We start from the raw sequence: 72,089 nt of genomic DNA on the forward strand, positions 1-72,089 counted from the left end.
CCCACAATATCTTTTAAATGTATATATAACTCCACCTATAAAGGGAATCTCAGGACTTACAAAATACTTTTTATAGAAATAAAAGGAGATAAATAATTGGTGCCAATATAATACAAGTCTATCAGTATTTCCTAAAAAGGGTTTAAGTTATTGCTAATCCCAGAAAAATCTTCATTTTAAGAAGTAGTGCTTGAAGAATTTTATTTCTTTTTATTATCCAAGACCCAAAATAATTTCTTCCTAATAGAGGAATTTAGGCATCATGGCAGACTTTTGGGGGAAGAGATTTAAGGATTTAAAACCTTTTCCAATTGTTCCTCAAAGCATACTACATTAGTAGTTAGGCACTTTAGCTACTCTTAATTCAAACTTCATTTGGAATTATATGAGAGTTAACATGGATTGTGTAAAAAGTATTCTTTTAAACACAAGTTTACATTATACTCTTGAAAGAAGACAATAATAATTGTACCAAGAAAAAGGAAAAGGACCTACTTGAACAAAAATATTAATTGTAGAAGCTCTTTTTAATGGTGACTGAGAATTAGAAATTGAAGGACTGACCATTAATTGGGGATTAACTGAACAAGTTGTGGTATATGATTGTGATTGAATAATGATGTGCTTTAAGAAATGACAAACAAGATACTTTCAGAAAGATTTACCTTAACTGATGCAAAGTGAAGTGAGCAGAACTAGGAGAACATTGTATACAGACACAGAAATATTATATGATGAAAACTGTGAATGACTTAACGATTTTTAGGAATACAATGACCCAATACAATCCCAAAGACTTCAGGATTAAAAATGTTATCTCTCTTCAGAGAAAGAACTGATGCTATCTGGATACAAACTAAAGCATACTATTTTCCACTTTCTTTTCTTTTTTTTGGTCAAGTCATCTTGAACAAAATGACTAATAGCGAGATGCTTTACATGACTACTCAAGTATACCTTTTATTAGACTGCTTATCATCTCACAGATGGGGGAGGGACATGAAAGAGGGAAAGAGAGATTGAATTTGGAACTTGAAACTTAAAGAAAAAAGGTTAAACATTGTTTTAACCTGTAATTGGGGAAAAATAAATATTATTTTAAAAAATAGTTGTTGGAGAAGGAGAGGAATAATAATAAGCTATCAAGAGAGTCTTTTCTACTCTGAAGTCAATACAGAGAAGGAAATATCTACTTATTCTCTTGAACTCTATGGCTTCTGGAACTGTGCACACTTTGTGGGGAATAGTTAAAAGGAATATTCTCAAGAACCAATTTATTATTGACATAAGTAGAGTGTGGCTTAAACTTGTTCATCTTATTTAATGGGAATTTAACTTTGAAATCCTGAGAAAAGACATATGTGAATGAATGAACTTCTTGTCTCTGCTTTTCTAAATCTTTGAAGAGGATTTTTTTGTTGTTGTTGTGACCCTATTTTTCTACTTTATTCAAATTTTAGAATTCTGTATTTAAATTCTTGAAAAATGCAGATGACACAAAAATTACTTTATTTGACATAATACTGCCACATAAATAGGTACACAATTACCCAGTCAAGATTTTTTTTAAATGTTTCTGTAATACAAAACATATATACTTCTTAATATTGACCCTTTTGCCATTGTCTTGGTACATGTATCAGCATTAGAATTAAAAAAAATGTGGCTTTTAGTTGCTTCAATTCGAATTAGCAAATTTACTTTCAATTTGGGACATTCAGAGAATTGTACAATCATGGAATATCAGAATTGGAAGCAATATCAGAGTAGATCTATTCCTACCATTCTACTAGTTACATCAATCATTTCTGTGACATTCCTAACAAGAGACCCCATAAACTCTATTGGAACCCTCCCAATGATCAGAAAACCAGTTTTATTTTCAAGTTCAAATGGTTAGGATGACATTATTGCTATTAAGCTTTTATGATTAATGATATAAGGAGTTTGTGGGAAGACTGGGAAATTAATGCATTGTTGGTGAGGTTGTGAACTAAACCAACCATTCTGGAGAATAATATGGAACTATTCCCAAAGAGCAAGAAAACTGATCATACTCTTTGACCCAGCAATACCAATACTAGGTCTATATCCAGAAGAATTCATTAAAAAATGGGGAAAGTCCTACATGTTCCAAAGTATTCACAGCAGCTCTTTTTTCAGAGGCAAAGAATTGGAAATTGAGGGGTTGCCCATCATTTAGGAAATGGCTAAACATGTTATGTTATATGAATGTTATGGAGTCCTATTGTTCTATAAGAAACCATGGTCAGACTCTATAGAAGTATGGAACGAATTATAAGAACTGATGCTGAATGAAGGAAGCAGAACCAAAAGAACATTGTACACATGAACAGCAACCTTGTGAGTTGATCATCCTTGAAGGATGCAACTCTCTTCAGCAGTTCAGAGATCTTGGACAACCCTGGGAGACCTGTTATACACAATGCTATCTGCATCCAGAGGAAGTAAAACCAAACCAAATAAAATCAAGAAAAACCAACATAATCTGAATGAACACTATATTCACTTTTTTAAACATTTCTCTTTTGTTTTTCTTTCCTATCTCATGTTTTTTTTCTTTTTCTTTAGTCCTAATTCCTCATACAGAAAATGGCTAATCTGTAAACGGTTAAGCATAAATGTATATGTATAATGTTCACCAGTCCCTTCTCCTTTGAGGGTGGGAGGATGGAAGGAAATTATGTAATTTATAAATATGCCTATGCATGTGGATGAATGTTGAAAAGCTTTCATAACATGTAATTGGACAAATAAAATAAAATATCAATTTAAAAATATTGTGACTTTTAGCTGCTCCAATTTGGGAAATTCTGAATCATTTCTGTGACATAACAAGAGACCCTATACACTCTATTGGAACCCCCTCAATGATCAGAAAACCAATTTTATTTTCAAGTTCAAATTGTTAGAATGACATAATTGATATTAAATTAAAATCAACCTAAATCCCTTGGAATTTTATTCATGTTTCCTAGTTTCCCTCATGGGGGATTCACAAAATATCTCTTAATCCCTATTTTTCATAATGGCTTACTTGAGAACAGCCATTATATTCCCTAAATCTTCTCTTCTCCAGACTAAACGTCCCTAGTTTTTTCAACTAATCTTTATATGACCTGGTTTTGAGTCCCTTGATTTCCTGTTTGCCTTTCTCTATGTACTCTCCAGATTTATCCAAATTTCCCCCAAAATGTGGCACCTATAACTGAAGAGAGTTCTTCAGATGTATGATTAACCAAGAGGACATTGGGATTAAGTATCACCTGCCTGGATTTGGAAAATACTTCCATTGGTTCAATGTAAAATCATTTTGATGGTTTTGGATGTTAACTCATAGTCTTGATCCATTCTGAGCCTATAGGCTGTTTGGTTATGGGGCTTTTTTCCCCCCTTAAAGGGGAAATATTTTGAAACCACGTCACCCATAATGAAATTATGCAGTTGTTTTTTGGGATGTGCCAATTCAAGCTGCTCTTTAAATAAGTACTGATCCAATAAATGCATTTGCTTGTCCTCAGATTAGCAAAATCAAAGTTTGGATGGGCATAGGAAAATCATACCACCACACCTTATTTATAGGTCCTATTGTAATTTCTAGAAATGCATTAACAGGGTCTAGAATCAAATCATCTGCTTTCAAATCTTGGGTGTGCCAATCACTTTCTGTGTGGTCTTGGACTTATCTCTTCCTTCTTTTTCGAGTCTCCATTTTTTTATCTCTAAAATAGGGGAAAGTGCTAGTTGTCTGACATGTCAGTATCATAGGATTCTTATAAAGATCAAATAAAAAATGCATTAAAACCAGGTTTCTCTATATTCAATTGAGTGGAGTAGCTATGTCATAATAATAATAGCAGATGATATTTGCTTAGTGCTTTAAAATTTCCATACATTATATCCTTTCAGAGGTGTGCTGAACTCCTTTCAAACTGACTCTGAGGACCTGATTGTTAAATTTTCTGTGTGTGATCATTTGCACCTCAGAAATCAGTAAATGCTACAAAATTAGGAATTAATGTTTGGTGATTGTCTAGACTTATGAAAATGATGAAAAAAATGTTCATGTGTCTACCATAACAGCAACATAGGGTTGATGATTAATCTTAACAGAATTGTTCATTCCATCAATGCAACAATCAGGGATAATTTTAGGGTTTCTGTGATGGAGAATACCATCTGTATCCAGAGAAAGAATTGGGAGTTTGAACAAAGACCAAATACTATTACCTTTAATTAAAAAAAAAGTAATCTTATTATGTAATTTTGCTATCTCTTATGTTTTTTTTTTTTCCCTTAAGGATATGATTTCTCTCTCAGCACATTCAACTTAGACCAATGTATACCATGGAAACAATGTAAAGACTAACAGACTGCCTTCTGGGGGGGGTGGAGGGAGGGAAATGAGATTAAGGGGGGAAAAATGTAAAATTCAAAAATAAATGAATTAATTAAAAATTTTTTAAAAAGACGTGGCCAGTATACTGTTTTCCGCCCCCTCTGAGCACTGAGTTTTAAATTTTAACCATCACAAGTTAGTCTCATCTGATCCAATTAATGATAATACAAATATATTCAGGACCTAAGTGGGTTTTTTTGTTCTTTGTTTTCTAAGAAGACTATGACATCAGGCAGGTGATGGCATGATATACAAGTGAATTGAATTTAAATGAGGGGGTGCTGTGTAAAGTCACCTGCCTCACTTTCTCCTACAGAACCATCTGGATACAGTGGCCAGATATGGATTAGGATGACTGAAGATGTCCCCTGGCCTTTTTAAGCTAAGGTCTTTCCCAGACCTTACCAATTAATGATTAAGTCTATGCAAGAAATAGTGTTAGATATTGAAGATAGATAAAAAGACAAGAAATAAAGAAATTGCAGTCATAAAGTTTGCATCCTGGGCTGGTGAGATAGCTATTAGTGATGTTTGTCTTTCAGTCTCAAAAAATTTGAGTGAGGGGATTGCTATGCTAAGTCACCAGCCTCGCTTTCTCCTCCAGAGTCATCTGGGTCCAGGGACCAGATATGAATCAGGATGCCTGGAGATAGTCCTGGATGTGGGGCAATCAGGGTTAAGTGACTTGCTCAGGCTCACACAGCTAGTCCGTGTCAACTGTTAAAGGTAGATATGAACTCCTGTCCTGACTCCAAAGCCACTGCTCTATCCACTGTGCCACCTACATGCCTTCTGGAGGAAAAAATAAGACTGGTGGCTTAACACAGCACTGCTTCCCTCAAATCCAATTCATGTGCTTGTCATGGCATCATCTCCCTGAAATATTAATATTATCATCATAACTATTACTATTATTTCACAAATGAAGAAACTGAAACTCAGAGATGGGCTTCATATCACACAATTAGGAAGTTTAAAGGGTATTAGATTTTGGATCTCCTCAACTAAGTGGGACAGTGGAGTTAAGAAGACCAAAGTTCAAATCTGACCTTGAACACTTACTAGTTGTGTAACGGTTGGCCAAGTTACTTAACCTTGTTTGCCTCAACTTCCACATCATGAACTAGAGACGGAAATGCCAAACCACTCCAATATATTTATCAAGGAAATTCTAAAGAGTCATGAAGATTTAGACATGACTGAAATGACTAAACAACAACCACTGATTCCAAACTCAAAACCCTTTCCTCTGTACTACACTGATGCAACTATGGACATAGGAGATTTGTGTTTGAGCCTCCTTACAGTCATTTAATAGCTATTTGAAACTACATCAACCATTCTGCAATTGTACAGTTGATATTTTATGCCAATTCAAGCTGCTCTTTAAATAAATACTGATCCAATCAATTAATTTGCTATTTTTTTATACTTGGAGATTATCAAAATCAAAGTGTAGGTGAGCCTAGCAAAACCACCATACCTCACCACACACGCTTTGACTCTCTAATCCTCACTTTCTTCATCTGAAGACTGGGATAATATTTGCAGAAGAACCTGTGTCACAGGGCTCTTCTGATAAAGAAAAGGCAGCTGGATGGCATAATGGATAGAGCTCTGGGTCTGGAGTCAGGTAGACATGTTCAAATGTGATCTCAGACACTTATCAGCTATATGTCTCTGAGCAAGTCTGCCTTGGTTTCCTCAACTATAAAATTAAGAGCATCAGTCCTCACAGAGGATCAAATTTTACATATATAATATATAGTATATAAAGTGTTTAGCACAGTGCCCATATAGTAGGCAATAATAAATGCTTCTCTTTCCTTCATTTTTCTTTTAAGGATCATTGATCATGATCTAGAAGGAACATCAAAGACCATCTATTCCAATCCCCTCATTTTACAGATGAGAAAATTGAGGTCCACAGAGTTGATGAGGTTAATTTATTGGGAGTGAAGCCCCTCATAGATACTAAAACTTGAGTCCCTGAAATCTGAATTTCATTACCTGCTCTAGCTGTCCTGGGCAGGATTTTGAGACTCTCTCTCTCTGGTGGGATACATTCACCAGCAGCCAGTGCTGTCTTCCTTCCCAGCTGGCAGATGTGCTCATTGTCACAACATGATTGATGGGTCTCTACTGAGTGATAATGTTCTGAATTTCATCTTGCAAAAGTTAGCAAACATGTTTTATATCGAAGGGCAATCCAAAATCAGTTTCAGCTCTTTAGAAATGCTGAGCTATTAGACCTGTAAATCAGGACCTGAAAAATTCTTCCCTTTCCTGTCCAGCAAGATGCCCAAAAAAAGGTGTGGGAGTGATAAAGAATAAAGGGGATAAAAGAAGATAAGATTTCAATCACATCCTATAGATGGATTGTTCTGTACTCCATTTGTTTGGAAAACTTATGTGCACTATTAGAAATTCTCTAATTCAACAAATATTTATTGAATCTCACTCCTGGCCCTCCCAATGTTCAACTTGGGACCAAAGAGGTGTGGCATTGTCCCTGCCCTTCTCTATGAGCTTAAAATCTACTTGGGAAAATAAGAAAGAAATGTAAAAAAAGTTAATAGCTCATATTTATGTGGCACTATGTGATTAACAAAGTCATTTACATTCAGCATCTCACTTGATTCTCTGAACTCTTTAAGTTAACATAGTGCATGAATTATTTTACATATAAAGACTATGAAACATGGGGAGATCATGTCTTGTCCAAGATCAAAGAGCCAGTAAAACTACTAAGTGTATCCCAAGCCAAATTAGAATATAATTGGGAAATGTTTAACAAAATAAATAAAAATACAGTACAATATAATTAATGTTGATTTGTGGTTTTCTAAGTGAATATGCAGCTAGCCTGCTCTGTTTCTATTTGGGTTTGACACCCCCTGCTCCCTTCCAATGAAATTACAGGTCCAATTCATATCCTTATCCAGTTGAGATTCAATTACTATACATGATATTGATTTATTGGATACAACATTTACTTCATTGTATTTATAATTCTAGATCTAAAATTTTGGAAAATTGATTCAAGAAATCCCCTAGATTTTTATCAAGTACCTATGATGTTCAAGGCATTGTGATAGGAGATGGAGAGACAAAAATGAAATAAGTCTTGGGATTTGCCTTCCAAGAGTGGGCAATCATTAGACTGGTTGGTTGATGCATTTTATATGAATAAAGATAATACAAAATGGAATATATTGAGTACAAAGAGTAGGTTCTGACAAATACTATGAGAAATTTAAAGATGTACAGATCATTTTTAACTGTAGGGATTGAGGGAAAGTTTCATGGAGGAGGTGATATAAGTCAAATCTTGATTTAAGGAAAAGAACGAAGGCTTAGGGTTGGAAGTCCATTCCAAACATTGAGGAAAGTGTGGATGAAGGCATCAGGGCAAGTCAAAAATGAAGCAAGGTGATTAGAAGAGAATGACTAGAATGTCGAGTAAATTAAGGGATGATTTAGAGACAGTGGGCTGTAATAATATCTAAGATAATTTTTGTATTCTCTCTGTTGTCTAGCACAAAACCATACACATAATATAAACTTAATAAATCTTTGTTGATTGAGTGAGATAAGGGAATATAGGACAGCTAGATTAGAACCCTAAGGAACTCAAATGCAATGATTTTGAGTTAAAGAGTGAAAGAACCAGTGTTGCACTAGGAAGATTATTCACGAAGCCTTGGGAAGAAGAAACTGAAGTGTGGAATGCCTGAGGGCAGAGAAATTAGGATGATTGATCATCGAGTCCAAGGGATCTTAAACTTTTATTCTGGAGACCTCTTGGGAAGTCTGGCAAAGCCTTGGACCCCTTTTCAGAATAAGATTTTTAGATCTATAAAATAAAACACATAAGATTATGATGGAAATCAAATGCCTTGAAATAGTTATAAATTAAAATAAAAAACAAATAAACAAATTCATGAACTCATGATTAAGAACCCTTGAACTAGTCCAACTCACTCATTTTTTTTCGATTGAATAAATTGAGGTCTCCAAAGATTGAGTTGCCCAAGATCACATAGCAGAGTTAGGATCCTCTGTTTAAAAATTCAGTGGTTTTTCTCTACTCCATGTTGAGCTAGAAAAATACCTATTGATTCACCCATCCCAACCTTTCCATTTTTCAGATAAAAAATCAGAAGGAAATTTTAGAGGAAATAAGTGATATGCCCAAGGTTATACCTATGCTATCTCCCTTAGGAGCCTGCTTTTTAAAAAGTTAGGGATGATAAATGATCAAGTCCTAAAAATAGAATGGGGGCAGTGTGATCTGAAAGGAGAATGTACTTGTATAATGTAACTGCAGGTGAAAATGTAGCTGCAGATGAAAAATTGACAGGAACCTGATTGGCTTGGTGGAGGGCAGATGGGGCCAAGGAGAGGGATGAGTCAGAGGTGACTTTGAGGGGGGACACCTCATCTCAGCTCTCTCCAGTAGGTTCCAGCAAAGATTTTTAAAAGATTGTGACAGGGGGAATCCAGTGGTGGGAATTCAGCTCAAATACCCTATCGCCTTGAAAGAAGCAGAGGCAACCAATCCTGCCCAGTCAGGGGAAGATAACAACTTCAGTAATCTTCCTAAGAAACTCTAAATACTGCTACAGTTTAAGAGACAATGAAATCTTTCCGTTAGAATTGTCTTTTTATAAGAAAACAGTGAAGTGATCAGAGTTTAACTGTTCTGGAAAGACCATTAATGGTGATGGTTGAAGAGAAGACAGAAGAAAAGGATCAAGAGAATTTATTTCCTGAAAAAACTGAGTTTGACCATTATCTCAATGAAGAAACATAAAGGGAATTCTTAAGACTTTAATTGACATTCTGAGAAAACTAAATGGTGAGACTTTGTTTTTATAATGGTGGGTAAGGTGACTCATAATTGATGATATAAATAATCTCTTATGTCTTTTATTGTTTTTATGCACTGTTAATAAATAATGCAATCAGTAACTTCAATGATTATTTAAATCTAGGAGATTAGGAAGCTTGATATATAGAAAGATATTTTTAAAACTTAAGAGAAAAGAGGTTTATCCAGCTTATTAAATAAATTATTTTTAACAAACTAGTATGGGGACTCAGAGCTCATTGATTAATTAATGAGAAAGATGTTGCTATATTAATAATTTAGGAGGAAATTTAAAAAATAACCCTTGATTAACTTAACAAGGAATGAGGATGAATTTGGAAAATGAGTTAGTAGCAGGTAGAGAAAGAAGTGACCACTCTACTTAGGCTATACGTGTGGGATGTGAACTCCAAAATCCTATTATAAAAGAAATGAGAAAGGACCAAGCTAATATTATGTCAGACTATGCAACAGGTATTCAGAGATACAGTCTAAGAAAGAAAGGACCTTGCACAAAAGGGACTTAAGCACCATCTGGAGCCAGTACTGTTGTCTCTGAAATCATTCAGAACAGGGATCCAGATAGGTGAACTTTGTATCCCTAAGAAGAATAGAATGAAAACAGCCATTAATTAACCCAGCCTCCCAAGTCTGTACACAAGTAGAGAGGGTAGATTCAAGATTGTCTACTGAGGGAATATTTTTAAATTGATTAAATTTAAAAATCAAGAAATAAAGTCTCAATAAAAGCCCTTTGAACAAACCGAAATCTTGGGAAAGGGAAGAAAAAATAAATAAAATATGACAAAAAAAACCCAAAATACTTTAAATAAATTCAAAAGAAAAATATCTACTGATACCTGATGCAAGATATCATCTTGTGGACTTCTCAGAGAATAAGAAATAGCAGCAAGAAAGCCTAGACTAGTTCAGAATGTAGAAAAATTCATAAAAGAGGAAACTAAGACTAAACTTTGACAAAAAATATAACTTTCAACATAGAAAGTTGACTCTCAATGAAATAGAAGTAAGATAATGGAATATGAACTAAGATGGTGGCTGCATATGTGTTAAAAAGAGGATCAATGTGAGAGATGTTGTGGAAATACAATATGAAAGTCACTACAACAGAATTCACATTGACAAAAATAAGCATCCTTACATGAGTTTTGAAGGAAAGAGAAGCAAAAATACAAGATTCATCACTGTCTCATTCATCATTTCTAGTGAATGTTGGGTCACACAAAACCATCACCAACTCTAATAGAGCTATAACTAGGGAAGGTGATCTGAGTTTTGACAAAAGGCAGCAAAATATTGAGGACACAAGTTATTACTTCCTTTAGAAGTATAAAATCATTAGAGAAACTATTTCCTTCCTCTACTTAAATATATTTGTCTTGATTATCTCTTGTAATATGTTTATAAGGAGGTTTAAGGGAAGCATTCTTTCTATTTGCTCTGGTTGCCTTTTTCTTGTTGTTTTCCTAAAAGCCAAAATTGTAAGTTATAACTTTTGTCTTTAGTTGTACCCAAAGAATACCACTCCTATCCCTGTCTCCAAATAACTATCACTCCCTGAACTAGAAAAACGGAAAATTCTCCCTTATGCTAACAAAAAAAAAATGCTGTAATAAGAATGAAAAGACATGAAGGCAGGAGTCACTTGACTATGACTTCAAGATAAATCTCTTCACCTTTGTCATCTGCAACTTGAATTTCAATGGGGCACAAATGAGGCTTTCTCTGAAACTTCTTGAACTTTGAAGTCAGGACTCAAAAATACAATATGCTACTTGTTCCTAGAGCTAACCATCACTCTGCTATCCCACTAGACTCAGTGGCTGTCACTTTTTATTGAGTTACAGTTTTTAAACCTCATAAAGTTTCCCAATGGAGCACAAAACTCTTTGGGGAAAGAATGGATGTAACTCAGGAATAAAATGTCAAAGGGAGGAAATAATGCCACCTTCAATAAAAATTTAAAAGCAAAACAAGTTATGTAGCTAACATCAAGTGATTTGTTGGCAAGGCACATATGGGATCAACAAAGATACTCTTCAATCTTCTGTCCCCTTTCAGAGGGGGCTACTGTTTGATTATTCAGTGGTGCCAACTGTGGTTTCAACTTGAACATTAATAAAAATTTTAATTTCACTAGATTTTGGGAATTTCATCCTGCTGACTCTTCCAACACCTGAGAGATTTTTAAATCTGGAAAAGAGTAGCTTGTAGGGTGAAAAAAATGAAGAAGAGCAATACTTTTTGAGATTAAGAAATAGGGGAAAAAAATGAAAGCATGCTGAAAAACTGTATCCATCATAGCATATGATAGATTATTACTGTGCCATAAGGAAGGATGAATATGAGGAATGTATAGGAAACATGATGAGATTCCTAAAAACTGAAGTAGAGGGAAGAAAGTAGAAAAAGGAGAACAAAATGCATAGTAACTACAATCTTGTTACCATAACAACACTGAAAAACAGTTGAACTCTTATGAATTATAATTAACAATATTGGTCATGGAATACTAAGAAGAAAACACATCTCCCTCTTTTCAATTGAGAAATGGGGACCGGGGATGTGGAATGTAGTAGACTTTATTAAATGTTTTTATTAGTTACAAGGAAGGGGTGAAGTAGAGATGGAAAAGTGATGGAGGATCACCTTAATCAAACAGGATTGTTAAAAAAAAAATCTAGGAATATACTAAGAGAACACCAAATACAAAAGAGAATATCAATAGATACTTTACTTACACACACACACACACACACACACACACACACACACACACTGTAATTTTCTATGCCATTCCAAAATCTTGGAAGATGATAGTAAGGAAGTCCTTCAAAATCTATAAGAAAAAGGAAATGGAAAACCCATTGTCTTAATGAAAATAAGGCACTGCTGTGAACTGGGAGCTTGGAACAGCCAGATTCAATCAAGAATGCATATTTCTTTGTTAGAAAATTCTAACCTCAAGCAATGTAACCTTTTAGGAAAAAGCCCTTTCATCTATGCTTCACCCACCCCCATCTTACTCCCACTCCCCAAGACCCTCTGAAGTGAAATCCCTGAAGTGACAGTAATTGCTGAACTGTATGAGATGATACAGGGCAGAGCTAGATATTGTGCCCCAGGGATGTGCTATTCAACACATTACAAGGAGCTCTAAAGATACTGCTGGAATTAAATGACTATATATAATGGATCTGCTCTTCCTCGAGTCCCATAGACAGAAGAGCAAGGCAGAAAATGACTTTCCTTTACAGGAAAGAAACCAAGCCCTCTCCTGAAGATCCTAGTTTAAACTGTTTATGAATCCTAATCACACTCAAACAAGCTCCCAAGAAATCTATTAGATTGCTTCTGCTATCCACATGTGAGCCAACACAAGTTCTTCTGTCGTCAGAAATAATCTATGCCCAGGATACTTACTTGACATTCCTCATTATTTTCCTAAGACTTTCACTCAACAGATAGAAATTCCATTTTTCTTTCAAAGTCCAGGCAGATGCAATATAATTAATACTATAAAACCAAAATGGCTTCAAAAGTCTCTGGAGACTTTTCTAATTGCCAATGTTGTTAGCTTTTTGGCTTAACCTTAATATGCCATTTTTTTCCTTCTAAAGCATAAATGGATATCTTAAGTTAAAGATGCATCTCAAAGGACCTCAATGACCAGCTATTCTAACCTGGACTTGAGCAAGAATTCTATGAGACATTCAACAGATGACCTTTTCTTGAAGACCTCAAGTTCAGCTTTGCTAGTCCTAAAGGCATCCCTAGGCAAGGCAAATTACATCAACAAACATTTATGAAGTATATAGTATGTGACAGGCACTGTGTAAGCACTGGGGATAAAAAAGTAAAAATAGTCCTTACTTTCAAGTGATTCACAATCTTATTGAGGCAACAAAATGCAAACAATTATGTATAAAAATGAAATATACAGGATAAATTGGAATCTCAGAGGCTAACTGGTTTGTCCAAAACCACACAAATAATAATCATTATAGTAAGATTGGAACCCCATCCTTTAATTTCAAAGCAAGTGTTTTTTCCACTGCATCAACAATTAAAATTAAAGCAAACTATATTTATGGTTAAATATTTATATTTATAGAGCAAACTAATATTGCAAAATGTATACATTAACAGTGCAGATCAATTGATTGACCAGGTGGTCATCCAAATGTAAATTTCACATGGATTAGTAGAAAAGGATTCTGAATGGGCACAGAGTTCTATGATATCTTAATCAAGAAATTCAGTCGAATCAAAATAGCAGAAATAGTGCTAAGATCATATATGGCTGTTTCATTTTTGACCATACCTCATTGTTAAGAATTTTCCCCCTTTTCATCAATCCTGGATATATGTACTTTCCAACTTATGCTCTTAATTCTGCCTTCAGGGGCCAAGCAGAATTAAGTTAATCTTCCAACTCTCTCTTAATTAATTAATTAATTAAGGCAATGGGGTTAAGGTCACACAGCTAAGTAATAAGTGTCGGAGGCCACATTTGAACTCAGATCCTTCTGACTCCAGGGCCAGTGCTCTATCCACTGTGCCACCTAGCTGCCCCTCCTCTCTCTCTCTCTCTCTCTCTCTCTCTCTCTCTCTCTCTCTCTCTCTCTCTCTCTCTCTCTCTCTCTCTCTCCCTCCCTCCCTCCCCTCCCCCCTCTCTGCCTTTATCCCCTCCCCTCTCCTCTCCACTTTTTCTTGTCATATCTCTCCCTTCTCCCATATTCTGTTTCTGCTTAACTACAACCTTTTCTACTGCCCTAAATCCATGCCTTCCCCATCCTTAACAAACTGTCCCTCCATTTTACCTAACCATCTTAACTATATCACCCTATGTCTCTCTATCTCTTTTCAGATAAAATCTTTGGAAAAATTATCTACATTAGATGCCTCTAATATCTATTTTCTTACTCATTTCTAAATCCTCTACAAGAAGACTTCTTACATCATCATTCCCCTGAAATTGGTTATCTCCAAAGTGATCTTTTACCTGCCAAATCTAATGGCTTTTTAAAATCAGATAAACTGCTGTACTTGTTTGACAGAATCTTATTTAAATTTCTAATGAATATTCATTGATATAACAGTAGTTTTCATTCTTTGCTTTTCACTTGGTTAGGTATTAGGACTAAATTTGTCTGATAAAAGAATTTTAGTGGAGTTTTTTCTTTGCCAATTATTCATAATAAGTTATGTAGTATTGGTATAAATTGCTTTTTTAAATTTGAAAGATTAATCAAATAAAGCTATCACAAAAGATAAAATAAATAATTAAAATTACATGAAGTTGAAAAGTTTCTGCACAAACAAAATAAATATATCTAGAAAAAAAAGAAAATTAGTCATATGGGAAAAAAGCCTTTGTATCATATCATTAAGGATTTGTTATCCAAGATATAATTACCTTTTATAAAGGATTTAAAAATTGCAAAACAATTTACATATGCTCTCTCATTTGCATTTTATAAGATTTTTGTGTTAATATTATCCTCATTTTGTAGATGAGAAAACTGAGGGTACAGGATATTAAATAATTTGCCCAGCTAGTCAATATAGATAATCACAAAGGCAGTTAGTATCTGAGGCTGGATTTGAACTCAGTTCTTGTTGCTTTCACATTTCACATTCTATCTATTATGCTACCTCCTTACTTTTGTGATATACAGGCAACCTACATATATATGTAAGACCAAATTGCTAAGATCATATATGGCCATTTCACTTTTGACTGTTCCTCAGTGTTAAGAATTTTCCCCCTTTTCATCAATCCTGGATATATGTACTTTCCAATTTATGCTCTTAATTCTGCCTTCAGGGGCCAAGCAGAATGAATAGGTGGTACAGTGGATAGAGCACTGGCCCTGGAGTCAGGAGGATCTGAGTTCAAATGTGACCTCAGACACTTATTACCTAGCTTTGTGACCTTAACCCCATTGCCTTAATTCTAATTCTTAATGCTAATTTCCAATAGATAGTCAAAAGATAGAAACTGTTTTCATACAACTTGTATACTAGTAGCAATCATGTGAAAGAATACCACAAATCATGAAATGTGAATAAAACAATCCTAAGGTTTCACTTTTACATTCATTGTATTTGTAGGAATGATAAAAAATGGGAATAATTAATATTGGAGAGGTTGAAAAACAGGAGCATAGGAGTGGCTAGGTGGCACAGTGGATAAAGCACTGGCCCTGGAGTCAGGAGTACTTGGGTTCAAATCCAGTCACAGACACTTAGTAATTACTTAGCTGTGTAGCCTTGGGCAAGCCACTTAACCCAATTTGCCTTGCAAAAACCTAAAAAAAAAAACAAAAAACCAGGAGCACTAATATCCTGTTGGTGAAGCTTTCAAAAGCAATTTGGGATTATGCAAATAAAATGGTTAAAATATCCATACTTTGGAATGTATTCCAAGGAGGGCACTGATTAACAAAAAAAAAGGCTTCACATACAGCATTTTACAGCAGCATTTTGTTTTAACAAAACTGGAAACAAGAGTTTATCAGTTAGGGAATAACTAAATGTGGTATATGAAGGAAATGGAATAAGACTGTGCAGCCAGACTTGATGAATATTAAAAAGAAAGGGGAAAAAAACCTATCTGAACTAATAAAAAGTGAAGTGGAACTAAGAAAACAACATACATAATGACTATAATGTTGGAAATGGTAAAAACAACAGTCACCTAAAAAGTGAATGTCACAAGCCAAGATGGCAAAAAGAAGCCAAGAACTTGCTTAAGGTCTGTCAGGTTTCCATCAGAAACAATATTAATCAAGCCTCTAAACAGATTCTAGAGTGACAGAATACACAAAAAAACAAAGTAGAGGATTTTCCAGAATGGTCTGTTTTGAGTGGAACAGGAGTTATGACCAGAGCAGGGAGCAGAGCCTAGGGCAGGGAACACCAGCACAGATAGTGTATATAGGGAAACCAACTGGAGGTTCTTAGCCACATCAGAGATGTAGAGCAGAAGCCCCTGTAGTCCCAGCTCAGCAAGTCAATGGTATAGCAAGCCAGTTGGGAGGACAAATGGAAAAAATTTAACAACTTCTTTTAAGATAGAATTGACCAAATGGAAAAGGAGATTCAAAAGCTAACAGAGAAGAAAGTAATTCCTTAAAGAACAGACAAGCAAATGATGACCAATGACTTTATGAGACATCAAGAATCACTCAAGTAAAATCAAAATATGAAAAAAATAGAAGAAAATGTAAATGGAAAAACAACTGACCAGAAAATAGAAAAGATAATTTAAGAATTATTGGACTAATTGAAAACCATGATCAAAAACAGAACCTGGATAACATCTTTCAAGAAATCCTCAAGGAAAACTGCCCTGATATCCTAGAACCAGAAGGTAAAATAGTCATTGAAAGACTCTACTGACCTCTTGAAAGGGAACCCCCAAATGAATAAGGCTGTAAACAAATTCCAGAATTATTAGATCAAGGAGAAAAGCCTGCAAGCATCAGAAAGAAGTAATTCAAATAACAAGGAGTCAGAATTAGGCAGGACTTGGCAACATCAACAGTAAAAGGATTGAAGGGCATGGAACATGATATTCCAGAGGGCAGGAAGCAGCAAAATTGAGCATATTCTTTCAGGTGGGGAGATGATATTTGTCCTTTATTCTCAAAGAAGACCATGACATCAAGGAGGTGATGTCATGACAAGTAAATGAATTGGATTTGATTAAGGAGAAGCTGTTCTAAGTCACCAACTTCACTTTCTTCTCCAGAGCCATCTGGATCCAGTGGCCAGATATGAATCAGGATGACTGGGAATGACTCTGAATGCTAGGCAATTGGGGCTAAGTGACTTGTCCAAGGTCACACAGCAGATGTCAAGTATCTGCAGTGGAATTTGCACCAGTCCTCCTGACTCCATGATCAGTACTTTATCTACTGTGCCACTTAATTGCCCAAGGGGAAAAGATGGACATTTAACAAAATAGATGACTCAAATTTTTCTGATTAAAATAAATCACAAAGCCAGAGATGAATGGAAAATTCAAATCTTCAAACATGAGACTAAAGAGATACATAAGAATACAGGGGAAAAGAAAAACATGCCATTCAATAAGATTAAACTGATTAAATTCCTATATGGGAAGATGATACTCATAACTCTTGAAAACTTTATCTCTATTAGAGGGATTATACTTAGAAGGTTTGGGTATAAGTTGATTTTGATGAGATGATTTAAAAAAAATTAAGACATTTTAAAAAAGAATTGCACTGGAAGGGAGGAAGGGGGAGGCAGAATGGGGTAAATTACAACACATGAAAGGGCACAAAGAACCTATTACAGTAGAGGGAAAGAAGGGAGGGGGTAAGAATTGCTTGAATCTTACTTTCATTAAATTTGCCTCAAAGATGAACTAACATAGACACTCAGTTGTGTTTAGAAATTTATTTTACCAGGGCAGCTAGAGTGAGTTCAAATCTGACCTCAGACACTTAATAATTTCCTAGCTGTGTGACCTTGGATAAGTCACTTAACCCCCTTGCCTTGCAAAAACAAACAAAAAAAGAAATGTATCTTTTCCTAGAGGGAATGAGGAGAGGGGGAGGTGAAGAAAAAACTGAAAAAAAGGGAAGGAAGGAAGGAGGATGAAAGTGAGAAAATAAAAGAGGAAAGGGGAAAGAAAAGAGTGTGGGATTGATGGAAGGGCAGTACATTGAGGGAGGCAATATTCAGAAGCAAAACATTTTTGAGTAGGGATAAAGTGAAAAGAGACATAAAAGTACAAATGGAAGGGAAATAGGATAGAGGGCAATAAAAAGTTAGTAATTATAACTATGAATATGAATGGGATGAGCTCTTCCATAATATGAAAGTGGGTAGCAGAATGGATTAAAAACCAGAATTTTACAATTTGTTCTTTACAAGAAAAGCATTTGAAGCAGAGAGATACACATGGATTGAAGGTAAAAGGTTGGGACAGAATATATTGTACTTCAATTGAAGTGAAAAAAGCAGGAATATCAATCCTTACCTCAGACAAAGCAAAAGCAAATCTATCTAATTAAAAGGAATAAGGAAACTACATCTTCTTAAAACATATCATAGACAATGAAGTAAAATCAATGCTAATTAGACAAAAAGTTGAATGAATTACAGAAAGACATAGACAGCAAAACTATACTGATAGGTGAACTCAATCTCCCTCTCTCAGAATTAGGTAAATCTAAATACAAAATAAAGAAGGAAGTGAAGGAGGTGAATAGAATTTTAGAAAAGTTAGATATGATAGAGCACTAGAGAAAATTTAATGGGAATAGAAAAGAATATACCTTTTTCTTTTTTCTCAGTAGTACATGGTACCTATGCAAAAACTGACCAGGTATTAGAGCATAAATACATCACAATCAAATGTAGAAAGGAAGAAAAATTAAATGTAACATTTACAGGTCATGATGCAATAAAAATTACATATTATAAAAGACCATGGAAAAATAAAATAAAAATTAATTGGAAACTGAATAACCCAATTTTAAAGAATGAGTGAATCAAACAGCAAATCTTAGAAATAATGAATAATTTCATCCAAGACAATGACAATAATGAAAGAGTAAACCAAAATTTGTGGGATACAATGAAAGCATTTATTAGGGAAATTTTATATCTCTAAATGCTTATATGAATAAAATAGAGAGAGTAGATTAATGAATTTGTTTTGCAGTTTAAAAAGCTAGAAAAGCAACAAATTAAAATTTCCCAATTAAATATCAAATTAGAAATTCTTCAAATCAAGAGAGATTAATAAAACTGAAAGTAAGAAAACTATTGAACTAATAAATAAAAAACTAAGAGTTGGTTTTATGAAAAAAAACACAATTAAATAAACCTTTGGTTAATTTGATTTTAAAAAGAAGGAAGAAAACCAAAATACCAGTATGAGTGAACCAACAATGAGGAGGAAACTTAAATAATAATTTGTGGTTATTTTGCCCAATTGTATGTCAATAAATCCAGTAATCTAAGTAAAATGAATATTTCCAGAAATAAAACTGCCCAAATTAACAGAAGAGGAAATCAAATACTTAAATAAACCCATTTCAGAAAAAAGAAATTGAACAAACCATCAATGAATTCCCCAAGAAAAAATATCTCCAGAACTAGTTGTATTCACAATTAAATTCTATCAAATATTATAAGAATACTTAATTTCATTTCCAAATAAACTATTGAAAAAATAGGTGAGGAAGGAGTCCTGCCAAGTTCTTTCTATGACACCAGTATGGTACTGATACCTAAACCAAGAAGTCAAAACAGAGAAAGAATAATAGACTAATTCCCCTAATGAATATGGATGCAAAAATTTTAAATAAGATTTTAGCAAAGAGATTACAACAAATTATCATTGGGATAATACACTATGATCAAGTAGGATTTATACCAGTAATGCAGGGTTGGTTCAGTATAAAGAAAACTATCAGCATAATTGACCATAACAATAACAAAACTAACAGAAATCCTGATTATTTCAATAGATACTGGGAAAGCTTTTGACAAAACATAGCATCCATTTCTATTAAATACCCTCCAGAGCATAGGAATAAATGGAGTTTTCCTTAACATATTAAGTAATATCTATCTAAAACCCTCAGCAAGCATTATATGTAATGGGGATAAGCTAGAAACATGTGCTATAAGATCAGAGATGGAAACAAGATGCCCATCATCACCACTATTATTCAATATTGTATTAGAAATGTTAGCTTTAACAATAAGATAAGAAAAAAAGAAATTGAAGGAATCAGAATAGGCAATGAGGCAAAACTCATTTTTTTGCAGATGATATGATGGTATACTTAGAGAATCCTAGAAAATCAACTAAAAAATCTACTTGAAACAATTAGCCATTTTAACAAAGTTGTAGGATATAAAATAAACCCACATATATCATCAGCATAAAGAAATTCCAAAACTCCCAAGTCAAAGAAAGAATACTACAAGCAGTCAGAATTTTGCAGCGTCTACATTAAAGTCGTATAGCGCTTGGAATATGATATTCAAGAAGGTAGCAGAGCTTGGATTACAACCAAGAATCAGCTACCCAGCAAAACTGAATATCTTCTTTCAGGGTTAAAAATGGACATTTAATGAAACAGAGGAATTTCAAACTTTCCTGCTGAAATGACCAGAGCTGAACCAAAAATTGTACAGAGAGGGTGGATGGGAAGGGCAAATTATGAGGGATTTAATGAAGCTGAGCTGCGTGTATTCTAGCATGGAAATAGGATGCTAATAACTCATATATACCCTCTTACCTGTAGGAAAAATTAGAAGAGCATAGGAGGGAGCTGAAGATTTAAGTATAATATAGTATAAAGATGGAGTCAATGAGTGATAAAAGAAAGTCCTGGGAGAAAGGGAAAGGGGAGGTAGAATGATCTAAGGTATTTCAAATAAAAGAGTCAAGAAAATGCTTTTGCAATGGAGTGAAAAGGGGGAAAGTAAGGGGGAATTAGTGAGTCTTCATTCTCATCAGAAATGGCTCATAGAGGAAATAACATATACACTCAATGTATAATAGAATCTTATCCTAGAGGAAAAATGAGAGGAAAGGGATGGGAGAAAGGAGATGGGGGAGGAAGGGAGGTGTAGGTAATAGAAGAGAGGGAAGATTGTGGGAGAAGGATAGTCAGATACAGAACATTTCGGAGGAACAGGGTGAAAGGAGACAGAGATTAGAATAAATAGGAGTGTAGAGGAATAGTAAACAATGACAAAAAGATATTGAAGTAATTTCTCTGAGGAAATTATGATAAAGAATGCAACCCAACCCAGAGACAGAGTCAATGATATCTGAACACAGACTGAAATACACTTTTTTTCCCACTTCATTTCCTTTGAGGTTTCTCTATCTTTTGGAGGGGAGGGGTATTATATTTTCTTTTACAACAAGACTATTGCAATAATGTGAAAATAAATAAATAATGAAGTAGCTGTAGACAACATAAAATACTTGGGAGTCTACCTCTTAAGACAAACTCAGAAACTATATAAAAAAATTAGAAAACACTTCACATAAATAAAATCAGATCTAAATAATTGGACAAATGCCAATTGCTCATGGTTAGGTCAAGTTGATATAATAAAAATGACAATTCTAGTTATTTAAATTACTTATTCAGTGCCATAACAATTAAAATACAAAACAATATTTTATTGAGCCAGAAGAGCTAGCAACAAAATTCATAAAGAGGAACAAAACATCAAAAGAAATCATTTTAAAAATGCAAAGGAAGGTGAACTAGACATACAAGATGTAAAATTATATTATAAAGCATCAGTAATCAAATTGTTTGGTACTAGTTAAGAAATAGAGTGGTGGGGGCAGCTAGGTAGCATATTGAATATAGCATCAGCCCTGGAGTTGGAAGTACATGGGTTCAAATTGGATCTCAGACACTTAATAATTACCTAGCTGTGTGACCTTGGGCAATTCACTTAACTTTTGCCTTGCAAAAAGGAAAGGAAATAAAGTGGTGGATCAGTGGAAAAGATTGGGCACAAAAGAAACAGTAATATGACTATGGTAATCTACACATTTGATAAACTCAAAGACTCCCAACTTATGGAAAAAGAACCTACTCTTCAACCAAAACTGTTGAGAAAATTGGGAAATAGAATGGCATAGACCAACATCTCACATCCTGTTTCAGGATAATGTCAAAATGGGTACAGGATTGAGTTCAAAAAAGGTGGGACTGTAAGCCTAACCAGGCTTATAGTTAGGCAAAAAAGGAATAGTTTTTTCTCTGTCAGATCTATGGAAAAGGAAGAAATTTATGACTAAAGAAGAAATAAAGAATATTATAAAATGCAAAATGGATAATTTTGATTACGTTAAACTAAAAAAGTTTTAGCACAAATAAAACTAATGCAACCAAGATTAAAAAGAATGCAGTAAGTTGGGAAAGAAATTTTATCACTAGTGCTTCTGGTAAAGGACTCATTTCTAAAATACATAGAGACCAAGTCACATTTAGAAGAATAGAAATCATTCCCCAATTGACAAATGATCAAAGGATATGAACCATTAAAGCTATTATAGTCATATGAAAAATACTCTAAATCATTATTGATTAGAGAAATGCAAATTAAAACAATTCTGAGGTACCACCTCACACCTATCAGATTGACCAATATGAGAGAAAAAAAGAAAATGATCAATGTTGGAGGGAATGTGGGAAAACTGGGACACTAATGCATTGATGGTAGAGTTGTGAACTAATTCATCTTTTCTGGAGAGCAATTTGGAACTCTATCCAAAGGGCAATAAAACTCTGTGTGACCTTTGATTCAGCAACACTACTGCTAGGTCTGTATCCCAAAGGGATCACACAAAAATGCAAAAAAAAAAAAATCCACATATACAAAAATATTTGTAGCAGCTCTTTTTGTAGTTGTAAATAATTAGAAATTGAGAGAATGCCCATCAATTGTAGAATGACTGAACAAATTGTGGTATTTAAATGTGATAGAGTACTAATGTTCTATAAAAAGCCGTAAGAAATGGAGTGGCTAGGTGGCGTAGTGGATAAAGCACCGGCCTTGGAGTCAGGAGTACCTGGGTTCAAATCCGGTCTCAGACACTTAATAATTACCTAGCTGTGTGGCCTTGGGCAAGCCACTTAACCCCATTTGCCTTGCAAAAACCTAAAAAAAAAAGCCATAAGAAGTCAGACTTCAGAAAAGCCTGGAAAAATTTGAATGGATTAATGCTGAGTGAAATGAGCAGAACCAGAAGAACATTGCAAATTTTAATAGCAATACTATGTGATAATCAACTATGATGGACTTGCCCTTCTCAGCAGTTCAATAATCAAAGACAGTTCTAAAAGATTTGTGATGGAAAATCCACAAAAGGAACTATAGAGTCTGAAAGCAGACCAAAGCTTACTATTTTCAATTTTTAAAATTTTCTTTCTATTTTATGAGGTTTCCCCCCCTCAAGATTTTTTTCTTTTTGCTCTGATTTTTCTTTCACAGCATGATAAATATGGAGATATGATTAATATAATTGTATATGTATAATCTTAAGAGATTGAAGGGAAGGATAAAAATGAAGTACTCAAAACCTTACCAAAAATGAATTGTTGAAGACTATATTTTCATGTAGTTGGAAAAACAAATATATTTATTTTTTAAAAAAGATGAATGTCATAAAATTACAAAGAACAAGGTTAATCCTAAAGAAATAAAAATCCCCATACACATGTTCCATGGTGAACAGTATGTGAGTATATTGAGATTTTTCAGTGTGTTGATCAATATTGCTGTTTTTTCTTCTTTCTTCTTTCTTTTCTCATTATATATATAATGTATATACACGTGTGTGTGTGTTATGCATGTATGATACATTATATGGTATGACTCACCAGGAGAGGTGAGGAGAAGGAATATGGAGGAAAACTGGGTAGGTAAAAACAAAGGATGCTGAAAAAATTCTATTTTGTTAAGTTTGATCTAATTTCCCTATGAGTTGCCCAAGAACAGGAGCCTTTTAGTAATTTTTTTATAGTTAGATCAATGTCTTTTTTTAGGATTGGATTATTTGAGATTTCTTTTTGGTGTTGCATTAGTTGTATTTGCTGTCATATTTTTAAAACTAATCTTCTGTCTTGTGCCTTTAGTTTCATTGGCATAGAAACTGCTTAGTGGGTTCTAATAAGTTTTTTATTTATGGCAAAGGGGTTAAATGACTTGCCCAAGGTCATACCACTAGGCAATTATTAAGTGTCTGAGGGCAGATTTGAACTCAAGTCCTGCTGACTCCAGGGCTGGTGCTCTATCCACCATGCCACCTAGCTGCCCCATTCTAATAAGTTTTAAATTTTTTTGGTTGGCACATTAATCATTTGTTTTTCTCTTGCTGATTTTCTTTTGCTCTCTTCTTTTTAATGAGTTTGACTAAAGGTTTATTGAATTTGTTAGTCTTTTTTCAAGGAACTAGACTTTCATTTTATTTATCAATTTATAGTCTTTTTGTTTTTAATTTATCTATTCTTTTGCTTTCAAGATTTCCTCCTTTGTTCTTATTTCAAATTTGTTTAGTTCCTAATTTTTCATACATATAGTCACCTTTAATTCTCTTTTTCATTTTTATTAATATATGCTTTCAGAGAAAGAATTTTTCTCTGTGGCTGACTCAAGATTTACCCAAAAAATTTTGATATGTTTATCATTATCATCCTCTCCCACAAACTTATTGTTTCTATGATTTGTTCTTTAACTCATTGTTTAAGATTTTATTTTTGAGTCTTCATTTTGTTTTGTTTGTGCCCCCTAAATTTATTATTCTTTTAATTATGTTATCTGTAAAGGATGTGCTTAATACAAATAGGCCTCAATTAATATGAATAATAAAACATAGTCATATTATTCCAATTTATTCCATATATTTCCATGGCCTGGAATCAATGGCCATATTTTTATGTAATTATAATTCTGAATCCTGAGTATTCAATTATATACAACTACTTCAAAGGATATTTGAATTTTTATCTGGACCATAATTCAATTTTTGTAAACATTCCTGGTGCCAAGATATATGCATGATCTCTATCAAGTCCATTCAGGTGACTCTGACCTTGACCTCTGCTGCTTAATGTTCATCCAGGTTATTCCTACTAACCTTGTGTTCCCTACTTTGTCCCACTTCTACCTCAGAGGGTTTTTCCTTAGGCTCAATTCTTTTCTCATCTATATAATCTCATTTTTAAAAATTGCTTCTTGAATTTTACAATTTTCCCCCCAATCTTGCTTCCCTCCCCTGAACTCCCACAGAAGGCTGTCTGATAGTCTTTACATTGATCAAAATTGAATGTGTTGAGAGAGAAATCATATTCTTAAGGATTAAATAAAATATAAGAGATAGCAGAATTACATAAGATAACTTTTTAAAAAAAAATTAAAGGTGATAGTCTTTGGTCTTTGTTCAAACTCCACAATTCCCTCTTTGGATACAGATGGTATTCTCCATTTCAGATACCCCCAAATTGTCCCTGATTGTGCACTGAGTCCCTCCAATTATGTGATCATCACCCTGGAGCAACCCTTCAGCAAAGCATATGTGAACTATTATAATAAACTTTTGGTTGGTCTCCATGCTTCAAGACTCTTCATTATAATTCATTTTCCATTCAAATTGAACTTCCTAAAGCACAACTCTGGCTATGTTAAGCCCTATTCAATAAACTTCAGTGTGGTTCTGTTAGATTTCTTCCAGACTAACTGCTCAGGAAGTGTTAGGTTCCTGCTGACTAACTAATCCTTACCCAGGCAAATATTGAAGGGGCAGAAGACAAGGATGACAAGCTCCCCTTTAATTTCCCCATAATGTTCTCCTTTTATTTACTAGAATTCAATTGCTTAGATATCCTCTCCAGTCCCTGGTCCACTCCCACTCCCATGGCATTCTTTAATCAACCAGTAAATGATGCTCTGGTACTAGAGGACACCAGGTGATGAACACACACAACAGTACCTTACATCTTTTTATTATCACCAGGATTAAACATAAAATCCTTTGTTAGACTTTTAAAAAATCTTTTTAAAAGCTGACTACTTCCTACCTTTCTAGTCTCTTCACACATTACTCCATGTACTTTATGATCTAGGAACACTGGTTATGTTACTATTCCTCTAATAACACTCCATATTCTAACTCCCAGATGTTGGCCATGCCCAGAATGTTCTGCTCCTCACCTCCACCTGAAGTAGAGGAAATGTCAAGAGAAATATATTATAAAATTAATCTGTTCCCTCTGTACTGATCATATACCTTATAGTAACACTGACTCCCTCCCCACCTCCCATCCCATTGTCCATATTAGCAAGATGAGGTCAATGAATGAGGTCAATAATAAATTACCTTGCCCCCAAGGACTCAGTAAATCGTACCCTCAGAGACAAGACAAAACCCTACCAACAAAACAATGATTCTCTGCCCTAGCCTGAAAGGATTAAGTCTTCTGAGCTACCACCCCTGATCTAATTATTTCCTCTCAGTTCTCTTGAGTTATTTTCCTAGTATGCCTAAATAAATTATCTCATCTTCCTGCCCCTTTAAAAGCTCACTCATTCACTCCTTTAGTCTTCCTTTGGGAGATCATCCCCCAAAAGCCCACACTTCCTGGCAAGTGTGATCCCCCTAATGATTCCTCATGTTCTTATACCGGTCCTTATTGCTTATACCCTGATGACTTGATCTCCTTTAGTAGTTCAGTCCATTCTTGGGGAGTGTGATTCCTCCAGATAAACTCTCATGCTTCTATATTTTCCATATTACTTATCCTCTCATAGTGGTGGCTGCTATTGCTGCATCTGCAAATCCCTTTCTCCCTTAGTTTCTTCTAACCACAGAAATTCCTAAATAAACATTTTGTCCCTAAATTCTGGGTCAAAATTGATTTTTTAAGTGAATTCTTTCACATTTGTTCAATCCCCTGAAACCTTTAGCCAGTCACATTTTCCAGCAACATACCTCTCTGTCTTCCCTTCAAGACTGAACTCAAATCTTGTACAAGAACCCTTTTCTTTTATACTCTCTTCACATATACAATATACACAAAACTGTTAGTACCTTCTCTCAGATAACTTTTCATTTACAATGTTAATATCTGTCCTGTACATATTTATTTGTATGTTGTCTTCCCAAGTTCCTTGAGCCAAGAAACAGCTCAATATCTATCTAGGGCACAAACAAGTGGAGCCAACTTTATATTAGATGGAACACACACACACACACACACACACACACATTTTTCATCTGTTTGGATCAATACGCAAATCTATTCTGTTCTGATACAATAAGATGCTCATAGTCTAAGTGTGTAATCAAATAGTTCCAGTGGTATAAAGATATATTATCAAATGGGGATGGTAGGGAGGGGATGTGCAGCTTGCAGAGAGCAAGAGGGTGTAGTGAGAAAAACCCAAGAGGAAATAGCCCAAGTGTCCTCTATAAGCCTCCTGGAGGAGCCAAGCCCCTCCCTCCCACAAAGTCACCTCTCTGAGGGCTCAGACCCATACCTGTGTTCACAATTAACCACCTGGGACAAAAGCCTTTTTTAGTTCTTGCCAGTTTTGTGATGTTAAATTGACTTCTAGACTAGCACAATAGTCAAGTTCATTCTTAATCTATACCACTGAATCTTATCCAGGAGTTTTTAACCACAGCATCCAATTGTAACCTGAAACTAGGTTTCACAACCCCCCCTGCCTATACTTAAAGAATCAGTGTGTTTAGTAGTATGCTTCTTGGGCATCAAGCCAGGGAGACCTGAATTAAAATCCAGTTTCAGACATTTAATAGCTGCTTGACCTTGGGCAAGTCATTCACCCTCCACTCTGTTTTCTCAACTGCAAATGATAATAGTTCCTACCTCCTAGGGTTGTTGTGAGGATCAAATGAAATAATACTTGTATTCAACCCAGGACCAGGACCTGACTTATAAATGTTTATTTCTTTCCTCCATATCCTTTTCTTCAGAGTCACAAAACTAATAAGTATCTAAGGTAATATTAATCCAGGTCTTCCTGATACCAAGTCCAGGGGACTAGAATATAACACCCTGTTTCCTCATTTATAAAATGAAGATGATGATGATGATGATACATGAGTACAATCTTCCTCACATAATTATTGAAAGATACTCAAGCATTCAGATGCACTTTAAATCTTAAAGCATTATATAAATATCAACAATTATTAGTATTAAAGAAAGAATATGAAGCTTAATTTGCAAATTTTAGAAATCTGTGAGTAGATAATCAATACTGAAAGGTCTTTTGAGCAGATTCCTTTAGATCAATAAGTATGATGTTAATTATTAGCAGTCATGATATGAGAATAGAGTTTCAGTGATTCCCTGTTGTTTTTAGGTTAGAAAACATTCTTCTGCTGAACATTAAATCTTTTTAACAATCTCCCTTTGGTTTGTCTTTCTTGGTTGATTGAACATTAATTCCCTTCAGGTACTGCATTATATTCCAATCAGACTGGTCTGCTCGTTCTTCTCCATAAATTACATTCCATCTCTCACTTGCATGCCTTTTTACAGGCTGTTCCCTTCCCACAACATGCTTCTTCCTTGTTTCTATAGCTTGGAATCTGTCTCTTCCCTCAAGGCTCAATTCAAGAATTCACTCCTTCCAAAAGTTTTTCCTGACTCCCATATCTGTCCTTCTTCTAATCATGGTTTTTTTTTTAAGTTTTTTGCAAGGCAACTGGGGCTAAATGGCTTACCCAAGGCCACACGGCTAGGTAATTATTAAGTGTCTGAGACCAGATTTGAACTCAGGTACTCCTGACTCCAGGGCCAGTGCTTTATCCACTGTGCCACCTAGCCGCCCCCTTTTATTTTTAGGTTTAAAGTTTGTTATTTTATTATTTTTTTTTTTGCAAGGCAAATAGGGTTAAGTGGCTTGCCCAAGGCCACACAGCTAGGTAATTATTAAGTGTCTGAGACCGGATTTGAACCCAAGTATTCCTGACTCCAGGGCCAGTGCTTTATCCATTATGCCACCTAGCCACCCTTAATCATGGTTAATTTTGTATGTGTTTGTGTGTGTGTGTGTGTGTGTGTGTGTGTGTATTGTATGTGTATATATTACATTGTGTCATATATTTTGTATGTGTGCATATGTTGTATATCTATTATGTGTATTTTATATATGCATATCGTGAGGGTAAATAATGGGCATATTCTATAATAGGCGTTCCAAAATGATATTACTACAAGTTTAAATATGTTTGTATATGTGTATGCATGTATGTGTATATATATATATACACACACACACACACAAACACACAAAAGGGAAAATAATCTCTGACTTCTGGGTCTTACTTTCTACTGTGATAATTCATATTCAGAGATTAGAATAGGATGGACAGACAGACAGACAGACAGATAGATAGATACATATGTAGCATTGGTCTAGGAACAGACCTGGTTTTCCCTTTTGTTTTTATATTGCTCGTGCCTTGAGCAATGCTAGTATAATGGGCTGTTAATAATTGTTTGTTGAATGGAATTGGATCAACTGCTATTCAGTCAGGGGTCTGATTTGCCAGTTACTTAGAAGAAAAGTTGGAATTTTCAGTCCATTTGATAGAGTATTAAAGGAAGAAGTGAAAAAGACCAAGGTACCACAGAACTTGTAGACTGTGATCAACATGTAACTTTCTTAGGGTAGAAAATTGCAATAATAGAAACTAAGAGCAAGTGTGAAAGATGAAGTATCTTCTGGCAAAGGTGTGTAAAAAACATACTAAGAATTGTGGGCTATGCTTGGAAATTTAAAAAAAAATCTTCACAGTTCATCCCGTTTGTTTCTTTCTATTATTGTTCCATTAATGACTAGAAGTTATGGATCTAGAGCGTTTACAAAGTTTAAGAAAGAAAATTTGTCTCGAAATTTGAGGTGGTTCAATAAGATGATGTGAAGCATATACAGATAGATATGTATAAAACAAAATGTGAAAACTATACAAAAAAAAGATACTGGTGAAACATGGGATTCAAAAGTCCAAAAGATTAAGTCTTCCTGGAGAAGAGATTTTAAATTGTGCTTTAAAAGACAAGGGTAGGGGCGGTTAGGTGGCACAGTGGATAAAGCAAGGACCTTGAAGTCAGGAGTACCTGGGTTCAAATCTGGTCTCAGACACTTAATAATTACCTAGCCGTGTGGCCTTGGGTCATACTTAACCCCTTTGCCTTGCAAAAAAGCCTAAAAAAAAAGACAAGGGTAAATTCCATAGGCTGAGGATAGTAAGAGATATTCTAGGTCTGTGAGCAGAGTCATAAAAGAATGGAAAAAACGGGACATGTTGATTGTTGTTCTTTGTTCTTGAAAAGGACTAAAATGACATCATTATATCAAGGTACAATGCATCCAACCATGGTTCATCAGACCAATCTGAGCTCTATCACAGGTTAGGTAAAAATAGTTCTTATGGACATTTGGAGTGGAGCTGTCTCTATTTTGCACATCTTATTTTCTTTTGAGCCATTCCTCATGGAGTGTTGTGTTTTCTTTGATAAGGGCATACCATACTCTTCAATCCTGTACCAGTGACTCCCATTCTAAAGTTCTTCAGAGAGGCCTTGAGAGTGTCCTTGTATCACTTCTTCTGCCCTTCATGTGACTGCTTATCTTGCTTGAGCATGTATGAGAGACAGCAAATAGCTCAGACTGGCTGGGACATGTAGTATATGAAGGAGAATAGTAAGAGACATATAAGTCAAAAAGTAAAGAAAGGGTAGAGGACTTTAAATATCAGGCAAGGGATTCTGAACATTATTTGATAGATAATTGTGAATCACTGAAAGTTTTTGAGTAAAGAAATTAAAATTGCCAAATCTATATATAAAATGGACAAGTTAGGAATTATTTGAAGGGAAAGTGAAGATAAGAAAAGATATTAGTTATTTCAGTGGTCTAGGTTGATGGTAATGGAAATATAGCTGCCAGAGCAGAGAAGAGGGAACCAACTTAATAAAACAACATGGAGACAGAATCAATAGGACATAGTAACTGGTTCTGCCACTAATTGACTGAAAGACCTAATGTAAATCATGAAAATTTAGATTAGATCATATCTAAGTTCCCTTTAAAATCTTAATGTATGATTCATTATGAGAGTCCTCTGAGATTAGTTCAAATCTTTTCCTGTGTATATCATGTCTGTATATAGTTCTTTTATTTACTGTCTCCCCTATTAGGCCATGAGCTCCTTGAGGATAGGGCCACAGCCGGTACAGAGCAGGCACTTAATATTTCTTGATTTGATTAGGCTGGTCTCTATCTAAATGGTACTCAACTTTGCAGCTTTATTTCCTTATGTGTTGTTATAACACAGAGAAATTGAAAATAAATGTTTTTTTAAAGAGGAAATGCTAAACACATCTTTCATTATAATGCAATAAAATAGTAATCCATACATGAAACAATCAAAAGACAAAACTAAATGAAAATAAAATTTGAAAGCCTAAAAACAAATGGATTAAAGAATAAATGTTGAAACAATAACTCTATGAAATTCAAGTTAAATGTTAGTAAAGCTGAGAATTCAAAGAAATAAACATTATCTCTAAAAGATAAAAATACCAAAATTAACAGAACAAATAATCTCAATCAATTCTCAGAATGGAAAATTGAACTAATTGTAAAAGCAATCGATGAAAAATAGTTCTGTCAATTGGATTTATATCAAACTGTAGTAAAAAATTAATACCTATACAATACAAATTATTCTCAAAAATTTAAAAAGAAAGTACTCATTTTATGAGACAAAATTGATCATAATAGCTGAAGGAAAAAGCAAAAAAGAGAACCAGATCACTATCATTAAGAGTGATTTAATTTTTTTAGAAAATAAATTCATAGGTAAAAGAATATAGCAATTTATAAAAAAAATTCACTGTGATCAAGTTTAATTTATACTAGACATGAAAAGATGACACAATATTAGAAAAATAATTAACAAATTAATCACATTTAAAACAAAAACATCCAAAACAATGTCTTATATCAATCTATGCAGAATATAATATGCCTTTGACAAAGTACAACACTTTATTCATACTAAAAACCCTATATAACATTGGCATAGAAGGATAAAATATCAATCCACAACCAAAAACTATCAGTGGTTCCAAAGGAAAAATACTAGATTTCCTCAGTAAATAGAGAAATAAAACAATACCTCTGCTATTTGACATAATTTTGAAATTCTAACAATTTATCAAAATTCTTTGTTGCTTTATTGCTAACTCTAGAAAATCATATAATATTAATAAAACAATACAATTAATTTAAAGAATAATGATAGAGGGGAAAAATTGCCTATTTGTTAATAACCTAAAAGTGTACTTCAAAATCCTGAACAATTAGTATAGAAACTAAGACAATTAATATAGACTAATTGTTTCAGTAAAGTTGACTGTGATAAAATAAACACATAGAAAAAATAGAATTTCTAATTAGTAATGACAAAAACCTAAGAGACAGTCATTATAAAGGGAATTCCATTTAAAATGACTATTAAAAAAAACAGGGTGGCTGGGTGGTACACTGTTCCTGGAGACAGAAGTACTTGAGTTCAAATACATCCTCAGTCCCTTAATAATTACCTAGCTGTGTGGCCTTCAGCAAGCTACTTAGCCCCATTTGCCTTGCAAAAAATTACTATAAAATGAATAATATATCTGGAAATAAATTTATGAACATATAATCAATGGCTAATATAGATAAAATTGCAAAACACACTATAGAAATAAAAAAATTTAAATTGTAGAGAAACTCAGTGCTTATGGCTGGCTCATGTCAATGTAATAAATAAGACAATAAAACATCAATTAATTAATGCCATACCAAAATTATACATTACAGAGATAGATTAATCACAAAACTACTTTGGGAAAAAAACCCTAGAATATCAAGGGAAATAAAACAATCTGACAGAAATAAGATTTAAACTTTAGATCAATATCCTTCCCAATCTCAACTCTTCCCCCTACTATCTCCCCCATTGATTTTCTTTGCCAAAAATTTTGAAACACTCCCATCATGACCACCACCAGATTGAGGCTATTCAACATATTCTCCCTTCTCCTCAACTCACAATCCCCTGACAGCATCCTCCACTATCGCTCTCTTTGTGCATTCCAGTCTTTTTTTGGAAATGTGGACCTTCTTGTCAAAGCCAATCCTTCCATATGGACATTAGATCCCATTCCCTCTCATCTCAGTCAGAGTGCCAATATTATGATCCCAATTCATTCTGTAATCTTTCATCTCTCCCCATCTGCTATGCTCTCTTGATGCCTATAAAGCCATCCAAGTCTCCCCCCAACATTAAAAATCCTCACCAGATACTACCATCCCCATTGGCTATCATTATCCATCTCTCTTCCAATTTTTGGCAAACTCCTTGTAAAAACTGCTTACACTTCTCACCTTCTCTTCCTTTTTTCTTACTCTCTTCTAAACCCTTAGTCTGTTTTTGGCTTCATCCCTTAGTTGAAAAATCTTTTTCCAAAGTTTGCAGTGATCTCTCTTAATCACTGAATCCAGTGGGTTTTTTTTCTCACTTCTTATACTTCATGGCCTCTCTGCATTTCTCCTTGTTGACTATCTCCTTTTACTGTTTTTAAATGACTCTGTTCTCTTTTGGTTTTTCTTCCTACTTGTGAATGTAAAATACTCTTTCTTGAGACCTCTTCTCTTTTCTCTCTCTTCTTGATAACTGAATTAACTATCAATGATTCAACCATCTCTTTACAGATAGATAGATGATAGATAGATAGATATATGGGTATATCTTAGTCTTTCTCTAGATTTCTAGTTCCATATTACAAATTATCTATTGCACCTTTCAAAATGAATTTTTAATGGATAATTGAAACATGTCCATTATCTCCTCATTCCACTCTCTCAGCCCACCTCTATTCTTAATTTCCCCGTTATTGTTGAAGACATCACAAAAAATCCATGTCAACATCATATCATCTTGAACTCATTCTACATATCTAATTGTCCATTCTTGCCACTTCTTCATTCTCATCTCTCAAATAAATTTCTCCATTTAATAGCCATCACCTTATTTCGGGTCTTTATTACTTCTCTCTTGGACTTTTAAAAGGAAGGAAGGAAAGAAGGAAAGGAAGGGGAAAAGGAAGGGATGGAGGCAAAGGGAGAGAGAGAGAGAGAGAGAGAGAGAGAGAGAGAGAGAGAGAGAGAGAGAGAGAGAGAGAGAGAGATATCAAGGAAAGAAGGAAGAAGAGGGTAGAGGGAAGGAGAATAATCATATTTAAATTCACATTATTAAGTACACACCTGGAGAGAGAGCTTCATGTGCAGAAACCAAAGTATCTTCATCAATTGGGCCCATTCATGGGAGTGGTATAGGAGTTATATAGAATTGTCACAGAATTTCTCTGTGAAGTTCCAATGATAGGAAGATTTTCAGCATTGTTAATATACAAAACCCTAAAACTTGTCCGAGACCCTGATTGCTTTTAGGTTTAACTTTTCCCTTGTTATAAGGAAATGCCCTGGTTAAGGGCACCCATGTTCTGTTACTTGTTTGGGATTCCAAACTTAGTTAGATTCTTACATTCTAAACTGCCTTTTGGCAGGCCTGTCTAAGCATACTGGTGGCCAGATTTCCCCCCAGAGCACCTGAAAACCTTTCCCTCAGAGTTGTGTGAAGAGAAACATCAAAGTAAGGAATCTTTGCCTCTTCATTGAGAAGAACTAGAATGGGGAAATCCAGACTCTGACAAATACCAGACCCTGTCAGAATAGAAATGGTTATTACCAAATGTAAGACTTAAGTTTGACCAGGGACTGTCAGATCTTTCTCTAAAATGTTACCTTTGCTAAGCATCTCCATTTTTGCCCTATTCTGCATTTGGCAAAGCACTTGAAATGCCTCTGTGTAGTCGATTTACTAGTAAATTAAAGGTTTTATTTTCTACCTACAGGTGTTTTCCTTGTCTACCAAGCTTTGCTTCATACTTCAACTTGGCTTTAATCCAAAGATGCTATAATTTTCACATGGTTTGCATAAAATTGGCATGTAAGCATCAAGAGACCTTGCTCCTTAGTATGTGAGCTAAAAGGTAAAATAATTCATTCAACCCAATATAATGGGGATGAAACATAGTCTGAAAGGCTAGACTTGTCATTACTGTGATATATGGGTAAAGGAAAAAGAGTGTAAAGGTCAACTTTAAATAAATTGCCAAACTCATAATTTTTATTTGGTACTCTTTCATTTTCACTTTTGACATTCTCTTCCCTTCCCTTTGGTCACTTCCAGAGACACCCATTTCATTCTGCTGCATTTTCAGAAGGAAAGATTTTCTAACTTCTGATTCATTCACATTAAGATCTTTTAGACTTAGCTGGGTGACCTTGGGCAAGTCACTTAACTCCATTGCCTTGCAAAAACCAAAACAAAAATCTTATTAACAAATAACATAATAATAGGTTGTCATTCCTAGGGAAATTAATATTTTGAAAGAGGAGGTCTAGTAATGGAATTTCAGGCACTGTGCCACCCAAATGGAGGGAGACTGAAGGCAGCCAAGGGTACCCCTCAAATTACTTATGCACAAAGAACTGCCTATTCTATACAATGGAAAAGCCTCATGAGTACACTGAACAGGAAATAATAATACTTGTCCTTCATTTTTGAAGAAGACCATGATCAGGGAGGTGATGCCATGACCAGCCCATGAATTGGATTTGGTGACCAGATCTGTATCAGAACAACTGGAGATGGCTCTGGATGTGAAGCAGTCAAGGTTAAGTAACTTGCCCAAGGTCACACAGCCAGTAACTGGCAAGTGTCTGAGGCCAAATTCAAACTTCCATCCTCCGGAATCCAAGACCAATGCCCTATCCAGTGCCACCAAATAGGTAGCTAGGTTGGCAGGTTGGAGGTCAAATATAGATTCAAATTCTTTTTTAATTGTGGGACCCTGGGCAAGTTATTTAACTACTATTTGTCTTAGTTCCTTCTCTGTAAAAGAAGGAAATGGAAGTGGAAAAGGAAATAAAAACCACTTCAGTATCTTTGCCAAGAAAACATTATGGACCATATTCTGTAGAGTCATATAGAGTATAACAATAACAACCTATGCTGACTTTTTTTTTTGGTGCTATCTTCTTGAGTGCAAATAATTACCAGGTTTCAGATAGAGAGAGAGAGAGAGAGAGAGAGAGAGAGAGAGAGAGAGAGGAGAAACAAGGAAAATTTTGTTCTCTTTTTTTTCCCCTAGAGTTAAAATATCAAAAAATATCAGATAGCAGTCCTATTTCCCTGGACTATTCCCCAAAACCATTCATTTCAATCATGTCAACTTTTTGAGACTCCATTTGGGGTTTTCATGGCAAAGAACTAAAATTGCTATTTCCTCCAGTTCATTTTACAGATGAGAAAATTGAAGCAAACAGAGTAAAGTGACTTGCATGGGGTCACGTGGCTGTGTCTGAGACCAGATTTAAATTTAGGTTTTTGCAACTCAAAATCCTGTCTAAGATGAGCTCTGGAAATCATACAGTGCAATAAGATAGAGAGTTGGCCTTGAAATCAGGAAGAGCTGAATTCAAATTCTGCTTAGTGAATTTACTTGCTCTATGATTCAGGAAAGTCTTTCATCATTCTGAGCCTCAGCTTTCTCTTTTGTAAAATGAGAGTAGTTGGACTTGAAGACTTCTAGGGTCCACTCCAGTTCTAAATCTATGATCCTAAGATCTGTTGCCAGCTGCTGATAGGGATGGAGCAAATAAAGGGCTCTTTGGGGAATTCATTAGAGTTAAATAAGAAAGACCTGACTACCAATATGGCTTTTCACTGATTCTCCCTAAGTTTGTTTCCTCCTCTGGCAAAATGAAGACATTGGGCTAAATGGCTTCAAAAATCTCTTCCAGCTCTTATTATATGAAAACTCTCAACCGTGTGTCACCCCAAATTTTATGAGATTAGAAACATGACAAGATTTGAAACTCTTCAAGTAAGAAAAGAGTTGTATCTGGTTTACATTCCCATACATCTGTTTCCAGTATCAAAATTAAAAGTTCACCAGAAAAATACTTGGATTCTAAAAGGGCTGCCAGCACGTTGAAATGTATAACCCTCTTTGGTTGTTTTTTAGAGTTGTAGATTTGAAACTTAACTTTAAAATGACAAACAGCTCCACAGATCATGATCTCAGTGTCTTTCATTCCCAAGAATGAGGATCATTTCAGAGTTTAAACCATTTGTTCTCTTAGAAAATAATGCTTTCCAATCCTTTCTTTCTTTTTTTCTAAGCCACTTGACAAAATATACATTTCAAGGGTAAAAAAAAAATCAAACCTGAAGATTGTACATAGACCCCAAACTAAATTCCTAAGGTGAGACTGATTATAGAAGCTGTGAAAAGCAACAATCATTTTCAGACCACCACGAAGAAATCTTCAAAATGTGCAACAGTCCATATGCCATTTTTATTCCAGACTAACTTGGCAGTGGGGGGGGGAGTATTATCCTAATCCCTATTTTCTGAGAGGATCCAGTGACAGAAGTTTTCATGGACAAGAATTAGCCATAGATATCAACCAATAGGTAAATAAATAACTATTGAAAGGCAACTCAGTTCAGGGTAATGGGCTAGACCCTGAACACAGCATGTTAACAATGGTCTCAGATCAGCTATCAGGTAAAGCTTTTATAAACTGATTGATTAAATTGTCCTTTCTCCTCTATAGTAGCTACCATTTATATAGTAACTTTCAGATTTGCAGAAAGCAATTGACATATTTTCTCATTTGATGTTATTCCCATTTTTAGATAAGGAAACAGGCTAAGAAAGGCTAAAGTCTCTTACCTATGGTCACACAACTTACAAGTTAATTGTTGTTAAAGTATTCTCAGTAAGGCGATGCTATCAAAAGCACATGAATTGAATTTGAGTGAGAGGGTGCTGTGCAAAGTCACCAGCCTCACTTTGTTCTGGGTCCAGCGGTCAAATATGAATCAAGATAACTGGAGATGGTCCTGGATGTGATACAGTCAGGGTCAATTAACTTGCTCAAGGTCACACAGCTATTTAGTGTCAAATATCTGAAGTTGGATTTGAACTCAAGTTCTCTTGACTCCAGGACCAGTGTTCTAGCCATTGTATCACCTAGATGCCCTTGCAAGGAAGTAATACTAGTACAGTAATTTTCCACTTACCTCTCCCACCCCACCCCAGCTTTGCCCCGCCCAGGATATTAATTTTGAGGCTAAATATTGAATAATTTTGAAGCCTTTCATTATTCTGGTTTCTCCTCTTTGGGTTGGCAATACCTTTTCTAAGGTATACTGCCCATAACAATATAACACTACAGATGTTCTCTGACTGGGACAGGACACAATCATTCCTTCAGCATTTATTAAGTGACTACTGAGTGTTCAGCACTATGAAACCCTAAAGATGCAAAGAAAAGCTAAAAAGATAACCCCTGTTCTTAAGGAGCCCACTGGCTAATGGGGAAGACAACATGCAAACAACTATGCTTAGAAAATACTTCTCATATATGTAGACAATACACACTACATATATATAACATATGTGTATATATGAACACATGTGCCAATATACATAAAGACATGTATAACACATACATACTGTACGCACTTATTTTATGTATATATGTATATGCACACATCTTTCTCTTTACTGTGTTAGTCATGAGACAGAACATTAGTATTAAGAGGAATTGGGAAAAATTTGACATGGGGGAATCATTTTTTCCCTAGTCCTGGACACTTATGACTCTCTAGAATAACATTAAGTTTCTATAGCACACCATTCTATTGAGCTTTGAGTCCACTAGACCAAATCATTTTCAAATAAAGGCATGTCTAGCTATTCTTCTCAACTTGTCTTTGTGAGGTAAATTTTTCTCATTCAAATGCATGCTCATCATTTTTTGCTGATAACACAAAGCTGGTAGGGACAGTTAAAACAGATTGGATAAAAAATCAAATCAAATCAAAAAAAATCTCAAAAGCTATGAGTCAAATTTTATAAGATGAAAATTAATAGTATTACATCCCTTAGTCTTGGTTAGTTTTCCCTTCCTCTTCACTCTAAGCAGCTAGTGGTCTTGTGAAATTAAATGACTTCCCCAAAGTTACACAACTGGTATATCAAAATTCATACTCACACCTTTCTAGATCCTAGTTCTAAAAATGGCACACTGGGCACGTCTCCAAGGCAAATGTTAATGGGATAATGATCACAAATATTATCAAAAAGTGAAGAAACTGAGCTCTTAAGAAAAGTGACTTGTCTGTGGTAATAAAGTTAACAAGTAGCAAAATGAGGGCATAAATCTAAGTTGTCATTCCCATCCTCTTTCTATTGGGTACCACATTGCCAAAAGGGGTCTTAGAAAATCTCTAATCCAACACCATATATTTTGTTTTTGTTTTGTTTACATCTTTATTTTTTCCAATTACATCTAAAGATAGTTTTCAAAGTTCATTTTTTGCAAGATTTTGAGTTCCACATTTTTCTCCCTCTCTCTTCCCTCTTCCCTCCCTATGACATCAAATAATCTGTTATGTGTACAATCATGTTAAACATATTTCCATATTAGTCATGTTATGAAAGAAGAATCAAATAAAAGAAAAAGACTATGAGAAAAAACATACAATAAATATGTTAAAATGAAAATAGTATGCATTAGTCTTCATTCAGGCTCCATATTTATTTCTCTGGATGTGGATGGCATTTTTCAACACACCTTTTAGAATTGTTTTTGATTACTGCATCATTGAAAAGAGCTGTCTATCAAAGTTGATCATTACATAATGTTGCTGTTAAGATGTACATTTATCAGGGGCAGCTAGGTGGTACGGTGGATAGAGCACCGGCCCTGGAGTCAGGAGTACCTGAGTTCAAATGTGACCTCAGACACTTTAATAATTACCTAGTCATGTGGCCTTGGGCAAGCCACTTTAACCCCATTGCCTTGCAAAAACTAAAAAAAAAATGTACATTTATCTCCTTGTTCTGCTGATTTGCTCAGCATTAGTTTATGTAGATCTTTCAAGGTTTTTCTGAAATCCACCTTCTCATGATTTCTGACAGAATAATAGTACTCCCATCATATTCATATGCCACAATTTGTACAACCATTCCCCAATTGATGAGAATTGTCTCGATTTCCAATTCTTTACCACTACAAAAAAAAAGAGCTGCTATAAATATTTTTGTACATATGGGTCCTTTCCCTGTTTTTATGATCTCTTTGGGATATAGACATAGTAATGGTATTGCTGGATCAAAGGGTATGCACAGTTTTATAGACCTTTGGGCATAGTTCCAAATTGCTCTCCAAAACAGTTGGATGAGTTCATAACTCCACCAACAGCAACATCTATATTTTTTAAAAGAATCCAGGGTTCAGAATAAACTGTTAGAGATCACCAAGGTTCATGGGATTTAGAAATGAAATGACCTTAATAGTCATCTAATTCAATCCCTTTACAGATAGAGAAATGAAAGAGACTTTCCAAAGTCACAGAATTAGTAAATAATGGAGTTAATGCATACACTTAATTAAGTCCTCAGATCACAAATTTAGGACACTTTTCACTACTTAGAGCATATTACTTTTTCAAAGTACTTGTATTACCATTTTACAGGTTTTTGTGAGGATCAAAGAGGATGGATAATAATCTTCAAGGAACACTGCCCTGATACAAAAGGTAAAATAGTAATCGAAAGAATTCACCAGAGATCCCCAAAAGAAAACTCCAAGGGGGGTGGCTAGGTGGTGTGGTGGATAAAGCACCGGCCTTGGAGTCAGGAGTACCTGGGTTCAAATCTGGTCTCAGACACTTAATAATTACCTAGCTGTGTGGCCTTGGGCAAGCCACTTAATCCCATTTGCCTTGCAAAAACCTAAAAAAATACCTCCAAGGAATATTATAACAAATTCAGAACTCTCAGATCAAAGATAAAATATTGTAAGCAACCAGAACAAAACAATTCAAATTTCAAGGAATCCATCAGTATTACAAAGGATTTAGCAGCCTCTACATCAAAGGATTAGAGGATTTAGAATACAATATTCCAGAAGATAAAGGTTCTGGGATTACAAACAAGAATCCTCTCCCAAGCAAAACTGAACATAATCTTTCAGAGAAAAATGGATATTCAATGAAATAGAAGACTTTTATGCATTCTTGATGAAAAAAACCAATTACAAGACTCAAAAAAAAACCCATAAAAAAAGTAAACAGGAAAGAAAAAAAACATGTTATTCAATGTGATTAAATTCTTTGCATCCTTACATGAGAAGATGATCCCTGTAACTCTTAAGAATTGTATCCCTATCAGAGCACTTAGAAGTATTATACATACACAAAGGATGTGTATACAAGTTGACTTTGATAGGATCTATCTATCTATCTAATTAAGGGGTGAGAAAAAAGGGAGAAGAGGAAAGGGAGAAGTAGAGAGCAGATAAATTGTATCACATAAAAAGGTGTGAAACACCTTTTACAACTGAGGGAAAGAAAGGAGCAGAGTGAGCACTGTTTGAACCTTACTCTCATTCAGGTTATCCCGAAGAGGGAGTAATATACGTCCTCAGTTAGAAATAGAAATTATATTATCTTGTAGGGAAGTAGGAGAGAAGGGAAACAAGAAAAGAGGAAGTTGATTGAAGGGAAGATGGATTGAGTGTGGTCAAAAAAAAAACACTGGTTTTTTTGGGCTGTCTGCAAAGGAGAGTACCATCTGTATCCAGATAAGGAGCTGTGGAGTTTGAACAAAGTACAAGGACTATTCCCTTTAATTTGGAAAAAAAAAACAGATATCTTATTGCCTGATCTGGTTACCTCTGAGAATTCTGTTCTCTTTAAGGATATGATTTCTCTCTCATCACACCCAATTTGGATCAAGGTACAACATGGAAACAAAGTAAAGACTGACAGAGTGCTATCTGTGGGGTGGGGGTGGGGGGGGAGGGAAGCAAGATTAGGAGAAAATTGTAAAACTCAAATATCTTTAATAAAAAAAAGAAAAAAGAGAAAAAAACACTGGTTTTGTGACGTGAGGAGGGACAAGGTAAAAGGAAAAGAATAGTATGAATGGGAAACTGAGATGGAAGGAAATACACAGTAATCATAACTGTGAATATGACTGGTATGAACTCATGCATAAAATGGAAGCAGATAGTAGAGTGAATTAAAAGTCAAAATCCTATAATTTATTGTTTACAAGAAACACATTTAAAGCAGAGAGAACAGACAGAGTAGAGGGAAAAGACTGGAGCAGAATATATTATCTTTCAGCTGAAATAAAAAAGAAAAAGCAGGGTTAGCAATCCTGATCACAGACAAAGCCAAAGCAAAAATAAATCTAATTAAAAGAGATAAGGAAGGAAACTACATCTTGCTTTAAAAAAAGTACCCTAGACAATGAAATAATGTTAAAAATATATATACCAACTTTGCATAGCATCCAGATTTCTAAAGGATAAATTTAATGAGATACAGGAAGAAATAGATAGTAAAACCATATTAGTAGATGACCTCAATTTCCTCCTCTCAGAACTAGATAAATGTAATCACTAAATAAACAAGAAAGAAACTGAGGTGAATCTAATTTTAGAAAAATTAGACATGACAGACCCCTGAGAAAAATTGAATGGGGATAGAAAGGAGCATCCCTTTATTCCAGTGGTACATGAAACCTACACAAAAATTGACTATTGGGGGGCTGGCTAGTTGGTACAGTGGATAGAGCACCAGTCCAGGAGTCAGGAGGATCTGAGTTCAAATCCAGCCTCAGACACTTAATAATAGCCTAACTCTGTTGCCTTGGGCAAGCCACTTAACCCCATTGTCTTGCAAAAACCTAAAAAAATTGCCTATGTAACAGGGCATAAAAATCTCACACTCAAATGCAGAAATGTTAAATGCATTCATTTCAGATTATGATGCAATAAACATTGCATTTAATAAAGGGCCATGGAAATATAGATTAAAACTCCATTGGAAACTAAATCATCTAACCCTATAGAATGAGTAGAACAAAGAACAAATCATAGAAACAATAATTTCAATAAAGAGAAGGACAACCATGAAACAATATATCAAAATTTATGGGATGCAACCAAAGCAATTCTTGGGAAAAAAATTTATATCTCTAAATACTCACATCAGTAAAATAGAGAAAAAGCAGAACAATGAATTGGAGTGTGACTAAAAGAGTCAGAAAAAGAATAAATTAAAAATCTCCAATTAAACAGGAAATTGGAAATCCTGAAATTAAAGAAGAGATTAATAAAATTCAAAGTAAGAAATTCATTGAATTAATAAAACTAAACTTGTTTTATGAAAAAATATAATTTTATGTATAAGATTTTTCTTTACTCTTAAGTTGGATTTATAATATTTTGATGCAACTTACTAATGCTATTTTTCTTTTTCAAAGAGTTTCTTTTACCTAAAAATTATAGGATTCAGAAATAGAAGGACCATGAGAGAATATCTAATTCAACCTTTACATTTTATACATAGGGAAATTGAGACCCAGAAAGTGTAAGTGACTTGCTAAAGGTCATATAGGTAAATATTTAGTGTTCTAAGAAATTTTACCACTCAAAAGGAGCTTTTTTTTCTTAGTTTTTTTAATGTCAAGGCAATGGGGTTAGGTGACTTACCCAAGGTCATATATTTAGGTAATTATTCAGCATCTGAGCCATATTTGAACTCATTCCTCCTGACTCAGAGTTGGCACTCTATCCACTACACCCCTAGTTTCTCCTCAAAAGGATCTTAAACCACTGTCCTTTTTATTTTATGAGTTATCAGGCATGGTACCTTTTTATTTCATGAGTCATGATAACTTAGGCATTCATACTATGTCATAACAAAAAAAAAACCCCTTCTAATTGATTTTTGAGCCAAAACCTAAAAGGCATGCAATCAGATAGTTGCATCCCTCTCTTGACCCCTTTTTCTTCTTTACCTTGCTGATGACAAGTGATGCAAGAACTGCAGTGAACTTCTGGGAGCAAATGAGAGAAGGGTAGCAGCTTCAGTATCTTCCACTTTAGCATCAAGTGTCTGTAAATACAAGATATCTCCATTTCTTCATCATGCTTTTTGTTTCTTCTTTATCTTAGGTGAATGAATATTCTGGAAGGGATGTGCCTAGATGACCAGTAAATTCAGGAAATTATCAAAATTATCAGCCAGGCCTTCCCAACAATTGGAACTGGTAGCAATGGCATTCATATCCAGTGAAGATATGCATCAGAAAGTGCTATATCTGAAAGACCTGAACTAGTCTTCTTGCCTCAATCAAGTAATAGAGTCCTACAAAAAGCTAAGCCAGTAGAATAAGAGACTTACTCTCCTACTGCTGATTCTGCTCACCAAAAATGCGTTTGGTAGAGACTCTGCTAAGAGCACAAAGAATTCCCAGGCCAGGAATCATGAGGTATTCTTGACCATTTGAATTCCCTAGATGTTTGCTTCAAGTTTGAGCGTACTGTGTAAGAGAAAGTGTTTTGGGAGATTTTTAAAATAACTTTTCTCTCTCTACTATGGTTTCTTTTATAACATTGAAGTATGGACTAATTTTGAATAGGCAAAAATGAGGTAAAATACCAAAACTTGAGTACCAAATACTCAATTTTTAAAATATTATAGTGAGTTTAGGGATCCACATTGAAATAACAAGATTATAATTTACTGATATTTATATAATTCTTTAAAATTTACTTCCTACCAAAACAAAAAACCTTTTAAGTATGCTATCTCATTTTTCACAAAAGTCTATTATCAGTCACCTAACAAAGGAACATAAGATGTAAAGAAATCTGTAGAGCATTTGGAAAAGAAAAATTAAAATGGTTAAAAAATTGGAGAATGAATGTAAAAAAGAAAACCTAAAGAAAATAGAGTGACATGGATGGTAAAAAGAAAGTTGAAAAAGTACTTAATTCATGTGTGGTCATTTATGGATGTCTTTTTGTTTTTCTTAGCTTAGGAACCATATCTTACACATTTATAACTCCTATAGCACCTAATACTACTTTCACATTTGAAAAGTAATTTAAGGTTTATAAAGCACTTTCCTCATAATGATCCTCTGAAATAGGTAGTATAAGTATTATTGTTCCCCTTTAACAACTGAGAAATATGAGGCCTTGAAAGATTAAGTGGCTTTCCCATAAATATGCTGTGGATAGAGCACTGGTCCTGAAGTCAAGAGAACCTGAGCTCAAACTTGACTTCAGATACTTAATAATTACCTAGCTGTGTAACCACTTAACACCATTGCCTTGCAAAAGGAAAAAAAAATCAGAGGAAAAGTTGTGCAAGGAGGGAGAAAGGAAAGAAGGGGAAGGAACCCCAAAATAATCAGGAAGCTTATGGGTAAACTATTATATTTGGAGATAACCACCCTAAATTCAGTTGAATTGGATATAGTTGAATGTCAACTGCATGAGGGACATTGTTCTTGGTTCTGAAAATATGTATAGAAATTTAATCTAATTTTTATCTACCACCCTGGCAGATTATCAAATCTCTCTTCTCCTGAGAGTAGGACTAAGTGGTGAGGGAATGGGTAGTGATTAATGAGTTCCAATGGAAAGAGTATTTTGGGAAATTCAAATCCTGATGTGAAAGAACAGGCAGTAATACCATGAATGGGGTCAAGCCAGAGATACTGAGGATAGTAAAATCTTGGGGATTAAGCAAAGGGGTAAAACCAGAATGGATGATAATAGTGAGCCAAAGCTAGGGAAGTCGGCACAGAGAAGACTAGGGACTATGTACTACAAAGGGAAGCAGAAAGCATGATCAAAATAGTGATCTGTCACAAATGTTTCCATCCAAGAGAATGGTACTACATTATACTAGCATTGGTGTAGTCTGGGACACTTGATCAGTTTTAACCAAGAAGTTCCATTTGAGAACCACTACTTCTCTTCTACATCCAAAGCATTAATAGGCTAATAATAACAATCAAATTACTTTGTAAAATAGTCACTTGTCTCCTCTTTCAGAATGAATAATAATAATTTTACAATGATAAAAAATCTTGCTTTCATTCATTCTACTCTCTATATAGCTTTTGAGGGTAGAGTAACAGAAATTTCCTGAACTGACAAGCTTTTCTGGTACTTATTAGCAAAGATTCATTTAACGGTAAGATTCTTACTAGAAAAAAAAGCTACAATGGCTCAGCTGATATCAAGGACTAAATTGAAAGGAATAGCTTACAGGAGTCTGACAGTGATGGTTATGGTGTGGAGCCATACTGGACTGGTATAAAGGTTGGCACTCCTTTCTGGCACTCATTGTTTGGAGTTGGATCATTCTTTCTTAATCACTTCCTAAATTGATCCCCTCAGGTATAACTTTCTCTAATTAACCTCTTAGTTCCACTTTACTGTATGTTTTTCCTTTCAAATTAGCCATGAAAGTAATTTCCAGCCTTTAGCATCACTAATTCACTTGTCATCTTGTGTGACTTCCTACAACAACTACAGACAATTGAAGCAAAGGAGGTTAACATATTCTGTTGCCATATTTATCTCTTGGAAATCTTCAAATATCAGCAGTTACTGCCAGTTCCCTTTGCTTCTTATTTAGATATCCCCATAGCCTTAGGGCCATGAAAACTTTGGGCCAAGACATCAGTATCCACATTTAGTTCTCCCTGGCTCCTAGTATATGCTGAATTTGTAGTTGACCATGTCTGTTGCTTGACTGATGATGTTTGCCCTTTGTTCTCAAAGAAGACTGTGACATCAGGGAAAGTGATGCCATGACAAGCAATGGATTGAATTTGAGTGAGGGGGCACTGTGCTAAGCCACCGGCTTCACATTCTCCTCCAGAGCCATCTGGGTCCAGTGGCCAGATATGAATCAAGAAAATTGAAGATGGGAGTTAAGTGACCACACAGTTAGTTAAGTGTCAAGTACCTGTGTCTGGACTCAAACTCCTGTCCTTCTGACTCTAAAGCTAGAGCTCTATCCACTGTGCCGCCTAGCTGCCCTGCTGTCTGCCTAACTAAAGCAATACAAAACCCTGAGAAAGAAGGAAGCAGCATATACCTAGCAAGTCAACTCACCCCCATTTCTTTGATCATATCTCCACTTCTACCTGGGTGGAGACAGCCTAGAACTCTTGGTCATCATCTGGGCCCCTCTCTAAAAATGACAGGTGCCTAAGAGATATCTCTCTATTGTAAATCAGCTTGCATTTTCACCACCTTGACATGAATTGGACAACAACCCAATGACATTTTGAACCAGACTTACAAATGCATTAGAATGAGAAGTATACTTAAAGAAACTCAGCAAATCAGCACATGCTCTGAAATGTATATAGTCTTAGGACTATATACAGATAAGACTATATATATATATATATATATATACATATATGACTATATATATACATATACATATATATATATATATATATATATATATATATATACAGACTACATATAGATTAAGTAAGTTGTCTGGGTCACACAGTATGTGTCAGAGGCAGGATTTGAACACAGGTCTTTCTGATTCCAGAAACAGGTTTTTCTACTCACTATACCAAGCTGCTACTCAACTTTAATAATACAGATATAATATCTGAGTCTAGAAACCAATTAACTCTCTTTTAATTACACACATACATCAGTAAGATGTAAGCTCTTACTTACCTGAAATAAATTTGTTGCTAAGAACCTTTCTTATCAATAATTGATTTAATTAAATTAATTCTTAATTGTTTAATAATGTTATGGAAATATAGTCAAAATGCAAAAGCTATAGTATCTGAAAATGATATTTTTTAAAACTGAGAAAGAAATAAATCACTCTTTGGCCTCACTCTCTCTCTCTCTCTCTCTCCTCTCTCCTTCCTCATCTCTGCCATTTAACATCCCTGTCATCCTTCAAGTATCAGCTAAATTCCTTCTACAAGAACCCTTCACTAGATCTCCTTAATCTTTGGTGCTTCCCTTTGAGATTATCTCCAATTTATCCTGTCTGTATCTTGTTTGTTAATAGGTACCACTACTGTCTTCCTCCACTTTGATTGTGAGCTCCTTGAGGGCAGAGGTTATTTGTTTGGCCTTTTTTGTATCTTCAAAACAACGTGGTCCTTGTCATATATTAGATGCTTAATAAATACTTCTTAACTATTTTCTAGATTAACTCTTCCGCTTCCTCCTCAGGAGGGAGTGGTTTAGCAGATATTGTATTGAAACCAAATTCAGGAAGACAAGATATTTATTAAATGACCCTGAATGAGACAATTGACTTTTTTTCAGACTGTTTACCCATTATATAAAATGAAGACTTGATAGCATCTGAGGTTTCTTCCTCCCTCTGAATTCAACTAGCTTTGTCTGTTGGTGACAGATGCATACTCGATCACTGTGCTTATAATCAAAGACTATCTGACTTGTTGGGGTCTGTCATTGCTCATGATCTACTGGAATAGTCTTTGGGATACAAGGTCACTTTCACACAATGAAGAGGCATTAGAGTAGCCCTTTAGTGGAAGAATATGTTTCTTTCCCTAAGAAAGGAACTTTCAAATGATTCATAAATGCTGTCCAGCATTTCATTTCCCCATTTTGAATTATGTCGTCTCTCTGGAACCATTTAGTCTAAGGTCTCATGAAAGCCTCTTTGGAAACACATCACTATGTCGCTACAATGACCCCCCGCCCCCCCATTTAAAGTAACTAATACTCTTAAGTTAGAAGTGCTGGGAGAAATGCTGGGGTTCTTTTCTCAGGAAGTTAGATTTCTATTACAAGTCTCAAACTGGAGATGCCTTCTGGGCAATACTTCTAGGTAACTTGCAGAAATGTTTCCCTATATATAGCCCAGCTGTGAGCCTGAAGTGCCAAAAGTGAGACAGACTGCTTTTTTTTATCTTTCTATCTCTCTTCCTTTCATCTCTCCTTCCATTGCCTTCTCTCTTTCTCTCTCCCATCTTTCTCTCTCTCTGTTTCTATGTGTGTGTCTCTGTATATATCTGTCTTTCTGCCTCTGTCTCTATTTATCTGTCTCTCTCTCTCTTTGTGCTTGTGTATCTGTCTCTGTCCTATCTCTCTGTGTGACTCTATGACTGTCTCTTTGTCTCTCTACAGTTCTGTCTCACTGTCTTGCTGTCTCTGTCTTTGTTTCTCTCTGTGTGTCTCTGTCTTTCCCCCATCATGCCAAAGGAATGGCTGACTAGGTAAAAGGGGAATTGATGAAATGAAATGATGTAAAAAGAAAGGATCTCAATAAAAATTTTTAAAGAAGAGTTGGGAAATTTTAACAGTTGGTCAATGACAACTTTGAAGCCACTTTTGGAAAAAACAAAGCATGAATTAGCTAAAAGTAGTCATTAAGTGACAGGGAAATGATTTCATCTTTTATTAGTTTGGGATTCCTCCACTTACATCCCCAGTCCAAGCCATCCATCATAATGCTGAGGAGATGATACTGGATTCACAAGAGTAATACCAGAAATATGGCAAATTCTCCCAAGCTAGAAAGACATTGAGTAAAATATGTCTGTCCTCTCAAGACCAGCCTAATTCAAATCAAATAAGACTGGACATCAGTTCCTAAAAAACGTTCTGTCCATAGCAGCTCATGAATATCAGTTACTAAAGCAAGTGACTACTGTAACTGTTGTCAATAGAGAAGATGCATATGCTAAATACTGAATTTTTAGACAAACTGGTCTTTCAAGATGCACTTGAAATCACCTTCCTGCCCTTGATCGCTAACATTTTCCTTTTGAGACTACTTCCTATTTATATGTAGTCATTTGCTGGTTTTCAATAGTTACTTGACATATGTATCCCCTATTGGAGTTTCATGAACTCTTTGAGGGTGGGGATTATCTTTTGCCATTCTTTTATTCCAAGTACTTCAGACAGTGCTTGGCAGACAGTAGGCACTGAATAAATGTTTGTTGATAATAATGATTTTGGGGTGGGGATAAAATTAGAAGGGAGCAGTGTCAAATTGAGTTGAATATAACTGTTCATCAGTGACCAACACAATAACTAAACCTTGGGGATGACCAAATACATTAAATATTTAGGAGATATTATCTCATTTATAAGAGGCATCATTTCAATCTAGAAATCAAGCAGACCTGAGTTCAAGTCTCATCTCCAGCACACTGGTTATGTAACTCTAGGCAAGTCACTTAACTTTTCAAAGCTCTGGGTAACTATGCCTATAAAAGTTTCAAAATAAAACAAAACAAAATGCTCTATTGCATTGATAGTTCCCCTGTACCAAGAAAATCACAATGCTTAACAAATCATTTCACTTCCACCCTTTACCCTATTCATCTTAATAATAACTATGATTTTATAATCTTTTTGATGGGGGGGGAGAGGGGTGGAGATACAACATTTTTAAAACAATTTAATTCAACACAAAGTTGGCAAGTTCCCCTGGACCAAATCCCACACAAAATACTTTTGTCATAATAACACTGAACAGTAGGTAGCAATACATCTGAAAAATGGGATTAAAATTATCCTCATTTGTAGAAAAGGAAACAAATTAGCAAGGTTCAATAACTTGCCAACATCAATAGTTAGTAGGCACTTAAACTGGGAATTAAATCCAGATGGATTAATTCTTAGTACACTTAGTACACTTTTCTGCTACCCATGCTTCCCTCTTGATCAAAAAAAACTTATCCACCATTATCCTAGAAGAGACTCTAAGTACTTTATGTCCCATTAATCATTGCAAAAACAAAGATAACTCTTGGAAGCTCAGAATATACAAGAGAAAATTTATATTGGTGGTTACACAGTACATGACTAGTGGAAAAAGTCATTTAAACAAAAGATTTGCCTGGTAATGTGCTGTAAGAAATGACAAGCAGGATGATTTCAGAAAAACCTGGAAAGATTTACATGAACTGATAATAGTAAAACAAACAGAACCAGTAAGACGTTGGATACACTAAAAGCAATATTATTTGAAGAAAATCTATGAATGACTTTAACTATTCTCAGCAATACAATGATCTCAGAACAATCCCATCTTCCCAATTTCATCTTAAACATTGAACAAGGTCAGTTATTAATTGTTTTTCAAGCATCTGAAAGAGCCAATGACTATTATTATTAGAGGATGTCATGGACCTCTAGAGTTGAAAGGGGCAGTAGAAGATAGTTAATTGAACTCTTGATAAACAGATGTGAATAGTGAAGTTCCACATGGTAACTCAACTAGTAAACATCAGAGGCTGAACTTAACACAGATCTCATGAAGACTACAAATCCATCAGTTTAGCCATTATTCCTTTGTCTCACTAGCATACAGAGAGGATAAATAGAAGACTGAAAAAAAGGAACTCTTCTGAAAAGAAAAAAAAAGTCAGCTGTAGAGCCCAAATCAATAGCAACACATTTCTGAAAAACATTTGACCATCTAATGAAAATTAGATATTTATTAAATAACCACTATGTGAAAGACATAGAGCTAGGTGTTGTAAGTAAACAAAGATGAATAAGACAAGGTCCATATGTTCAAGGACCTTATTATATTCTAGTAAAGCATACTGGATAGGCACATAGAAAATTTCAATTCAAGTGAGCTAATTGTTATGATCTCAGTATGAGTATTTATAATAAATCAACAGAGGCTACAAATCAACCTTGGTTTATTGCTTTATTGATTGTCTAGATTTAATAAAATGATAGAGAAAATATTTCTAATGCAAGTTAAAACTTTTTTTCCAGAGATTCACATTTTATTAGCTTTCTCTTTTTTAATTTTTAATAGTTGTATTTTAAAGATTGAGCTACAAATTCTATTTGTCCCTTCTCCCTCCCTCCCAGATGGCAAGCAATCAGATACAATTTATTCATGTGCAATCATATAAAACATTTCCATATCGGTCATTTTGTATGAGAAAATTCAAACAAAAGAAAAATAAAGAAAAGTGAAAAACAGCATGCTTCAGTCTGTTTTCAAACAATATCAGTTCTTTCTCTGGTAGAGGATAGTGTACTTCATAATCAGCCCTTCAGGATTGTTCTTAGATCATTGTATTGCTAAGAAAAGCTAAAGCCATTCATAGATTTTCTTCAAACATTATTGTTACTGTATCCGGGTCTGTCTAGTTCTGTTCATTTTGCTATATATCAGTTCATGTAAGTCTTTCCAGGTTTTTCTGAAATCATCCTGCTTGTCATTTCTTATAGCACAATATTATTTCATCATAATTTATGCATGACAGCTCATTTAGCTATTCCCCAGTTGACAGGCAGCCCTTCAATTTCCAATTCTTAGTCAGTAGGTTAAGTGTAAAAGTGTATCAAACAGATATTTTTTGAAGACTGTTATTAAATATTTACCAGCACACCCTTATAACATAACCCACACAAAAACTTTAAGAACCTTTACTTTGAGAGTTTAAATTCTTATAGCTACATAAGATACTTTGATACATAAATTAATCTGTGATTTCATATAAGCAAGTTTCCTTGCAAGCAACCCTTTGCTGGTACAGAATAAAACTCCTATGTACCTTATTATTATTAAAAATCTCTATTTTGCTTTCTGTAAATCTCCTGTCAGGGAGCCATGCTAGATGTCTTCCTAAGATTCTAAAGGAGATCTATATAGCACTTGAGTGGTCTACCCATTGAGTGGCATTCTCCCACTTCCTTTTCTAGTACATATATATATATATATGTATATACATATATACACATATATAACATGTATATTCATAATATATAAATTTGTATATATAATGTATTTTGTATATATAAATATGAATATATATTTGTATATGTATATATAAATTCAAAAAACATCATTGAAAATTTATTTTTTGCAAGACACTAAATTTAAATAGCCTTTATCCTGAAGGAATTTACATTCTACTGAAGGGTTAGATGGAAAAATATAATACAAGCACAATTAAATAAAAACAAAGTATATTCAAAGTTATATTCCAATTTCAATTGAGAGGGGGCATAGAAAACTGAACAGGAGAAAATCAGGAAAAGTTTCCTGTAGGAGATAATTCAATTCCATAGATGTTTACTTAGTAGGAAATACTGAATATCAGAGTTATTTAGTAGTTATTAAGCAAATAACTATTATCTTATTTATTGTCTAGTCTTTAAAAAGTGCAAATTGGAAAAGTTTATGAATGCTTACCATAACTAGGAGAATTCTGAGAGCTTAATCCCTCATCTCAGAATAGGAATTCAAAGAAAGGACAAGGGACTTTTTGCTTGCTAAAACAAGTTGGATCTTTGTTCAGACGATAGCTTGGACAATTGGTACACAAAATCTTTTGGGGAGATATGAGGTCTTCTGAGTTAAGACTCTGAATGAACAAGAAAAGGGAAAGCTATTTGCTGGTCCTAGATCAAGGGTTTTCTGCCTTTTCTACAATGGATGGAGAAAGTCTATATTTAGGCTTTTAGCTAGGAAAATATGGGGCCTGATGGAAGAGATAGCCAAGGGTTTCATCACTGGAAGGGGTACACCAACTGGCCTGTATTCAGCAACATATTACCCATCGAGTTGTCAAGGCTTATTGGAGCAATGTGAAAGCATCCCTGAAACACATTAGGAACCCTATAGCAATCAGAGGTCTGTTACTTCTCTATATTAGTTTCCTGGTCATATATGTGTGTGTGTGCTCCCTTGTCATAATCCCTGTTAATGAATGTTTCCAGACATCACTTGTGTGAACTACATGTAAGTAATTCCACATGTCTACTCTTTCCACAATTGCAGCATGTATTAATGAGACAGATCTCAGGTTTATGGAGGAAATGTTTTGTTGTTATTCTCCATACTATACCATTTCAATAAATGCCTTTGCTTGGAACTAATTATCTCTTCTGATGATTATTATTGTCTTAAGCACTTGTTTCTTGGCTATACTCATTTAGCACTGGAAGTCATTCTCCAAAGTGTTATATGTCAAACAAAACAAATACTTGTCAGCATATTTTAGTAAGAATCAACTCCTCCCCCCTCCCCAAAAGGTTTTTGTCAAAAACTTTTGGTCCTAAATCTATTTCTGTAACAACAATGAGAAGAAGTAAATAGTAGAGTAGAAGAAAATAGACCAGAATGTGCTAAAAATTCCTCCATTTTTATAACCTTCATAAGCAATATTACAGTTGTTGATAATCTAAATGTGAATTTCTTGCCCAGTGACCAATATATATATATGTATACTGATGCAAGAACTAACATTCTTGCAAAGGGCTTGAGAATTTAAATAGGGAATGGCATAAGACTCTCCCTAATGGTACGTCAAACCCAACTCAAGAATTTTTTCCCTCTCAATTTTCCATTTCCAACTTTCCATGAATTTTCCCAATTTTAACTGACAGGAAAAAAAATCGAAGTTAAAAAAAGAAGAGGAAGCAATATTTTCAAGATACTAGTTGTGCTAAAAAGAAAAATACCAAAAAATTGACAAAATTTGAGTTCTCAAACTTATGTCTGAGAATGGTATAAATAAACAAGTGAACTTAATTCAAAATCATTCTGTCATTTTCATGGAGTTTTCCAGTTTATACCCTGGAAAGGAGAAATAGGAGGCACATTGTAATGTGCTCTATTCTTAATTCATTGATGTATCCACTAGAAAATATATTCATTTTATCCATATCAACTATGGGTAGCAAAAATCTAAATTTCCATCTCAACTCTAGGCAGTTTCGTGACATCTTAAAGGATTTTCGTTGTTTTATCTGATGGGATTTTAACTTGTACATCAGAAAAATGATCACTTTTCTTAGTACTCAGTATTTAGAGGCATATTCCTTCTGTGCAAACGGGGACATGGATAAGTCAACTTAGCAGCAAAAAAATTAACTACCTTTTAGTCTCTTTAGGAGAAATTTGCATCTACATTTTTTTGAGATGGTGGACAAGCTACTCTCTGTCAAACAGGTTACTCTGTTTTAAAGGGTAAGACCCTAAATCTTGAAAAGTGGACCCTCTCATTAATGTGAGGGTTTGTTTTGTTCAACTAATTCTCTTCATTATCGGGGAGGATGGAAGATATTGCTGATATCCAAAGACTGATGAGGCTCTACCAGTTTCTTAAAAAAAGTGGATGGATTCAAGACGTAGACTGAGACATTGTTGTTTGTCCTCTAATGATAACAGCAGTATATCTTGACTTGAGCATTGAGTGAGCAGAGCTTTGCAAAGACTCAGCCTCATTCTCTCCTCCAGAGTTATTGAAATCAGACATAGTTTTCCACAAGGGCAATGTGAGAATTGGTTTTCCTTGACTATGCTTATTTGTTACAAGGATTTAGCTTTTCTTTTTTTCTCTCTTACGTTGGGGGGAGGGAGACAAAAGAAAAACCAGTTATTAAAAACCAGTTATTAAAAAAATCAAGTAAAATTTAAAAATAATAAAATATCTTTAAGGAAGGAAAAGAGAAGACAAAAAGGGTAGCCACTATCCTATAAATAAAGTCCTGTTTTGAGTTTCAAAAATCTAAATGTAATTGATAGGAAGGTTGAAAAGTTGAGGTTGTGGTTTAAGATATTTATATGAAGCATAGCATGCTTTCTGAAAATGTACATAAACCACTAAGAAAGATAATAGCTCTGGTTTCTTTGGCTCGTATTTTACAAAGGATATTTGCTCCCTCCCTTCCACCATTATCCCCTCCTAGCAGATTAGCAGGTATGGAGAGGTCACAAAGTCATTCCATGCCAACCATGTCTCTAACAGGGGTCCAACTTGGCATTCAGCTAGGCAAGAAGAGAGATGTTGAGTCATGCTTCTCTTCCTCACAGAGACTTCCCTGGGTGTGTTGTTTAGTAGCACTACCCACTTCAGGCTGCCCTCTCACTGGCTTGTCACCATGCCCCAGGTGCCAGCTCTCACTTTCTCTGGCTCTCTCTTCTCCCTGGGGAGACTCCACCCAGCTTTCTCCCAGGCTTGATGCTGCCTCTCAATCAGCCTCACTCTTGCCAAATGAATCCACTTAACAGGCTATTTGAATGCAACACTCAGTAGCCTCTCTTTCTTTGGTTATTCCATAGAGGTCCCAGATTGAGTGCTATCATTAGAGCACCTGTAGCATATGTTTGGGGGAATGACATTTCCCCCCATCTTTTTCTCATTCTTCCCCTTTCCTGAAAGATTATTACACTGTAAGTTAGCCCTATGATACTGTCCCAACAGAGAGAGGGAGCAAGAGGGGGTTGGGATAATCCCACTTCTATTTCAAGTCTTCTAATGGGGAGAAGGGCAGAGAAGTTAAGTGGAGAAGTGAATAAAGCCCTGTAGGATGCGAGTTTGAATCCAGCCTAAGATATTTGCACTTACTGGCTGTGTAACCTTGGGCAAGTCATTTTACCCTGATTGCCTTGCATCCAGGGCCATCTCCAGTTGTCCTGATTTCTATCTGGCCACTGGACCCAGAGGGCTCCAGAAGAGAAAGTGAGACTGGTGACCTAGCCATAGCACCCCTCTCATTCAAATTCAATTCATGTGCTTGGCAAGGCTTCACATCCCTGATGTCATGGTCTTCTTCAAAAATGAAGGACAAGGGGCGGCTAGGTGGTGTAGTGGATAAAGCACCAGCCCTGGAGTCAGGAGTACCTGGGCTCAGATCTGGTCTCAGACACTTAATAATTACCTAGCTGTGTGGTCTTGGGCAAGCCACTTAACCCCATTTGCCTTGCAAAAACCTAAAAAAAATGAAGGACAAACATTAGGGCAGGGAGGGTAGTGTCTTTGACTAGGATGGGGTTCCTGGGAAGTAGAGAGGGCAGGTGCCAAGCATATTCAAGATCAAAGTTAGCAGCCATCCTAACTTCTAATCTGCTTTAGCTCCAAGATTCCCTCAAGTGAAAAAAAATGCACCAACCCCATACTGATCCTTGAAAGAGAGAGGGAGAAGAGGGAGAGAGAGAAACGGGAAGAGGAAGGAGGGGGCTTTCAGTTCTGTTTCCTTATAAATCTTTCTGGGATCCAAAAGAAAAGGACTATATATGTCCATATATAGTTTTTTGTTGTTGTTCAATTGGCAATGCTTTGAGGTCTTCTTGGCAAAGATTCTAAAGTGGCTTGCCATTTCCTTCTCTAGCTCATTTTACAGATGAGGAAACCAAGGCAAACAGGGTTAAGTGGCTTACCCAGGGTCGCACAGCTAATAAGTATCTGAGTCTGGATTTGAATTCATGAGTCTTTCTGACTCTAGGCTGTATCCACCAAGCCACCTAACTAACCAGGCATGTACATATAGACATATGATGTACAAATACATTCTGGAAAAATGATATATCCAATATAATGCATAATTACATTTGGGAAATTAACACGAACAGCAAACACCATCTTTCATTAGTTTTGCCCTCATTCAGCCCAAATTAGAAAAAAGTAGTTTCTCTTTTCATTACATTTGACTTCTTTTTTCTCAATCTTCCTCCACTCATTCAGAGTAAGACAATCATATTAGATGGCCATCACATGTGTGTGTGTATATATTTGTGTATGTCAGCATCAAATATTACAGAAAAATAAGGAGAATTAACAATTAAATAAAGCTTGCAAAATGCTAGTTGCATTGATTATTACCAAAAGGAGGAAGATGGTCTTCACACACACACACACACACACACACACACACACACACACACACACACACAAACACACAGACAAAATGCTCTTTCCAGAAGTTCAGAAAGAAAACAGGAAATGAGTGGTTAGACAAGGTTGAAGAAAGTGGCTTCCTGGTTCTAGGGATGGAGGGGGAGTTTATATATTTCACTGGCCCTGTGGTCTGCTGGTTCTACCCGATTATTTGTGCCTATATCTAGTTACAACTTAGCTCCATCCCATCTTCATTTGCAAATGATTAACACCTTTGCATCCTCATCTCCATCATTTTTGGCTCTTCCCTGCCTCTGTGTCTTGGCCTCTAAAGTTGCAGGACTAACTGGACTCATTAAACAGTGTTGTATTTCCTTTTTTGGTTCATACACCATCCAGGCTTCTCTAAAATCGGACTTTTAAAGTTGAAATCCTTGGGAAATTTGGGTAATGCCTTCCCTCTATTGAGAGGACATTTATAATTTGCCAAGTCTCCAAAGTAAATTACTTTAGGGGGTAGAGTAATCTGTGTCCAAGAGGGCTATACAGGCTATGAATTCAACTATTGAATTCAGTTAATGGACTATTTATTGTATTGCCTCCTCCAACCTTAGATCTGCACATAGATCTGTAGTATAGAGGATAATAGATTTGATGCTTGAAAGGTCTCCAGAGGTCCTCTAGTCTCACCCACTCACTTACAGATGAGAAAACTGAATTTAAAGAAATCAAACAAGTAGCCCAAGGTCACTCAGTTAAAGGACAGAACTAGAATTTGAACTGAGGTCATTTGGATGTCACATCCAACATTCATTCCATGCTGCCTTTCATTATTATTATTTAACATTTTCACAATATAGCATGAATCAGGAAACACATCAATATCTAAAGAATTAAAATAACAAATAGCTCCCAAATATAAAAAAAAGTATATGACAAACTTATGCTGGCTGCATGTTACCAAAAACAACTTGTTTACAAAAAAAGTGATTCAAGATCTATGTTTAGTATGGTTATACATGTATAACCTATATTAGATCTCTTTCTGTCAGAGGTAGGGGGGAGGGAAGGGAGAGGGGAAAAATGCAAAATTCAAAACCTTGAAAAAGATGATTGTTGAAAATTACCATTGCATATACTTGGAAAAATATTTTTTAAGTGATATAAACACCACTGAGGTTAGATATGACAGGGAAGGGAAACAGACTGGCTTAATAAGAAAAGAAAGTTTTTTTTTTCCAATTTGAGCTGAATGAAGGCAGAGCTGATGAAAAAAAGAATGTTTATATTGATGTTAATTTTCCAGAATGCAGTTGTGCATTATAGTATATATTAATTTTCAAGAATGTAATTATGTATTATATATCTACATTTATATTTGTATATATTTGGTCAGTTATAGGATAGAGTACTAGTCCTGGATTCAGGAAGACTCCTCTTCATGTGTTCAAATCTAGCCTCATTATTAAGAAAGACATAATAAGTAGATGACCTAAGTGATAGATTAATACCCTCAACTTTATAAAAGTTCAAAAGGAAAGTATTCAGTACACTAAGTAAATAGCCTGGGGAGGATTTATGAGAAAATATGAATGAGTGTCATATAGGATGAGATGTCGGAGAGGGCTTATAATCTATATTGGTCATGCTGGGGCGGGGAATACCATTAACATGAAATCATGGACTTTTCAAAGTATAATAGTATATATGTTCATTTTCCTTCTCCCTATTTCCTTTGACCAAAGTCAAATGCTTCTTCCAGGAAATTCTCTTTTCTCTCTGTTGAAAATGACTTCTATCTCCTTTAAAAATTCCAGAGATATGATAGATTAAAGAAACAGACTTGAAGCCAGGAAGATCTGGGTTCAAGTCCCATCTCTGAGGCATGCTAGTTGTGTGACTGGACAAGTAATTTAACCTTTCATGGCTCCTGGTCAACCAAAGTTGCAATTAAAGAAAATCTCTATAGTGGGGGAGTTTCCTTACTTTGGAAACCCTCTATACAAATGAAGTGATAGTTCATTCCCTAGCCACTGTCCTTAAATCTCATTGCATGCTAGTGTCTCATGCATTGATTACACTCTCCTTCATATCAAATATTTTTGTCCCTGTCTTATAAACTCAACCAGATCGTAAACTCTTTGAACATGAGGGACATATTTCATTTAACCTCAATCCTTATCACAGTGTTGTTTACAAATCCAGGAATTAATCTTTACTGAATGACTGTAAGTACATTGAGTGGACAGCTGAGTGGTATAGTGGATGGAGAGCCAGGTCTGGGGTCAGGAAGACCTTTCTTCCAATCTGACCACAACCACTTCCTAGCTGTGTGTCCCTGGACAAATCAAGGAACCATTTGCCTCAGTTTCCTCATCCATAAAGTGAAATGGAGAAGGAAATGGCAAACCATTCTAATATCTTTTCCATGAAAACCTAATGGGGTTATACAGGGGCAAACTATTGAAAATGAACAAACATCAAATACATTGAGGTCAGGGACCATGGTTGGTTTCTCTATTGTACCCCTCACACCATTTGTAAACTGTGATATATATTAATAAAGTGACATAGCCAAGCCTGATTTTGTCCTGTCCAACAAGCTAGGCTAGAAAAATCCTTCCATGTGTATTTGCTCTAAAGATTTGCTCTAACCAACGAGCTTTGGAAGAACCCAGACTCAGCTCTCCCCAGAACAAACATAAAATTGATTAAAGAATTCCTTTAGAACATTAAGTGAACTTCTTTTGTCCTATACAGATTATATTTTTACAGTGGGAGAGAACTAATTATCCAGCCCAATCTCTAATTTCACAGATGAAGAAACTGAGGCCAAAGGGATCAAAAAGACTTAGCCAGTCTGGAGTTATGTTCATCTATAAATGAGCCTCAGGTGGAAATTCAGCAACAATGCCTTTAAAGCCAGTCCAAGCTTGCCATTTGACAGAATACATGATTCTATACCTCTCTCCAGGAATCTGAATTTTACCTCTGCAGAAGGAAAATGCTGACCTACTTACTTAAGCCTATACTGTAGCCTTCCTTTTCACACTTATCTTCATTCTCCCTTCTCTACAGAATTCCCCTCCTCCATTTTGGCTTGGCTAACATTTCATACACTTTAATAAATCTTGTTCCATTTTTCAAACTCATAGTGAAGATGTGGAGGTGGGGGGGAATGTAGGAGGACCATGTTGCCCACTTTAAAGTTGGGTCAGTGGGACAAATATCCCATTCCCTGAACCACAGGACCTGAACCAGCCTTGAATCATCTATCCTTGTTCTTGCCAACACACACCATTGCTTGGAAAGTCCAGCATGTAAAGAAAGGGTTGGAGTTTCCAATAATTCAGGCACCACTGCTAAATGAGTCTTTTTCACAAGACTTATTGTTTTCTTTTGGCTCTGGAACCCACTGGCTATTTCTGTCGAGGTACTATGACAATAGGCACTTATTTTATAAATAGCCACAGGCAGACTAAGATTCTGTTTTGGCATGGACACAGGTGTAAGTGGGGGTTTCACATGTCCCAGTCCAGAATAGAGGGATTCCTGATGGAGAGGGAGTGTGTGTAATTCCCCAGTCTGCTGGTCCCAACAACTATTGTTAATATTGGAAAAGCAATAAGCAAACTATTTATAGGGAAAGAGATTAAAGAATAATACCAAACTGAGGTTGAGGGTGGGGTGGGGAGGGGGAGCCTCTGCAGTCAGGTAACAAAGAAAAATAAAACCTAGGTCTGGTCAGTGGAGGCTGCAAGAAGCCCAGCAACTGGAGAGATGACTGTTCAGTGAAGCAAGCCAGGAACTGGTCAGACTAGCTTGACAACTTTCTGGTGAATTGTCAGATTTCACAGTTCACTCGTAAGGAGCTGGGCCCCAAATGCCAAAGGTTCCTCATAGCTGTGGGAAACAGACACAGTAGGGGAGAGCTGATGTTGTCATTAATGACCTGAGACTTCAGGCTGTAGAGGAATGGAAAATATCATGGTGATTCTTGTGCCTTTCACAGAATTGGGAGGGTGCTCTCTCCTTCTCTAAACAATACTAATGTTTGTCCTTTATTCTCAAAAAGGACCATGACATCAGGGAGTTGATTTGAGTGAGGGGGACTGTGAACCAGTGGCCAGATATGAATCAGGATGACAGGAGATAACCCTGGATGCAAAGCAATCAGGATTCAGTGACTTGCCCAAGGTTTCACAGCTAGTGAGTATCAAGTGTCTGAGGTTGGATTTGAACTCCTTTCCTCCTGACTCCAAGGTCAGTGCTCTATCTACTGCACCAATCTCTTTAACATGACAAGCATTGTGCTTGAATACTTATCATTCTACTTCTGAGCAGATTATTTGGAGATCTGGGAGTTTTCCCCTTATTTTGAATCCAACTCTTCCTTCTATAGCTGCTGCCTATTACTCTTGACTGGGCAAATCTGATCTCTCCTATAATGATTTTTTTAAAATTTTATTTATTTAAGGCAATGGGGTTAAATGACTTGCCCAAGGTCATACATCTAGGCAATTATTAAGTATCTGAGGTAAAATTTGAACTCAAGTCCTCCTGGCTCCAGTGCTGTTGCTCTATTCACTGTGTTACCTAGCTGCCCCCCTCTCAATAATAATTTATCTAATACTTGAATACAGTTTTCTTATCTTTTTTCTCCCACTCCAAAATTTTCTTTCTTTTCATAAAGCGTTCTTAACCAATGGTCCAAGAACATTTGATAATTATATTTCAATATAATCAATTTCTTTCATAATAGTATATAGTTTATTTTGAATGGAAATGGAAATCATAATTCTGAGGAGAGATCTATTGTTGTTGTTTGTTTCAGTTATATTCCAAACTTTTCATGATACCGTTTGTGTCTTTCTTGGCAAAGATACCTGAATGGTTTTCCATTTTCTTCTCCAGATGGCTTTACAGATGAGGAACAATAGGTTTAAGTGACTTGCTCAGGGTGACACAGCCATTAAGTGTCTGAGATTTGAACAAGATAAGTCTTTCTGACTTCAGGCCCTACTTAACTGCCTTCAAGGTGATGGGGACAGGAAAGAGGGAAGAAGATTTGGGGAAGGTTGTTGTTAATCATTTTCAGTCATGCCTCCCTGCTCAGGGTTACACAGCAGTGTCTGAGACTAAATTTGAACTCCAGGTCTGATGCTCTTGAGATCCACTGCACTACCTAGCTGCCCTGAAGAGTTTGATAGGTTTTGCCAAAGGGGTACCTGACTCAAAAAAGGTTAAGAGCTTCTGCTCTAGTTTAAGCATCCTCAGGTCTTTGAATGAGTTCTCACATGGCAAGATTTCTAGGCCTTTAACTTTTCTAATTGTCCTAATGCCTTCCAGTTTGTCAATGTCCAACCTAGTAAAATGGGGGAAATCAGAGGAACTCTTCCCCATCCTCCACCTTCTCTCATGGTCTTTTTGTTGGAGTTTTGCTGCCCTGGCCACTTCCAGGTAAACCTGTGCTGAAGGATTCGAAGATGTCATGGCAATCCCTTGGTCCCCATGAGAGCAGCCATAAGAGAGTTTTATATCATAGAATATTGACCATTGTTCAAGGAAGAGTCACCATCTCAGCAGATTTCAAAGGGAAAAACAAATTTCATTTTCACTCCCCCCCCATTCTAAAGAAGTGGCAGGATTCTCAGTCTCTCTGAGAAGAAAAGGCTACCATGCTAGTCCAAGATTAATTCAATCTTCTGATTTTGTCCTCTTTTCCCCAACTAGGTCTTTTCCTAAGACTGTGGTCTAGTCATGATTCTCCTGTATTGTACTAATAAATCCAATTTATTTTTATTTTAATTTTTTCCAATGACATGTAAAGATAGTTTGCAACACTCAATTTTTGTAAGATTTTGAGCTCCACATTTTTCTCCCTCCCCATGACAGTGAGTCATCTGATAAAGATTATACAAGTAAAATCATGTTAAACATATTTCCATATTAGTCATCTTGTGAAAGAAGTATTAGAGTAAAAGGGAAAAAACCATGAGAAAGAAAAAAATAAAATACAAATTTCAAAAAAATGAAAATAGTATGCATGGTCAGCATGAATTGGTCAGAATTCATAATTCTTTCTCTGGATGTGGATGGCATTTTCCATCACAAATCTTTCAGAATTATTTTTGATCACTATTGCTGAGAAGTGCTAAATCTATCATAAGTTGCTCATCACAGAATGTTGTTGTTAAGGGGTACAATGTTCTAATTTTGCTTACTTCAGCATCCGTTTATGTAAGTTTTTCCAGGCTTTTTCTGAAATCTATCTGTTCATGATTTCTTACACAACAATATTATTCTATTAAATTCATACAACATAATTTGTTTAGTCAATCCCCAATTGATGAATATCCTTTCAATTCCAATAAAGTTAATCTTTTAAAAAATTCAATTGAAGGACTTTGATACATCTCTCTATAATATTTTACAAGGTGAAACTTCTCATTCTTGTTTAGCAAGATATTTTGATCCTGATTTTGTCTGTCAGTGTTGTTCCTCCTACTTTGACTTCATCTTCAGAATTGATTAAGCATGTCAGATTGAGAGGTTTTTACTTTATTTCAGAGCCAATATTAAGATTTTTCATCAGTAGAGTGACACTGTTAGATTTGTTATTTTGGAACATGATTTTGACAGCCATATGGAGTCTGGTTCGATAAGGAAAGAGATTGTAAATAGGAAGACCAATCAGGATTATTTTAATTGTCCAAGAGAGGTGATGAGGGACTGAACAAAAGTTCTGACTGTGTGGAATGAAGGAAACCAATGCAAGCATGGAGGTAGAATCAAGAGGACTTAGAAACTAATTATATGTAGATGGTGAGGAAAAGGAGTCAGAGATAATTTTGAGGTTATGGTCCTATATAAATGGAGGTTTGTGATATTCTGAAAGGGGGAGATGGATTTAGTAGAGAGATATATCTGGATTAGGTAGATGCTATGTTCTATCTTCACAGCCTTTTCCAACTAGTGAGTTCCTTTCTGGGTCTACCATTTGAGAAAGAACTCCCACCCACCACACTCATTTCAAACCCGATCTTACCCTTGACTTTCTGCATGACTTCTCCATCTTGCCCCATATGGATACTTCTCCTTCCCCACAGTTCTTCTCTCTAATTGAGTTGTCTTCTCTATTCTAGAAGAACATAAATTCCTTAAAAACTGGAACTGCCTGTCTGCTCATAATTCTTATTACCAATGTTAAGTATAATATCTAGCTTAATATATGACCTGATATATCTCACTTCCTTCCTTCTTTCCTCTTTTCTTTCTGTTCTTTCTTCCTCTCTTTCTCTTTCTTTCTTTCTTTCTTTCTTTCTTTCTTTCTTTCTTTCTTTCTTTCTTTCTTTCTTTCTTTCTTTCTTCTGTTTCTCTCTCTCATTGTTAGAAAGAATATATTGGCAGCTATGTGAAAGATGAATTGTAGAGATGAAATTAGAAGCAAGGGAACTAATCAGGTCACTATTAATGGAGTCCAGGCAAAAGAGATAAGGAGCTAAATTAGAAGAGTAGCTATATGGAGAGAAAAAATAGTCTAGAGATGTTTTAGAAGTTGCAACTGGATATGAGGATGACTCCAAGGTTATGAACCTTGGATATGAAGATGATTCCCATGATCCCTTCCATTTCTATGGTTAAGTCTGTGTGCTTTTTTTCCCAATGATATTAAAATCATATGTCAACTCAGGGAAAATAATAAAAATAATAAAACAAAAATGTGACATCAGTATAGTCATTTTTATCATCTCAATTCAGCTTGTCTTTAATATTTTCCAAAGGTTTTCATAGTGACATCACTACCATATATGTATTTACCCTCAAAAAAGAATGCAAGTGTAGATAAAAATTGTCTAACCCTGCCAACCTTGTCTTATCAGGGTTACATAGCTAAGCATAGTGCCAATATGATCATAATCTGAAATCCTGTAAGCTGCAAATGTTTTCAACACATAGCACTCCAAAATGCCCCCAGAAGACCTGGTACAAGTTCCCATAATATACACAGTAGATGGCTTTCAGCAAAATTGCAATACAACTCAATTCTATTTCCTCACTCAAAACCTATATTTTTTTCCTTGACATCCATTAACTACACATCTCATACACAGATCCTGAATCAGCTTTTTATTAGTGGATCATGCTTTTACTCTGCACCTTTCAGGTCACCTGCTCTATACATCTAGTCTAGGTGTGGCTGATATTGCTGACTCTAAGTACCCTTTTTGCCTGTGGGTAGGTAAGAGACCTGGGAAGTCTGAGTCATGACCCAACCTAAATTAGGTTGGCAAAACCTGTCCTGCTTATCTTACTCAATGTAGCAAAATCAATATGGCACTGTTTCTTGAGTTCTTAAAGACCTGGATTCAAATCCTGCCTCAAATATTTTACTAGCTGTATGTTTTAGAAAAATCATTTGATCTCTGAATTTGATCAATGAATTTGATAATGATGGTATTGTCTTGTAGGGTTGATGTGAAGATGAAAATAAGATAATTCATTCAAAGTGTTTTACAAATCTTAAAGCACTAAATAACTCATTATTGTTAATGATCTCTCTTAAGAAAATTTTGGAATTGATTGCACAGCATGAGAGAGACACTGGCACAGGACCATCCAGAATGACATACCCTCATCAGAGAGGGTGTTGTGTTCTATGAGCAAAGTAGAATTTAGGAAACACGAGATATGAAAGTTGAGAAAACCCACCCCAGATGCTCACATGGACTATTTACATTCAACCTATGGTAGAGTAGTCTGAGTTCAAATTGGTCTGATCATCCACAGTCAGACACTCTGTAACTGTTCTCTAACATAGTGATGTCACTTTGGTCTTCTTTAATAAGAACAAGGATCAATCAACCAATAGCTAAATATCTACCCCTCATTCCTAATTTTTGGAAGGACAGAGAGTTTGCTGTTGGTATTTTCTAGCAGTCCACAGTCATCTTAAAAGATGGGCAGACCAGGGGCAGCTAGGTGGTGCAGTGGATAGAGCACCAATCCTGGAGTCAGGAGTACCAGAGTTCAAATCTGGCCTCAAACACTTAATAATTACCTAGCTGTGTGTCCTTGGGCAAGCCACTTAACCTCATTTGCCTTGCAGAAACCTAAAAAAAACAAGACAGGCAGACCCTATGACTTACATAACTTGCTATTTCTAGCCATTTTTATTATTATTTTTCAATCTTGAAAGACTAGTTGTAATAAAACTAAATCCATTCAGAATTGAGGTTCAGAAATATGAACTCTCCCAAAGTCTGTTTTCATTGAGTTCCCATTTTGCTCCTCTTCACATGTAAAAACTCCTCCATGAGATCAGAAAATATGTGATGGGGCTTCAAATGTCTTAACAAGATTAATTTAAAAGGGATTACAATCCAGGCAGATATCAAAACTGCAGCCCTCTTCCTCACTTGCACACACACATAGACACACAGGCATGCAGACACACACACACACACACACACACACACACACACACAAACCCTATTTTCTGTCTCTGGAATCAATCCTACAAATGTGGGAGGCTCCAGGAAGGTTATGAGTTGCTGCAGGAGGTAGTAATTTCCCCATCACTGAAAGCCTCTAAATGGAAGGGAGACAGCTGGTTGTGAGGGATGCTGAAAGAAAGATTCAGGCTTCAAACAGAATTTGGACTAGGTAATACTAAAGTAAGGTCCCTTCCTACTCTGAAATTCCATGATTCTACTCGAAAAAGGAAGAGGAAATTATGCAAGGAAAGATGAACTCCAATGATAGAAAAGAATATTTCTCTGAACCTCCAACAAAGCCTAAATGGAAGATGGCCAAGATGAGGATACATTTGAGTGCAGCACCTCCCTGTTAACATCGTTTGTTAGCTCTCAAACAAAAAAATTGGGAACTACTACCAGCAATATAAAAGATCTCTCTCTAAATCACTGCTAATGAGGGGAAAGGCAAAATTAAAACACAACTCTGAAATTTTACCTCACATGTAGCGAATTGACAGGGATGTAAAACAGATGGGAATGGCCAGTGTTGCAGGGACTGCAGAAATATAGACTCAATAATGCATTTTTGATAGAACCATATGTTACTCCAAAAATTCTGAAAAATAATTTGGAATTATTCAAGAAAAGTAATTACTCATATCTTTTAACCCAGAAATTTCACTTCTGAACAATATAACCAAGGTCAAAGGCATAGAGTCACCCAAATATTTGTAGCAACCTCTTCATGACAGTTAAAAAAAAAGAAACAAAAAACCCTAAAAACAAAATAAGTGACTTGTCTATTAGGGTATTGATGAAGAAATTATGTTATATTAGTCCACTGGAATATTATTATCCCATAAAAAACAATGAATATAAAGAACTCAGAAAAACATGGGAAAACTTATTTGAACTAATATAGAGCAAAGTAAGAAAATCCAGGAAAACAATATGCACAATGACTACAATAATATAAATAAATATTAGATTAAAATAAAACCAAATGCTGTAATGACCAATAAAAAATTCAGAAATGCATCTGTCTTCTTTTCTTGGGGGGACGAGGGAGAATTACAGTCATTGATTGTTTCACATGCTGTTCGATGGTCAGCATGTTTGTTGGTGTTATATATTTATTCATTTATTTATTTATTACAAAGGAAGCCTGGAGGAGAGGTATTTTGGAAATGTCTCTTTTCAAAACAAAAGGAACCAATAAAATGTTTTGTTTCATTTTGTTTTAAACTTAGTTTGTAGATATCAATGCTAACAAAGTGTAAGTTTAGTACTTAGCTAGTCAGCCACTTTTTGTTTCTCAAAATAAAGATATATTCTATAAGGATAGTATTGAGACTGTCCAATTTGTTATATCAGAAAATGCCAAAAGAAGGAAACAGATGACTTGGGTTCTTATCCCAAATCCATCATTAACTAGTTGTGACCTGCGACAGGTCATTTCAATGTTCTGGACCTCAGTTTCCTCATCTGTAAAGTGGAGGGGTTAAACCATATGATCTCTAAGACTCTTTAAAATTCAAACATTGCATAATGCTATATAAATACTGAGCTGTGTCTATTCAGATAGTAGTACTCTGGGTAACAAAATCATTAAGATAAGGATGAAATCTATTATAAAACCTATTCTTTCAAAATGTTGGTTTTAGACTTTGTAAGAATTATTAATATATAATGCTGAATATGCTTTTGGAATTCATCAATTATTTATGTTACAAGATAAGGTGAAATCAGCTTCTGATAACATTATTCACATTTGCAGCTAATACATAACAGATTTTTGCACCCAATGCTAGAAAGGTGTTATTATCACTCTTTAAAATAGCTCTATGAAAAGGTCAACTGAAATGCTAAATTACTTGACCTGATAATGAAGAGGCAAGAAGTGAGTTTCTCAGTCTGTACTAAGATAGTGATCAGCAGAGAATTCTCCAGTGGGAAAAGTTCCAAGCCACAGGGCTCCCAGCCAAAGGGGTTTGTCTAAAATTACAATTCATAGCAAGGTCAGGGGCAATGATTCTCAGATTGTGGTTCATGAAATCTCAGAGCTTCTTTTCACAAGAGAATTTTGGGATATTTCTGGAAAGAAGGGGTGTTGATTGTCCTTCATTCTCAAAGAAGAACATGGCCTTAGGGAGGTGATATGAAAATGTGTTGAATTTAAGGGAGGAAGGGCTATGCAAAGTCATTACTCTCACTTTCTCTTCTGGAGCCATCTGGATCCAGGAGTAAGATATGATCAGGACAACTGGAGACAGCCCTGGATACACTGGGAGAGCTTGGTTTTTAAAGCTAGGTTTTCCCCAGGTCGGTCGAAGTTCAACTGAGGCAATGTCCATTCAGTCATTAAGGTTAGGTAAGAGAGAGATGAGGCAGAGGCCAAGGATGACCACTTCCAAAAAAGAAGAAAAAAAATTATTGGGAGGATAAGACCCTCAGGATTCAGTTCGGCACATGAAGCAGACAACAAACTTTTATCAAATGCAAAATGCTCTGTCCTTCAAAGCCCTTCATAACCTACCCCCTTCTACCTTTTCTTAACACCTTACTCCCATCCACTTGCTCTTTTTTTTTTTTTTGGTTTTTGCAAGGCAATGGGGTTAAGTGGCTTGCCTAAGGCCACACAGCTTGGTAATTGTTAAGTGTCTGAGGTCAGAATTGAACCCAGGTACTCCTGACTCCAGGACCAGTGCTCTATCCACTGCACCACCTCTTTGATCCAGTGATACTGGCCTCCTGATTTCTACCAATGAAATGCTCCCTCTCTTTGATCCAAGCATTTTCTCTTTGCTCTCCCTCCTCTATTCTGACTAATGACTTCTTTGGTTTCCTTTAAGTCTTAACCAAAATCCTGCCTTCTAAAGGAAGTTTTTCCCTAACCTCTCTAAATTTTAATGCCTTTCCTCTGTTAATTATTTCATATATATATATATATAGCTTGTACATATTTGCATTTGGTTTCTTCTATTAGATTGTAAGCTCCTTATGAGCAAGGATTGTCATTTACCAGGGCTTAATCCAGAATCTGATGTATACTATGTTCTTAATAAATCATTTTTTGATTGATTTAAGGTCTATACTTAGGTGACACATAGAAGGCTCAATAAATATTTCATGATTGATTAAAAGTATGTATTTATGAGCAAAGCACCCTGCCAAATACTAGCAATTCAAAGAAAATAAATAAAAACCAGTTCCCTCAATGAAATTGCATTCTAATGGACACATTTAACTGATATCTGTTCCATCACTTCTACTTCCTGCTGCAAAACTTCTGACCCCAGGACCCCTAAGTCCTTTTTTAAAGCAAGGAGTAATTCCATTGCCTCTATAAATGTTGGGTGATCAAGCATATATTTTTGCTCCTGGTTAGAGTGGAAGTCTAGATCTAGTGAATTCAGAAATTTGAAGTAGAAAGTCAAAATCTTTAGAACATAATTTAAAGCACAAAGTTGGCACCAAGATGATGGAGTTGTTCTACATCCTATACAGTTCCATCCTGTTCTTCATCTCTATCTCAACTACACTCAAGGAAGTTCAGACCTTTGATCTTTCTATTATCCACAAAAAGATCACTTCCATGTTCATGAACTCTGAAATTCCCTTATCTAATCATTGGTATTCCACCTCTCCCTCTGCCTCAAAATGCGAAACCCTAATCTTCATCCTTACTGTGACCTCTAATCTTTTAACCTCTCAGTTCTCCCCTCTATCACTTCTGCACTAACTATACTTTCTTCTCTTCCTCATCTTTACCCCTTGATGAACAATTCAACTCTTTAATCTCTTCTTCTCTTGGGTCAACATGTCCATGTCTCTCCATCTTTAAAAAACCCTCACTTGATCTAAGCATCCCCATTAGTTATCACTCCCATAGCTCTCCCTTTGGTGACTGAAGTCTTTGAGAAGTGCTTCCACTTCTTTTTTTCCCTTTCTCATTCACTTCTTCATTCTCTATTATATGACTTCTGACTTCATTATTTAACCAAAACTGCTTTTGCCAAAGTCATCAATAATCTTATAACTGGCAAATTTATTAGCCAGCTTCATTCCATCACAATCTCATGATCACCAAGGAAAATCAGCATAATAAAAATGATAATTCTAACAAAATTAATTTACATATTCTATATTATATCAAACTACCAAAGAATGTATAGAACTAGAAAGAAAATCACAATAAAATTATTTGGGATAATAAAAAATCTAGAATTTGTATACTATAAAGCAATAATCATAAAAATAAGGTGATATTAATTGAAAAATAAAAAATGAGTCAAACTGATTAGGTAAACAATATTTAGAAGCAAATGAGAAGAGTAGACTAACATTTAATGTATTCAAAGATCCCAGCTGTTGGGATAAAAACACATCATTTGACAAAAACTATTGGAAAACTTAGAAAGTCCTCTGGTAAAAACTAGGTATACAACAAATCTTTTCCCTATGCCAAGATAAGTTTCAAATGAGTTCTGGACTCAGATATAAAGGATGATATTATAAACAAATTGGAGCAAGAATATAATTAATTGTCTCATCTGTGTAAAAGTTCATAATTCATGACCAAACAAAAGAGTGAGAGACTAATAGGAGGTAAAATGAATGATTTTGATTACATAAAATTTAAAAGCTTTTTTCTAAGAAATAGAGCCAATAAATCTAAAATTGTAACAGAGGCGAGTAAATGGGGAAAATCTTTCCATTTTTTATGTAGGGAATTGATTCAAATTTACAATAATAAGATCTGATAATCAAAAGATAAAAACGGTCACTTTTCAGAAGATGAATTCAAGCTATCAGTACACACACACACACACACACACACACACACACACACACACAAATACTCCTAATCATTAATAATTAAAGTCATACAAATTAAACAAACTTTGAGGTTTCAACTCACACTCATCAGATTGGAAGTTAGTAAAAAAATGACAAATGCCGGAGGACCAATGGGAAAATAGATTCATTAATGCTCCATTGATGGGACTGAATTATTCTTGCAATTCTGGGAAGCAATTTGGAACTATGCCTAATAAAGTTATTCAACTTTGATAATCCTTTAAATCAGG

The 72,089-nt window shown here is 35.3% G+C and overlaps 1 long non-coding RNA gene across 1 annotated transcript; it reads left to right on the top strand.

The window, feature by feature from the left end:
• The first annotated feature begins 34,497 nt into the window (after positions 1–34,497).
• Positions 34,498–44,831, top strand: LOC141511703 (uncharacterized). The gene is made up of 4 exons (XR_012475372.1): positions 34,498–34,584; positions 34,847–34,984; positions 40,552–40,614; positions 44,046–44,831. It is a non-coding gene; the product is annotated as an uncharacterized LOC141511703 (long non-coding RNA).
• Positions 44,832–72,089: the final 27,258 nt, after the last annotated feature.

The sequence above is a fragment of the Macrotis lagotis genome, chromosome 2, assembly GCF_037893015.1.
Source record: "Macrotis lagotis isolate mMagLag1 chromosome 2, bilby.v1.9.chrom.fasta, whole genome shotgun sequence".
Classification (NCBI taxonomy): Eukaryota; Metazoa; Chordata; class Mammalia; order Peramelemorphia; family Peramelidae; genus Macrotis; species Macrotis lagotis.